Here is a 72089-nt window from a genome sequence, read left to right as displayed (position 1 = left end):
GGCGAGATCAGTTTGTAAGACATTCGAAGAACGTTCCAAGAATGTCTTGGTTTATAAGAGACTTTCGTTTGAAAGATGGGGGATATCACATTGGGAAACCCATAAGTTACGATGTGTTTACTTTGACGCATATATTGCGGGGAACCCAAATGCTATTTTACGCAACGGGTTAAGAAATTATTTTGACTCAATATATCCGAATATTGGACTTCGTGATTTAGAAAAAGCGGCTAACATGCAACATAAAGAAGCATGTTATGCTTACGGATTAGTAATGTTCGCTTCTCACCAAAGGGAGAACAAGAACATCGGGCTACAACTATTAAACAAAACGTTTCCACAAGTGACGGAGTCGGTAATTGGGGTAAGAAATGAGGTTTTTAGATTATTACGGGACTGTTGGACATTACGTAACCCTCGTCCCTTTGACGACGTTACAACACGCTGTCTTATCAACGGCCATAACGGTTATGTTGCACAAGACCAAGGATGGGAAGTGGTCCTAGTAAAACCAGAATGCATGACTTGTTTCTGGACGTATGAATTACGTGTCTTTATTGCCTTTGCTGAACGACTTGTGTACTAGCTAGAATTATCTTCACAACTATCTTGTATCAAAGTTATTGTGTGCTATATTTCATGCTTTATGTAAAATAAGCGGTATTGTAAGTTTGTAAAATATTGTGTAAAAGTTTGAACGCGAAATATTATTATAATCAGTTTTTCATATAGAATTGAAGTAGTTGAATTGTATATTAGCTACTAAGTATGAACTTAACGGGTAAGTACTACCCGAATTTAAACTTATAAAATGCTAATATGAAGAAAAAGCTTTTATAAATGAGTTCATATTATGCTACGAAATACTATTAACTACTCTTAATATTCTGTATGATTAACTTGTTCCATTTGACTATTTTGAAGGAAATGGCACCGACTACTCGACATACCGTGAATATGAATGAAGAGGAATTCCGTACTTTTCTAGCTTCAAACATAGCCGCAGTACAGGCTGCGCTACATACCAACAATAACCTTGGATCTAGCAGTACAGGAAATCGTGTAGGATGCACCTACAAAGAATTCACTGCCTGTAAACCTTTGGAATTTGATGGAACCGAAGGACCGATCGGATTGAAACGGTGGACCGAGAAGGTCGAATCGGTGTTTGCCATAAGTAAGTGTACTGAAGAGGACAAAGTAAAGTACGCTACGCATACCTTCACAGGTTCTGCGTTAACATGGTGGAATACCTATCTAGAGCAAGTGGGACAAGACGATGCGTACGCACTACCGTGGTCAGCATTCAAGCACTTGATGAACGAGAAGTACCGTCCCAGAACCGAGGTCAATAAGCTCAAGACAGAACTTAGAGGGTTACGAACCCAAGGATTTGATATTACCACGTACGAAAGACGATTCACAGAATTGTGCCTATTGTGTCCGGGAGCATTCGAAGATGAGGAAGAGAAGATCGACGCGTTTGTGAAAGGATTACCGGAAAGAATCCAAGAAGATATAAGTTCACACGAGCCCGCCTCCATACAACAGGCATGTAGAATGGCTCACAAACTCGTGAACCAAATTGAAGAAAGAATTAAAGAACAGACTGCTGAAGAGGCCAATGTGAAGCAAGTCAAAAGAAAGTGGGAGGAAAACGGTGATAAGAATCACCAATACAACAGCAACAGCAATTACAACAATAATCGCAACAATTATCCCAACAATCGCAACATCAATCGCAACTACAACAAACGGCCCAACAACAACAACAACAACAACAACAACAACAGCAACTACAACAATCATCCCAACAACAATAATAACCGCAACAACAACAACAATCAGAAGCAGCTATGCCAAAGGTGTGAAAAGAATCACTCGGGGTTCTGCACCAAATTTTGCAACAAGTGTAAAAGAAATGGTCATAGCGCGGCGAAGTGTGAGGTCTACGGACCAGGGGTTAATAGAACGAAAGGAACAAATGGTGTCGGAACGAGTAATGGCGGAGCAAGTAGTGTCGGAGCAAGTTATGCCAATGTAGTTTGTTATAAATGTGGAAAACCGGGCCACATTATTAGAAATTGCCCGAACCAGGAGAACACGAATGGACAAGGCCGTGGAAGAGTTTTCAATATTAATGCGGCAGAGGCACAGGAAGACCCGGAGCTTGTTACGGGTACGTTTCTTATTGATAATAAATCTGCTTACGTTTTATTTGATTCGGGTGCGGATAGAAGCTATATGAGTAGAGATTTTTGTGCTAAATTAAGTTGTCCATTGACGCCTTTGGATAGTAAATTTTTACTCGAATTAGCAAATGGTAAATTAATTTCAGCAGATAATATATGTCGGAATCGAGAAATTAAACTGGTTAGCGAAACATTTAAGATTGATTTGATACCAGTAGAGTTAGGGAGTTTTGATGTGATAATCGGTATGGACTGGTTGAAAGAAGTGAAAGCGGAGATCGTTTGTTACAAAAATGCAATTCGCATTATACGAGAAAAAGGAAAACCCTTAATGGTGTACGGAGAAAAGGGCAACACGAAGCTACATCTTATTAGTAATTTGAAAGCACAAAAACTAATAAGAAAAGGTTGCTATGCTGTTCTAGCACACGTCGAGAAAGTACAAACTGAAGAAAAGAGCATCAATGATGTTCCCGTCGCAAAAGAATTTCCTGATGTATTTCCGAAAGAATTACCGGGATTACCCCCACATCGATCCGTTGAATTTCAAATAGATCTTGTACCAGGAGCTGCACCAATAGCTCGTGCTCCTTACAGACTCGCACCCAGCGAGATGAAAGAACTACAAAGCCAATTACAAGAACTTTTAGAGCGTGGTTTCATTCGACCAAGCACATCACCGTGGGGAGCTCCTGTTTTGTTTGTCAAGAAGAAAGATGGTACATTCAGGTTGTGTATCGACTACCGAGAGTTGAACAAACTTACCATCAAGAACCGCTACCCACTACCGAGAATCGATGACTTATTTGATCAACTACAAGGCTCGTCTGTTTATTCAAAGATTGACTTACGTTCCGGGTATCATCAAATGCGAGTGAAAGAAGATGATATTCCAAAGACTGCTTTCAGAACACGTTACGGTCATTACGAGTTTATGGTCATGCCGTTTGGTTTAACTAATGCACCGGATGTGTTCATGGACCTTATGAACCGAGTGTGTGGACCATACCTTGACAAGTTTGTCATTGTTTTCATTGATGACATACTTATTTACTCAAAGAATGACCAAGAACACGGTGAACATTTGAGAAAGGTGTTAGAAGTATTGAGGAAGGAAGAATTGTACGCTAAGTTTTCAATGTGTGCATTTTGGTTGGAAGAAGTTCAATTCCTCGGTCACATAGTGAACAAAGAAGGTATTAAGGTGGATCCAGCAAAGATAGAAACTGTTGAAAAGTGGGAAACCCCGAAAACTCCGAAACACATACGCCAGTTTTTAGGACTAGCTGGTTACTACAGAAGGTTCATCCAAGACTTTTCCAGAATAGCAAAACCCTTGACTGCATTAACGCATAAAGGGAAGAAATTTGAATGGAATGATGAACAAGAGAAAGCGTTTCAGTTATTGAAGAAAAAGCTAACTACGGCACCTATATTGTCATTGCCTGAAGGGAATGATGATTTTGTGATTTATTGTGATGCATCAAAGCAAGGTCTCGGTTGTGTATTAATGCAACGAACGAAGGTGATTGCTTATGCGTCTAGACAATTGAAGATTCACGAACAAAATTATACGACGCATGATTTGGAATTAGGCGCGGTTGTTTTTGCATTAAAGACTTGGAGGCACTACTTATATGGGGTCAAAAGTATTATATATACCGACCACAAAAGTCTTCAACACATATTTAATCAGAAACAACTGAATATGAGGCAGCGTAGGTGGATTGAATTATTGAATGATTACGACTTTGAGATTCGTTACCACCCGGGGAAGGCAAATGTGGTAGCCGATGCCTTGAGCAGGAAGGACAGAGAACCCATTCGAGTAAAATCTATGAATATAATGATTCATAATAACCTTACTACTCAAATAAAGGAGGCGCAACAAGGAGTTTTAAAAGAGGGAAATTTAAAGGATGAAATACCCAAAGGATCGGAGAAGCATCTTAATATTCGGGAAGACGGAACCCGGTATAGGGCTGAAAGGATTTGGGTACCAAAATTTGGAGATATGAGAGAAATGGTACTTAGAGAAGCTCATAAAACCAGATACTCAATACATCCTGGAACGGGGAAGATGTACAAGGATCTCAAGAAACATTTTTGGTGGCCGGGTATGAAAGCCGATGTTGCTAAATACGTAGGAGAATGTTTGACGTGTTCTAAGGTCAAAGCTGAGCATCAGAAACCATCAGGTCTACTTCAACAACCCGAAATCCCGGAATGGAAATGGGAAAATATTACCATGGATTTCATCACTAAATTGCCAAGGACTGCAAGTGGTTTTGATACTATTTGGGTAACAGTTGATCGTCTCACCAAATCAGCACACTTCCTGCCAATAAGAGAAGATGACAAGATGGAGAAGTTAGCACGACTGTATTTGAAGGAAGTCGTCTCCAGACATGGAATACCAATCTCTATTATCTCTGATAGGGATGGTAGATTTATTTCAAGATTCTGGCAGACATTACAGCAAGCATTAGGAACTCGTCTAGACATGAGTACTGCCTATCATCCACAAACTGATGGGCAGAGCGAAAGGACGATACAAACGCTTGAAGACATGCTACGAGCATGTGTTATTGATTTCGGAAACAGTTGGGATCGACATCTACCATTAGCAGAATTTTTCTACAACAACAGCTACCATTCAAGCATTGAGATGGCTCCGTTTGAAGCACTTTATGGTAGAAAGTGCAGGTCTCCGATTTGTTAGAGTGAAGTGGGGGATAGACAGATTACGGGTCCGGAGATTATACAAGAAACTACCGAGAAGATCATCCAAATTCAACAACGGTTGAAAACCGCCCAAAGTCGACAAAAGAGCTACGCTGACATTAAAAGAAAAGATATAGAATTTGAAATTGGAGAGATGGTCATGCTTAAAGTTGCACCTTGGAAAGGCGTTGTTCGATTTGGTAAACGAGGGAAATTAAATCCAAGGTATATTGGACCATTCAAGATTATTGATCGTGTCGGACCAGTAGCTTACCGACTTGAGTTACCTCAACAACTCGCAGCTGTACATAACACTTTCCACGTCTCGAATTTGAAGAAATGTTTTGCTAAAGAAGATCTCACTATTCCGTTAGATGAAATCCAAATCAACGAAAAACTCCAATTCATCGAAGAACCCGTCGAAATAATGGATCGTGAGGTTAAAAGACTTAAGCAAAACAAGATACCAATTGTTAAGGTTCGATGGAATGCTCGTAGAGGACCCGAGTTCACCTGGGAGCGTGAAGATCAGATGAAGAAGAAATACCCGCATCTATTTCCAGAAGATTCGTCAACACCTTCAACAGCTTAAAATTTCGGGACGAAATTTATTTAACGGGTAGGTACTGTAGTGACCCGAACTTTTCCATGTTTATATATATTAATTGAGATTGATATTTACATGATTAAATGTTTCCAACATGTTAAGCAATCAAACTTGTTAAGACTTGAATAATTGAAATAGGTTTCATATAGACAATTGACCACCCAAGTTGACCGGTGATTCACGAACGTTAAAACTTGTAAAAACTATATGATGACATATATATGGTTATATATATAGTTAACATGATATTATGATAAGTAAACATATCATTAAGTATATTAACAATGAACTACATATGTAAAAACAAGACTACTAACTTAATGGTTTTGAAACGAGACATATATGTAACGATTATCGTTGTAACGACATTTAATGTATATATATCATATTAAGAGATATTCGTACATCATAATATCATGATAATATAATAATTTAAAATCTCTTTTGATACTATAAACATTAGGTTAACAACATTTAACAAGATCGTTAACCTAAAGGTTTCAAAACAACATTTACATGTAACGACTAACGATGACTTAACGACTCAGTTAAAATGTATATACATGTAGTGTTTTAATATGTATTCATACACTTTTGAAAGACTTCAAGACACTTATCAAAATACTTCTACTTAACAAAAATGCTTACAATTACATCCTCGTTCAGTTTCATCAACAATTCTACTCGTATGCACCCGTATTCGTACTCGTACAATACACAGCTTTTAGATGTATGTACTATTGGTATATACACTCCAATGATCAGCTCTTAGCAGCCCATGTGAGTCACCTAACACATGTGGGAACCATCATTTGGCAACTAGCATGAAATATCTCATAAAATTACAAAAATATGAGTAATCATTCATGACTTATTTACATGAAAACAAAATTACATATCCTTTATATCTAATCCATACACCAACGACCAAAAACACCTACAAACACTTTCATTCTTCAATTTTCTTCATCTAATTGATCTCTCTCAAGTTCTATCTTCAAGTTCTAAGTGTTCTTCATAAATTCCAAAAGTTCTAGTTTCATAAAATCAAGAATACTTTCAAGTTTGCTAGCTCACTTCCAATCTTGTAAGGTGATCATCCAACCTCAAGAAATCTTTGTTTCTTACAGTAGGTTATCATTCTAATACAAGGTAATAATCATATTCAAACTTTGGTTCAATTTCTATAACTATAACAATCTTATTTCAAGTGATGATCTTACTTGAACTTGTTTTCGTGTCATGATTCTGCTTCAAGAACTTCGAGCCATCCAAGGATCCATTGAAGCTAGATCCATTTTTCTCTTTTCCAGTAGGATTATCCAAGGAACTTAAGGTAGTAATGATGTTCATAACATCATTCGATTCATACATATAAAGCTATCTTATTCGAAGGTTTAAACTTGTAATCACTAGAACATAGTTTAGTTAATTCTAAACTTGTTCGCAAACAAAAGTTAATCCTTCTAACTTGACTTTTAAAATCAACTAAACACATGTTCTATATCTATATGATATGCTAACTTAATGATTTAAAACCTGGAAACACGAAAAACACCGTAAAATCGGATTTACGCCTTCGTAGTAACACCGCGGGCTGTTTTGGGTTAGTTAATTAAAAACTATGATAAACTTTGATTTAAAAGTTGTTATTCTGAGAAAATGATTTTTATTATGAACATGAAACTATATCCAAAAATTATGGTTAAACTCAAAGTGGAAGTATGTTTTCTAAAATGGTCATCTAGACGTCGTTCTTTCGACTGAAATGACTACCTTTACAAAAACGACTTGTAACTTATTTTTCCGACTATAAACCTATACTTTTTCTGTTTAGATTCATAAAATAGAGTTCAATATGAAATCATAGCAATTTGATTCACTCAAAACGGATTTAAAATGAAGAAGTTATGGGTAAAACAAGATTGGATAATTTTTCTCATTTTAGCTACGTGAAAATTGGTAACAAATCTATTCCAACCATAACTTAATCAACTTGTATTGTATATTATGTAATCTTGAGATACCATAGACACGTATACAATGTTTCGACCTATCATGTCGACACATCTATATATATTTCGGAACAACCATAGACACTCTATATGTGAATGTTGGAGTTAGCTATACAGGGTTGAGGTTGATTCCAAAATATATATAGTTTGAGTTGTGATCAATACTGAGATACGTATACACTGGGTCGTGGATTGATTCAAGATAATATTTATCGATTTATTTCTGTACATCTAACTGTGGACAACTAGTTATAGGTTACTAACGAGGACAGCTGACTTAATAAACTTAAAACATCAAAATATATTAAAAGTGTTGTAAATATATTTTGAACATACTTTGATATATATGTATATATTGTTATAGGTTCGTGAATCAACCAGTGGCCAAGTCTTACTTCCCGACGAAGTAAAAATCTGTGAAAGTGAGTTATAGTCCCACTTTTAAAATCTAATATTTTTGGGATGAGAATACATGCAGGTTTTATAAATGATTTACAAAATAGACACAAGTACGTAAAACTACATTCTATGGTTGAATTATCGAAATCGAATATGCCCCTTTTTATTAAGTCTGGTAATCTATGAATTAGGGAACAGACACCCTAATTGACGCGAATCCTAAAGATAGATCTATTGGGCCTAACAAACCCCATCCAAAGTACCGGATGCTTTAGTACTTCGAAATTTATATCATATCCGAAGGGTGTCCCGGAATGATGGGGATATTCTTATATATGCATCTTGTTAATGTCGGTTACCAGGTGTTCACCATATGAATGATTTTTATCTCTATGTATGGGATGTGTATTGAAATATGAAATCTTGTGGTCTATTATTATGATTTGATATATATAGGTTAAACCTATAACTCACCAACATTTTTGTTGACGTTTAAAGCATGTTTATTCTCAGGTGAATATTAAGAGCTTCCGCTGTTGCATACTAAAATAAGGACAAGATTTGGAGTCCATGTTTGTATGATATTGTGTAAAAACTGCATTCAAGAAACTGATTTCGATGTAACATATTTGTATTGTAAACCATTATGTAATGGTCGTGTGTAAACAGGATATTTTAGATTATCATTATTTGATAATCTACGTAAAGCTTTTTAAACCTTTATTTATGAAATAAAGGTTATGGTTTGTTTTAAAAATGAATGCAGTCTTTGAAAAACGTCTCATATAGAGGTCAAAACCTCGCAACGAAATCAATTAATATGGAACGTTTTTAATCAATAAGAACGGGACATTTCACGTGTCTAGTATGTAAAACGTAAAAAGCGCATGTATTCTCAGTCCCAAAAATAGTAAAAGTAGTAAGGGATGCTATAACTCACAGTGAATAAGCAGTAAAAGTCGATATGAAACGTATGCAGGCAGTAAGTCGGTCCGAAAGGTCGTCAACTTAAGTCAAAGGTTACTAGGTCAGTATGTTGTCCCCATAAGTTTAAAAGTGCATAAATTAAGTTTAAGTGTCATCATCATCATTCATCAAAGCTAAGGTAAGTTTAACAAGAATAGAGATAGAAACAAAAGGCTGACTTTGGACAACTGTTACGACCTCTATACAAATCGAAAAGACACTTATGTAGTGACCTGAACTTTTCCATGTTTATATATATTAATTGAGATTGATATTTACATGATTAAATATTTCCAACATGTTAAGCAATCAAACTTGTTAAGACTTGATTAATTGAAATATGTTTCATATAGACAATTGACCACCCAAGTTGACCGGTGATTCACGAACGTTAAAACTTGTAAAAACTATATGATGACATATATATGGATATATATATATATATATATATATATATATATATATATAGTTAACATGATACTATGATAAGTAAACATATCATTAAGTATATTAACAATGAACTACATATGTAAAAACAAGACTACTAACTTAATGATTTTTAAACGAGACATATATGTAACGATTATCGTTGTAAAGACATTTAATGTATATATATATCATATTAAGAGATATTTATACATGATAATATCATGATAATATAATAATTTAAAATCTCATTTGATATTATAAACATTGTATTAACAACATTTAACAAGATCGTTAACCTAAAGGTTTCAAAACAACACTTACATGTAACGACTAACGATGACTTAACGACTCAGTTAAAATGTATATACATGTAGTGTTTTAATATGTATTTATACACTTTTGAAAGACTTAAATACACTTATCAAAATACTTCTACTTAACAAAAATGCTTACAATTACATCCTCGTTCAGTTTCATCAACAATTCTACTCGTATGCACCCGTATTCGTACTCGTACAATACAAAGCTTTTAGATGTATGTACTATTGGTATATACACTTCAATGATCAGCTCTTAGCAGCCCATGTGAGTCACCTAACACATGTGGGAACCATCATTTGGCAACTAGCATGAAATATCTCATAAAATTACAAAAATATGAGTAATCATTCATGACTTATTTACATGAAAACAAAATTACATATCCTTTATATCTAATCCATACACCAACGACCAAAAACACCTACAAACATTTTCATTCTTCAATTTTCTTCATCTAATTGATCTCTCTCAAGTTCTATCTTCAAGTTCTAAGTGTTCTTCATAAATTCTACAAGTTCTAGTTACATAAAATCAAGAATACTTTCAAGTTTGCTAGCTCACTTCCAATCTTGTAAGGTGATCATCCAACCTCAAGAAATCTTTGTTTCTTACAGTAGGTTATCATTCTAATACAAGGTAATAATCATATTCAAACTTTGGTTCAATTTCTATAACTATAACAATCTTATTTCAAGTGATGATCTTACTTGAACTTGTTTTCGTGTCATGATTCTACTTCAAGAACTTCGAGCCATCCAAGGATCCGTTGAAGCTAGATCCATTTTTCTCTTTTCCAGTAGGTTTATCCAAGGAACTTAAGGAAGTAATGATGTTCATAGCATCATTCGATTTATATATATAAAGCTATGTTATTCGAAGGTTTAAACTTGTAATCACTAGAACATAGTTTAGTTAATTCTAAACTTGTTCGCAAACAAAAGTTAATCCTTTTAACTTGAATTTTAAAATCAACTAAACACATGTTCTATATCTATATGATATGCTAACTTAATGATTTAAAACCTGGAAACACGAAAAACACCGTAAAACCGGATTTACGCCGTCGTAGTAACACCGCGGGCTGTTTTGGGTTAGTTAATTAAAAACTATGATAAACTTTGATTTAAAAGTTGTTATTCTGAGAAAATGATTTTTATTATGAACATGAAACTATATCCAAAAATTATGGTTAAACTCAAAGTGAAAGTATGTTTTCTAAAATGGTCATCTAGACGTCGTTCTTTCGACTGAAATGACTACCTTTACAAAAACGACTTGTAACTTATTTTTCCGACTATAAATCTATACTTTTTATGTTTAGATTCATAAAATAGAGTTCAATATGAAACCATAGCAATTTGATTCACTCAAAACGGATTTAAAATGAAGAAGTTATGGGTAAAACAAGTTTGGATAATTTTTCTCATTTTAGCTACGTGAAAATTGGTAACAAATCTATTCCAACCATAACTTAATCAACTTGTATTGTATATTATGTAATCTTGAGATACCATAGACACGTATACAATGTTTCGACCTATCATGTCGACACATCTATATATATTTCGGAACAACCATAGACACTCTATATGTGAATGTTGGAGTTAGCTATACAGGGTTGAGGTTGATTCCAAAATATATATAGGTTGAGTTGTGATCAATACTGAGATACGTATACACTGGGTCGTGGATTAATTCAAGATAATATTTATCGATTTATTTCTGTACATCTAACTGTGGACAACTAGTTGTAGGTTACTAACGAGGACAGCTGACTTAATAAACTTAAAACATCAAAATATATTAAAAGTGTTGTAAATATATTTTGAACATACTTTGATATATATGTATATATTGTTATAGGTTCGTGAATCAACCAGTGGCCAAGTCTTACTTCCCGACGAAGTAAAAATCTGTGAAAGTGAGTTATAGTCCCACTTTTAAAATCTAATATTTTTGGGATGAGAATACATGCAGGTTTTATAAATGATTTACAAAATAGACACAGGTACGTGAAACTACATTCTATGGTTGAATTATCGAAATCGAATATGCCCCTTTTTATTAAGTCTGGTAATCTAAGAATTAGGGAACAGACACCCTAATTGACGCGAACTCTAAAGGTAGATCTATTGGGCCTAACAAACCCCATCCAAAGCACCGAATGCTTTAGTACTTCGAAATTTATATCATATCCGAAGGGTGTCCCGGAATGATGGGGATATTCTTATATATGCATCTTGTTAATGTCGGTTACCAGGTGTTCACCATATGAATGATTTTTATCTCTATGTATGGGATGTGTATTGAAATATAAAATCTTGTGGTCTATTATTATGATTTGATATATATAGGTTAAACCTATAACTCACCAATATTTTTGTTGACGTTTTAAGCATGTTTATTCTCAGGTGATTATTAAGAGCCTCCGCTGTCGCATACTTAAATAAGGACGAGATTTGGAGTCCATGCTTGTATGATATTGTGTAAAAACTGCATTCAAGAAACTTATTTTGTTGTAACATATTTGTATTGTAAACCATTATATAATGGTCGTGTGTAAACAGGATATTTAAGATTATCATTATTTGATAATCTACGTAAAGCTTTTTAAAACCTTTATCTATGAAATAAAGGTTATGGTTTGTTTTAAAAATGAATGCAGTCTTTGAAAAACGTCTCATATAGAGGTCAAAACCTCGCAACGAAATCAATTAATATGGAACGTTTTTAATCAATAAGAACGGGACATTTCAGTTGGTATCCGAGCGTTGGTCTTAGAGAACCAGAATTTTGCATTAGTGTGTCTTATCGAGTTTGTTAGGATGCATTAGTGAGTCTGGACTTCGACCGTGTTTACTTGAAAAATGATTGCTTAACAAATTTTGTTGGAAACTATATATTTTTAACATGTGAATATTATGTGATATATTAATCTCTTAACGCGTTTGATATTATGTGATAGATGTCTACCTCTAGAACAAGTCCCATTGACTCACCTAATAATAATGAAGAGTCAAATGTAAATTGGAATGATTCGTGGACTGATTCACAAGTTCCCGAAGAGGAACCGGAAGAAGAGTCGGAACCGGAAGAAGAATCATAACCGGAAGAAGAATCGGAACATGATGAAGAAATAGAACCGGTGGGGGAAATAATAAAACGGTTAAGTAAAAGAAAATCCTCAACCAACCGACCAAGGTTAATTATGGTCAATGGTGTTTCCGCCAAGGAAGTAAAATATTGGGAGGATTACCAAATCTCCGATGAATCGGATTCCGACGAGAATTCCGATGATGTTATAGAAATTACCCCAACTGAATTTAAAAAGGCAAAAGAAAATAATAAGGGAAAGGGCATAAAAATAGAGAAATCTAATTCCAACCCCGATGAACTTTATATGTATCGTCAACCCCCGAAGTCCTTAAGTTGTAACAATGACCCGGGAACCTCTAAACCACCAGGTTTTTCTAAACCAATGTGGAAAACGACGGCTCGTATTAGGGGAACATCATATATCCCTAGAAACTTGGCAAAACGAACCAAAACCGAAGAAGAAGAAACAAGCAAGTCGGAATAAGATAGTTGTATTCGTGTGGTGTAATATATGTAATATAGTGTGCTTATGCTTTATGATATATGTAAAAATTGCTTGTATTAATAAGTATTTTTTTTATGAATCTAACTCTTGTCTATTTTACAGTATAAAAACACAAAATGGATAGACAACCCAATATTTTAAGAGACCTACCCGGAGACATGATTGATGAAATCTTGTCTAGAGTCGGTCAGAATTCTTCGGCACAACTATTTAAGGCGAGATCAGTTTGTAAGACATTCGAAGAACGTTCCAAGAATGCCTTGGTTTATAAAAGGCTTTCGTTCGAAAGATGGGGGATATCACATTGGGAAATCCATAAGTTACGATGTGTTTACTTTGACGCATATATTGCGGGGAACCCAAATGCTATTTTACGCAATGGGTTAAGAAATTATTTTGACTCAATATATCCGAATATTGGACTTCGTGATTTAGAAAAAGCGGCTAACATGCAACATAAAGAAGCATGTTATGCTTACGGATTAGTAATGTTCGCTTCTCACCAAAGTGAGAACAAGAACATCGGGCTACAACTATTAAACAAAACATTCCCACAAGTGACGGAGTCTGTAATTGGGGTAAGAAATGAGGTTTTTAGATTGTTACGGGACTGTTGGACATTACGTAACCCTCGTCCCTTTGATGACGTTACAACACAATGTCTTATCAACGGCCATAACGGTTATGTTCCACAAGACCAAGGATGGGAAGTAATCCTAGTAAAACCAGAATGCATGACTTGTTTCTGGACGTATGAATTACGTGTCTTTATTGCCTTTGCAGAACGACTTGTGTACTAGCTAGAATTATCTTCACAACCATCTTGTATCAAATTTATTGTGTGCTATATTTCATGCTATATGTAAAATAAGCGGTATTGTAAGTTTGTAAAATATTGTGTAAAAGTTTGAACGCGAAATATTATTATAATCAGTTTTTCATATAGAATTGTAGTAGTTGAATTGTATATTAGCTACTAAGTATGAACTTAACGGGTAGGTACTACCCGAATTTAAACTTATAAAACGCTAATATGAAGAAAAAGCTTTTATAAATGAGTTCATATTATGCTACGAAATACTATTAACTACTCTTAATATTCTGTATGATTAACTTGTTCCATTTGACTATTTTGAAGGAAATGGCACCGACTACTTGACACACCGTGAATATGAATGAAGAGGAATTCCGTACTTTTCTAGCTTCAAACATAGCCGCAGTACAGGCTGCGCTACATGTAACATCCCGCGTTTTTCCGTTTAATTTATTTTAACACCGTCTTTTTTTTTTTAAATAATATCCTTCGTTATTTAAATTTATATCTTTCATTAACTAACGTTCATAATATCCTCGTTATTTAATTATAACGTCACCCGTTTACTCGAACGTCTTTAAAAATATTCGTTTGGTTAATTCCCGCACCCGCTTTGAAACTCGAGGGACCAAAGTTGCAAAGGGGCCTAACTAGTGACTAGGTCAACTAGTCAAACCCCATCTCATCCATTCATTATCACCACCCACCTTCATCCTTCCCTTTCTCTCTACTTCCCATTTTTGAACACAAACCTCAACTTCATAAAATCATCATCTAAATTCGGGATTGGAAGCAAACTTCAAAACAAATTACATTTTCGTGATCCTCTCTTCATCCTCTACATTTTGATACCAATTTCATCAAGTTTGGGTAACTTTCTAAAAACTCTAGATTTCTATAAATTCGTGTTTTTGACTTGAAATTGTGTTAGTTAGTGTCTATGGCTCGTGTATAACATGAATATATGATTTGTTTGCTTGATTTGTTGATTTTGGTGTGACTAGCTTGAAAATGAAAATCGTATGCTTAATCTTTGATTTTGGATGATTAAATGTTGTTAGATTGTTAAAGTTCATGTTTTAAAAGTGTTACTAGCATCATTAGCTTCATGTTGATGTATAGATTGATCAAAGAAACTTCATAAACGCGATTATTGATTTTGTGAACTTTTGGTTAGGGTTTGATAGCCTTAAAGCGAACTTTTGATGCGTTGAATACTTGTTAATGTTATTGATAAGTGCTTGGTTGTATTACATGCTTCATTACCTTCAAAACGGCATATCATATGTGTGAATTGGATTCCCGAAACTTAAAATGCAATTGATGAACTTGAAACTTTGAAAATGGACTTTTAATGATCACTTGACGAGAAATCGGTTATGGAAAATGTTGTTTTTGTTTGATGAAACATGTTTAGTTGTGTTCCTTGTCAAAAGAGCTTTCCAACGGTATAAGATACGCTTTCTAATTGTTTACGGTTTGAGTTTTGCGTTTGTTTGAAATTTTACCAAGCCTTGAACAAGTGAAACAGGCCAGGGACCAGGCCACGGCCATTGTCGCGGCGCGACAGGCCTGGCCGCGGCGCGCCACAAGCCTGCTCCAGTTTCAGTTTTGGATGTCACTTTTTATCAAAAATGTTTGACATGTTATAGACCTCCATTTCACATGTAATTTGTTCTAACATGCTTATATATGAATAACTAGCACAGAAAAATAGTTCGGGACCCGACCCGAACGTGTTGACTTTTCGTTGACTTTGACCAAGTTTGACTTTTAGTCAAACTTAACCAAACTTTTATGCAATCGTTCTAACATGCTTTTATACGTGATTCTTGCATGAAACTTGACAACGTGATTCACATGCTATACTATTCGAGTCGTAACGAGCCATAGGACTAATTGAACACATTTCGCCCGACCTTGTGTCGTAACCGGTTAATTGACACAACCTATTTGTTTAGGTCGAGGCTAGCGTTGTCCTTTGCGCACATTACTTGTTGAAGTACTTTTACTCTTGCAATCAAAGGTGAGATCATAGTCCCACTTTTCAACAACTTTTATACTTTTAAATCGTGGGCTGAGAAACATATACATTACGTACTTATATACATTTCACACGTATATATATTTTTCATACTTTTATACATTGAACACAATTGTGAATACAAAGATACGGACGAGTTTGAACGAAAATCCTCAATTCAATTATCATTAGTTACATCAGATGGTGTAAGCGAGACTATGTTGTGTGGATCCATACGGGTTTGACTAACCCTCATTCGGACGGCTCGCTACCGTTAAGCGAATGAAATATATTCTGGTACGGTGTATGTTCTAACACTTTTATGCTGAGGTAAATGATACAATTAAGCTTTGATAATTGGGTGCTCGGTAAACAACAATACTTATGGAAATTCAAACGATTTGGAAAATCGATTTATACTATAAATTGTGGTTCAACTTATTTTACTTACATACTCACTTACTAGACCTATGATTTCACCAACGTTTTTCGTTGACAGTTTTCTATATGTTTCTCAGGTTCATACTTGGCTACTTGATACATGCTTCCGCACACTTTGATTACTTGCTTGGAGTCAAGCATACATACATACATACGCTAGTGATAGCACCTTTGGATTCAAACTTTTGTCTACATACTTTCGCAATTTATAGCAAACCGTGATTTTCAACTAATTATGTCGCAAGTTATTTCATCTATACTTTATACTCTTGTAAACTTAAACTTGTCGTCGAACGGTTTTGTAAACTAAACCTTGTAAGCATGATATGTTTCAAATGAACGCGACATAATTTTGGTCAAACGAGTCTCATATAGGGACTACGACCACGTAACGGGACCTAAGTAGTCGGCGCCGTCAATGACGATTTGGTCGGGTCGCTACACTACATACCAACAATAACCTTGGATCTAGCAGTACAGGAAATCGTGTAGGATGCACCTACAAAGAATTCACTGCCTGCAAACCTTTAGAATTTGATGGAACCGAAGGACCGATCGGATTGAAACGGTGGACCGAGAAGGTCGAATCGGTGTTTGCCATAAGTAAGTGTACTGAAGAGGACAAAGTGAAGTACGCTACACATACCTTTACATGTTCTGCGTTAACATGGTGGAATACCTATCTAGAGCAAGTGGGACAAGACGATGCGTACGCACTACCGTGGTCATCATTCAAGCACTTGATGAACGAGAAGTACCGTCCCAGAACCGAGGTCAATAAGCTCAAGACAGAACTTAGAGGGTTACGAACCCAAGGATTTGATATTACCACGTACGAAAGACGATTCACAGAATTGTGCCTATTGTGTCCGGGAGCGTTCGAAGATGAGGAAGAGAATATCGACGCGTTTGTAAAAGGATTACCGGAAAGAATCCAAGAAGATATAAGTTCACACAAGCCCGCCTCCATACAACAGGCATGTAGAATGGCTCATAAACTAGTGAACCAGATTGAAGAAAGAATTAAAGAACAGACTGCTGAAGAGGCCAATGTGAAGCAAGTCAAAAGAAAGTAGGAGGAAAACGGTGATAAGAATCACCAATACAACAACAACAGCAATTACAATAATAATCGCAACAATTATCCCAACAATCGCAACATCAATCGCAACTACAACAAACGACCCAACAACAACAACAACAACAACAACAACAGCAACTACAACAATCATCCCAACAACAATAATAACCGCAACAACAACAACAACAATCAGAAGCAGCTATGCCAAAGGTGTGAAAAGTATCACTCGGGGTTCTGCACCAAATTTTGTAACAAGTGTAAAAGTAATGGTCATAGCGCGGCGAAGTGTGAGGTCTACGGACCAGGGGTTAATAGAACGAAAGGAACAAATGGTGTCGGAACGAGTAATGGCGGAGCAAGTAGTGTCGGAGCAAGTTATGCCAATGTAGTTTGTTATAAATGTGGAAAACCGGGCCACATTATTAGAAATTGCCCGAACCAGGAGAACACGAATGGACAAGGCCGCGGAAGAGTTTTCAATATTAATGCGGCAGAGGCACAGGAAGACCCGGAGCTTGTTACGGGTACGTTTCTTATTGACAATAAATCTGCTTACGTTTTATTTGATTCGGGTGCGGATAGAAGCTATATGAGTAGAGATTTTTGTGCTAAATTAAGTTGTCCATTGACGCCTTTGGATAGTAAATTTTTACTCGAATTAGCAAATGGTAAATTAATTTCAGCAGATAATATATGTCGGAATCGAGAAATTAAACTGGTTAGCGAAACATTTAAGATTGATTTGATACCAGTAGAGTTAGGGAGTTTTGATGTGATAATCGGTATGGACTGGTTGAAAGAAGTGAAAGCAGAGATCGTTTGTTACAAAAATGCAATTCGCATTATACGAGAAAAAGGAAAACCCTTAATGGTGTACGGAGAAAAGGGCAACACGAAGCTACATCTTATTAGTAATTTGAAGGCACAAAAACTAATAAGAAAAGGTTGCTATGCTGTTCTAGCACACGTCGAGAAAATACAAACTGAAGAAAAGAGCATCAATGATGTTCCCATTGCAAAAGAATTTCCCGATGTATTTCCGAAAGAATTACCGGGATTACCCCCACATCGATCCGTTGAATTTCAAATAGATCTTGTACCAGGAGCTGCACCAATAGCTCGTGCTCCTTACAGACTCGCACCCAGCGAGATGAAAGAACTGCAAAGCCAATTACAAGAACTTTTAGAGCGTGGTTTCATTCGACCAAGCACATCACCGTGGGGAGCTCCTGTTTTGTTTGTCAAGAAGAAAGATGGTACATTCAGGTTGTGTATCGACTACCGAGAGTTGAACAAACTTACCATCAAGAACCGCTACCCACTACCGAGAATCGACGACTTATTTGATCAACTACAAGGCTCGTCTGTTTATTCAAAGATTGACTTACGTTCCGGGTATCATCAAATGCAGGTGAAAGAAGATGATATTCCAAAGACTGCTTTCAGAACACGTTACGGTCATTACGAGTTTATGGTCATGCCGTTTGGTTTAACTAATGCACCAGCTGTGTTCATGGACCTTATGAACCGAGTGTGTGGACCATACCTTGACAAGTTTGTCATTGTTTTCATTGATGACATACTTATTTACTCAAAGAATGACCAAGAACACGGTGAACATTTGAGAAAGGTGTTAGAAGTATTGAGGAAGGAAGAATTGTACGCTAAGTTTTCAAAGTGTGCATTTTGGTTGGAAGAAGTTCAATTCCTCGGTCACATAGTGAACAAAGAAGGTATTAAGGTGGATCCGGCAAAGATAGAAACTGTTGAAAAGTGAGAAACCCCAAAAACTCCGAAACACATACGCCAGTTTTTAGAACTAGCTGGTTACTACAGAAGGTTCATCCAAGACTTTTCCAGAATAGCAAAACCCTTGACTGCATTAACGCATAAAGGGAAGAAATTTGAATGGAATGATGAACAAGAGAAAGCGTTTCAGTTATTGAAGAAAAAGCTAACTACGGCACCTATATTGTCATTGCCTGAAGGGAATGATGATTTTGTGATTTATTGTGACGCATCAAAGCAAGGTCTCGGTTGTGTATTAATGTAACGAACGAAGGTGATTGCTTATGCGTCTAGACAATTGAAGATTCATGAACAAAATTATACGACGCATGATTTGGAATTAGGCGCGGTTGTTTTTGCATTAAAGACTTGGAGGCACTACTTATATGGGGTTAAAAGTATTATATATACCGACCACAAAAGTCTTCAACACATATTTAATCAGAAACAACTGAATATGAGGCAGCTTAGGTGGATTGAATTGTTGAATGATTACGACTTTACGATTCGTTACCACCCTGGGAAGGCAAATGTGGTAGCCGATGCCTTGAGCAGGAAGGACAGAGAACCCATTCGAGTAAAATCTATGAATATAATGATTCATAATAACCTTACTACTCAAATAAAGGAGGCGCAACAAGGAGTTTTAAAAGAGGGAAATTTAAAGGATGAAATACCCAAAGGATCGGAGAAGCATCTTAATATTCGGGAAGATGAAACCCGGTATAGGGCTGAAAGGATTTGGGTACCAAAATTTGGAGATATGAGAGAAATAGTACTTAGAGAAGCTCATAAAACCAGATACTCAATACATCCTGGAACGGGGAAGATGTACAAGGATCTCAAGAAACATTTTTGGTGGCCGGGTATGAAAGCCGATGTTGCTAAAAACGTAGGAGAATGTTTGACGTGTTCTAAGGTTAAAGCTGAGCATCAGAAACCATCAGGTCTACTTCAACAACCCGAAATCCCGAAATGGAAATGGGAAAACATTACCATGGATTTCATCACTAAATTGCCAAGGACTGCAAGTAGTTTTGATACTATTTGGGTAATAGTTGATCGTCTCACCAAATCAGCACACTTCCTGCCAATAAGAGAAGATGACAAGATGGAGAAGTTAGCACGACTGTATTTGAAGGAAGTCGTCTCCAGACATGGAATACCAATCTCTATTATCTCTGATAGGGATGGCAGATTTATTTCAAGATTCTGGCAGACATTACAGCAAGCATTAGGAACTCGTCTAGACATGAGTACTGCCTATCATCCACAAACTGATGGGCAGAGCGAAAGGATGATACAAACGCTTGAAGACATGCTACGAGCATGTGTTATTGATTTCGGAAACAGTTGGGATCGACATCTACCGTTAGCAGAATTTTCCTACAACAACATCTACCATTCAAGCATTGAGATGGCGCCGTTTGAAGCACTTTATGGTAGAAAGTGCAGGTCTCCGATTTGTTGGAGTGAAGTGGGGGATAGACAGATTACGGGTCCGGAGATTATACAAGAAACTACCTAGAAGATCATCCAAATTCAACAACGGTTGAAAACCGCCCAAAGTCGACAAAAGAGCTACGCTGACATTAAAAGAAAAGATATAGAATTTGAAATTGGAGAGATGGTCATGCTTAAAGTTGCACCTTGGAAAGGCGTTGTTCGATTTGGTAAACGAGGGAAATTAAATCCAAGGTATATTGGACCATTCAAGATTATTGATCGTGTCGGACCAGTAGCTTACCGACTTGAGTTACCTCAACAACTCGCGGCTGTACATAACACTTTCCACGTCTCAAATTTGAAGAAATGTTTTGCTAAAGAAGATCTCACTATTCCGTTAGATGAAATCCAAATCAACGAAAAACTCCAATTCATCGAAGAACCCGTCGAAATAATGGATCGTGAGGTTAAAAGACTTAAGCAAAACAAGATACCAATTGTTAAGGTTCGATGAAATGCTCGTAGAGGACCCGAGTTCACCTGGGAGCGTGAAGATCAGATGAAGAAGAAATACCCGCATCTATTTCCAGAAGATTCGTCAACACCTTCAACAGCTTAAAATTTCGGGACGAAATTTATTTAACGGGTAGGTACTGTAGTGACCTGAACTTTTCCATGTTTATATATATTAATTGAGATTGATAATTACATGATTAAATGTTTCCAACATGTTTAGCAATCAAACTTGTTAAGACTTGATTAATTGAAATATGTTTCATATAGACAATTGACCACCCAAGTTGACCGGTGATTCACGAACGTTAAAACTTGTAAAAACTATATGATGACATATATATGGATATATATATATATATATATAGTTAACATGATACTATGATAAGTAAACATATCATTAAGTATATTAACAATGAACTACATATGTAAAAACAAGACTACTAACTTAATGATTTTTAAACGAGACATATATGTAACGATTATCGTTGTAAAGACATTTAATGTATATATATATCATATTAAGAGATATTCATACATGATAATATCATGATAATATAATAATTTAAAATCTCATTTGATATTATAAACATTGTATTAACAACATTTAACAAGATCGTTAACCTAAAGGTTTCAAAACAACACTTACATGTAACGACTAACGATGACTTAACGACTCAGTTAAAATGTATATACATGTAGTGTTTTAATATGTATTTATACACTTTTGAAAGACTTAAATACACTTATCAAAATACTTCTACTTAACAAAAATGCTTACAATTACATCCTCGTTCAGTTTCATCAGCAATTCTACTCGTATGCACCCGTATTCGTACTCGTACAATACACAGCTTTTAGATGTATGTACTATTGGTATATACACTTCAATGATCAGATCTTAGCAGCCCATGTGAGTCACCTAACACATGTGGGAACCATCATTTGGCAACTAGCATGAAATATCTCATAAAATTACAAAAATATGAGTAATCATTCATGACTTATTTACATGAAAACAAAATTACATATCCTTTATATCTAATCCATACACCAACGACCAAAAACACCTACAAACACTTTCATTCTTCAATTTTCTTCATCTAATTGATCTCTCTCAAGTTCTATCTTCAAGTTCTAAGTGTTCTTCATAAATTCTACAAGTTCTAGTTACATAAAATCAAGAATACTTTCAAGTTTGCTAGCTCACTTCCAATCTTGTAAGGTGATCATCCAACCTCAAGAAATATTTGTTTCTTACAGTAGGTTATCATTCTAATACAAGGTAATAATCATATTCAAACTTTGTTTCAATTTCTATAACTATAACAATCTTATTTCAAGTGATGATCTTACTTGAACTTGTTTTCGTGTCATGATTCTGCTTCAAGAACTTCGAGCCATCCAAGGATCCGTTGAAGCTAGATCCATTTTTCTCTTTTCCAGTAGGTTTATCCAAGGAACTTAAGGTAGTAATGATGTTCATAACATCATTCGATTTATATATATAAAGCTATCTTATTCGAAGGTTTAAACTTGTAATCACTAGAACATAGTTTAGTTAATTCTAAACTTGTTCGCAAACAAAAGTTAATCCTTCTAACTTGACTTTTAAAATCAACTAAACACATGTTCTATATCTATATGATATGCTAACTTAATGATTTAAAACCTGGAAACACGAAAAACACCGTAAAACCGGATTTACGCCGTCGTAGTAACACCGCGGGCTGTTTTGGGTTAGTTAATTAAAAACTATGATAAACTTTGATTTAAAAGTTGTTATTCTGAGAAAATGATTTTTATTATGAACATGAAACTATATCCAAAAATTATGGTTAAACTCAAAGTGGAAGTATGTTTTCTAAAATGGTCATCTAGACGTCGTTCTTTCGACTGAAATGACTACCTTTACAAAAACGACTTGTAACTTATTTTTCCGACTATAAACCTATACTTTTCTGTTTAGATTCATAAAATAGAGTTCAATATGAAACCATAGCAATTTGATTCACTCAAAACGGATTTAAAATGAAGAAGTTATGGGTAAAACAAGTTTGGATAATTTTTCTCATTTTAGCTACGTGAAAATTGGTAACAAATCTATTCCAACCATAACTTAATCAACTTGTATTGTATATTATGTAATCTTGAGATACCATAGACACGTATACAATGTTTCGAACTATCATGTCGACACATCTATATATATTTCGGAACAACCATAGACACTCTATATGTGAATGTTGGAGTTAGCTATACAGGGTTGAGGTTGATTCCAAAATATATATAGTTTGAGTTGTGATCAATACTGAGTTACGTATACACTGGGTCGTGGATTAATTCAAGATAATATTTATCGATTTATTTCTGTACATCTAACTGTGGACAACTAGTTGTAGGTTACTAACGAGGACAGCTGACTTAATAAACTTAAAACATCAAAATATATTAAAAGTGTTGTAAATATATTTTGAACATACTTTGATATATATGTATATATTGTTATAGGTTCGTGAATCAACCAGTGGTCAAGTCTTACTTCCCGACGAAGTAAAAATCTGTGAAAGTGAGTTATAGTCCCACTTTTAAAATCTAATATTTTTGGGATGAGAATACATGCATGTTTTATAAATGATTTACAAAATAGACACAAGTACGTGAAACTACATTCTATGGTTGAATTATCGAAATCGAATATGCCCCTTTTTATTAAGTCTGGTAATCTAAGAATTAGGGAACAGACACCCAAATTGACGCGAACTCTAAAGGTAGATCTATTGGGCCTAACAAACCCCATCCAAAGCACCGGATGCTTTAGTACTTCGAAATTTATATCATATCCGAAGGGTGTCCCGGAATGATGGGGATATTCTTATATATGCATCTTGTTAATGTCAGTTACCATGTGTTCACCATATGAATGATTTTTATCTCTATGTATGGGATGTGTATTGAAATATGAAATCTTGTGGTCTATTATTATGATTTGATATATATAGGTTAAACCTATAACTCACCAACATTTTTGTTGACGTTTTAAGCATGTTTATTCTCAGGTGATTATTAAGAGCTTCCGCTGTCGCATACTTAAATAAGGACGAGATTTGGAGTCCATGCTTGTATGATATTATGTAAAAACTGCATTCAAGAAACTTATTTTGTTGTAACATATTTGTATTGTAAACCATTATATAATGGTCGTGTGTAAACAGGATATTTAAGATTATCATTATTTGATAATCTACGTAAAGCTTTTTAAAACCTTTATCTATGAAATAAAGGTTATGGTTTGTTTTAAAAATGAATGCAGTCTTTGAAAAACGTCTCATATAGAGGTCAAAACCTCGCAACGAAATCAATTAATATGGAACGTTTTTAATCAATAAGAACGGGACATTTCAACTTAGTCAGTGGCAAAGGCTCCATATGTGAGTCCTCTAACCGCTGACCAATTTTAAGAACCTAACTCGTCTTCGTTTGACCGTGGCGACGGTTTAAGTGCGAATAGGTCAGAAATTTCAGCATAACGTTACAAAGGCGTAGTGACTTTCGGAAGGCTATAAATCCTAAACCGTATATCGGATTTAGGCGAGGCCTAAATGAAAAGTCATCTACTCGAAACAAAATATCTGAAAATAAATTTTTCCAGAAGTCCAGGAGTTTGATCAGACCCCGAAAAACAGCAAACAAGTGTTCCGGTGGGTTTCTTGGTGCTTGATGCTCATCACGGTTCTCATTCTTGATGCGTGTAAGCTTCAAGTGTACAACTCATTGATGTGTTAGCATCACTTTGACCAAGATTCAACCATCAACACACAATATGTTAAGACCAAGTAAGAATACAACTCACTTAAGAGTTTTTAGAAGGATGGTGAACCAAGGTTACATCATATTCTTAGTCTTAACACAAATACAAGTTCTATTTACAACTAAAGCTACAAACTTTCCTTCAATCAAACAAGTATGAACACAAACTTGATCAAATAAGGTAATGGAACCCTAAGCTAGAGAGCTTGGATCCTTTTCACACAAGTTATGAGATTACAAAGCTAGAAAGCTTGAATCTTTGATGTTCTTGAAGATCTTGAAGCATAAAGCTTAGATCTTCAAGTTTCATGAAGACCACAAACACAAGTTTTGATCTTTCAACAAAATAAAAGAGATCATAAGTTAGAAAACTTAGATCCAACAAAATTAATGAAGATTCAAAACTAGAAAGCTTGAATCTTGATTGTTCTTGAAGATCCTTGAAGCATGAAGCTAGATCTTCAAGTTACATGAAGACCACAAACACAAGTTTAGATCTTTACAAAAAAATAAAGAGATTATAAACTAAAAGATTTAGATCTAACAAAATAAGTGAAGATTCAAAGCTAGAAAGCTTGAATCTTCCATGTTCTCGAAGGATTCAAACCCAAGTTTGAATCTACAAGATATAACAAGATCAAAAAGCTAAAAAGCTTGATCCAAGTATGATGATGTCGTGTATGAAAGAAGAAGAAGAAGAGAAATAAAATTTAAAACTTACAATTTTTAGAGTGAGAAATACTAGAGAGAAAATAAGAGAGTAAATGTGTGTAAATTGTGAATGAGATCAAATGTAAAATGGTAGGAAATAGAATGGTATTTATAGTGAAAAATGGCATCTAGGCCTTGGGTTATGGGGGGGACAAAGTGGGGGACAAATTTTGCTTTTTGGTTAATGATTGTCTAAAGTTGGTGCTTATGTTGGGATCCCATGCAACATTAGTGATAATGGTAAACAAAAATGCTAGTATGTTGGCTCTTATAAATGGGCATTTGTCTTAAATATAAATGGGTCATAATCCATTAATAATTGGGCTAATTAAATAGTCCACTTGCTAGAGTAGGGTGGGCTAAAGTCCAACAAGGTAGAAAGTCCAACAAGACTAACTAGTGTGTTCTAATAAATTACTAAGCGTAATTAAGCATCCAAAAACCCAAGTAATTGTTATTATAAAATAACAATTAGTATTACGTAGTCATAATATTCCGATTATGACCAAAGTTAAACGTGTACTAAGTACATAGCTCGTTTCAAACGTCAAGTGACACCAACGGTCGTAAAAGCATTCGGGGATCAAGTTAAGTGATTACACACTTAATGGCACGTTGTAAGATATTAATGAAAGTAATTAATCATTAAATAAGATCTCAGAGCATAAACTAGCTCAGTACGCACATATACGCAGTTTCGTGAAAGCACGAAGCACAAAAGCAAGTCGAAAAAGCCGGGTCGTTACACAAGTCCTCGTATTAGTGATGACACAATTGATAAAATCAAAGAGACCGTTGACTCGGGTCAAGTTAATGATGTTGGTGAACTGGCAAATGCATTACAATGAGATGATTACGACGACGATGTCGATAAGCGTCTTGAGAGCCCGCAACTTGTACCTTGAATCTGGAACAGTATCGTCCGTTATGCACCCGACTATGTTAATGTAAGGATTATAGGACCCAAACAATAGAGTAATTCCAGAGAATTACCCTTCTACAATCGACAAACGAAAGAACAATAATAAAAAGATTATAGAACGCGAGATTTAACGTGGTTATATGTAATCGTATGTCGATTACTTTAATCCACAGACCAACTAAGGAGATTTTATTAATATAATTCGTGCATATACATAAGGGTTACAATAGGATGCTTATATAGGCTAAAAACAACAAGGAAGCACCTTGGAGAACAAGAAAAAACGTCAATATGGAAACTCCCTGTCAGGCCGAGCCGCGCCGCGCCTATATTGGGCCGCGCCGCGCTTCTAAGGCAAAATCCAGGACAGACGTTTTCTTCAATCTGATGCTCTGTTCATGTGTTAGGCCGCGGCGCGCCATTCAATGGCCGCGGCGCGCCTCTTCTCTTGAACTGATTCCTTTGATTTGTTTTGATATCCTTCACATCCAACAGTTAACTGTTGTACTTTTTTCTTGAAAATATGTAAATGAAAAATTTGTTAATAGCTCGTTTGATTCTCATTGCATACACTTTTTGTTCCAAATTCGTCGAATAAAATGTAACGATATGTTTATGCTACTCGTAAAGCGGGTGGTGGCCTTGAAATTAGTCGGCTCGAAAAGCGGGTCAGATACTCAGGTTACTCAGGTTGATCTAAAAAAAATAGTTTATCGAATGTGTAAGCACATTTAAAGTGAAATCAAAATTGACATTGTAATCTACCAATATGATTTACATTAATACACAATAATGTAGCAAGATTACAAAATACTAGTATTTGATAAAGACTTAGACAAAGACTTCCTTCCACACATATTATCAACATAACTAATAATAATCTAATAGTAAACCGACATTATTCATTTAACTAACAAATCAACCACCACCACCACCACCATGACAGTTGAAGCCACCGCTGCGACCGCTACATACTGTTAGGATATTAGGACCCAAACAACGCAAGTGATTCTTCAAGATCACTCACCCACTTAATGAACGAAAGAATATAAATGCGAAAAAGTAAATCGACACAAGATATAACGTGATTATATGCAATCGTTGTGATTGCTTTAGTCCACGGACCAACTAGAGATCGTTTATTTACTGAATTTTTGAGAGTGGTGTGTTACAATGAGATACAATGAGCTCCATTTATAGGAGAAACAAGAACACTTAAGAAACTAGCAAGGAATCTTCATCATGACAAGTAATTATCATGTTTGCCAACTAACTAGCTTTACACCCTTGAATTAGCATGATCACAGCCTCAATTCAAGGTGTAAAGTATCCACTTTGCACCTAAAGCAAAAGGAGAATCAAACAAAATCGGATCCCACATGAAAAAAGGTTGCCAGCTGCTGCCAGCAAACGTGCGCGCCGTGCACATTTAAACGTGCGCGCCGTGCACACTCCCAAACTTCGAGCAAGCCTTCTGATCAAAACTTCTCTAGTGCGCGTTTGGAGCGCGCCGCGCACCATCACCGCGCACAATCAACTTGCTCTGTTTTTGATCTGTTTTTCTCTGTTTCACGCTTACCGAAATCTGCAAAATCCGTGCAAGTGTTGAAACATTTTTTTTTTCTTTCTCGTTTTGTATAAATGTCTCCATACTCTAACACATACTTCCCTTTATCGGATGCGGTTGTGGCTGCTACATACTTCTCTTTACCGGCTTGCACGACACTTCCAGTTTCTACGTCATGATTACGACACGATGCTATAGTTTTCCTGTCGTGTCTATTATGACTGATATCATTGCCGCCTTTATAACATAAGGTGATCAAGACTGTAAGAAGTGGGGCAACAAAGATGAAAGCAATAGTTAAAATGGCTGTATCTTCCATCTTTCACTAGAGGCTCAGCTTCAATGTATATTTATGAGTATTAAATATGATCAAAAACCCTTGTTGTTGACTGTTTTTATTCAAGTATAAACAAATAAATTATGAACTTTGAGTAGTTTGCAGCTGCTGAATTCTATACACACCATTCAATCAAGTAACCATATACGGAGTAAAAAAATGTGTAAACCGGCCGTGTTAATCAATAATTTGAGTAAATTTTAATTAATATATTTAATTAATTAAAACTCAAGGTAGTTGTCTTTTTGCTCTCTTCCATAGTGAAATAAGAATAAAATGATTAAGTAATATGGACGGGGTTTTGGTATTTTATTGCTCTTGTAAATAAAACATCACCATGAATATTTACCTTGGTTGAATATAAAGCTCCTTTTGGTTCATTTATTGAGATTCTCAAAGAGATGAAATATGCCAAAATTTGTATTAAATCTTATTCAAATTTCACCGAATTTCATTAGAATATGTCAATCAAATGTGCTTTAAAGCATGGTGAAGTAAGTGGAAAGAAATTCAATTGGTATCTTATTACTATATTTTTTCCTGAAGAAAACAATAATATAAATAATGGATTTGAAGATCAACAAGGTAGAGATTAAAAATGTAGCCTACAACAAACCAATCCGAACATGCAAGGTAAACCATACAAACAAAGTTGGGGGGGGGGGGGGGGGGGGGGGGGGGGGGGGAATTGTTAAATATTCTACCTATGCTTTGTAATTTCTTATTCATGTAGTTGGTAACTGGTAATGAGAGTAATATTAATATGTGGTTTGAAAGGCAAGTATATGTGGTTTGATCATGGTCTTAGATATATAGGCCCTCTTGTAGTTCATGTGCTGACTGATTCACGTGATTTTTGGAGATGGAAGGGGAAGGATAATTTGGTCAGTGTCACTCAACTAGTTTGGCATATGATGCTATTCGACCAAGTACTCCTAAGGTTGTTTGGTTTTCGGTTGTGTGGTTCTCGCAATCAGGGCGGAGCCAGATTATTAGATTGTCGGGGTCACAAAATAGTATCGAAATATATTGAGTCACACAAACTAAATTGACGTATACATACAAAAAATCAAAGTACGTTTTAGCACAAATTTCCTAGGCAGTATCTTTTTAATAAATAAAAATTTTTATAGAAAATTCAAGACTTCAAATTTTGTAATGTGTAAATTGGAGTATACTAAACAATTGATCGTACACTTGAAGATGCACCAAAGTTAGGATTAGAAGATGCCCCGTGATTGAGTAAATGCATAAACGAATTCGGAAATTCGTTTTCGTTTTCAGTAGGGAATTGGTTGGAGTTTGTATTGTTGTTGTTGTTTGCCATTTGAAGATGATTTAGGGTAAGGGTTTATGTTAATTTGGGAGAAAAGGGAAAGAATAAATTGGAGGAGATGAAGATAGAAGGAAAAAAAAAAAAAAAAAACTCGCCTGTTGCTTTTACTCGGCTCCAACGTCCCAATTTGACTAACCAATCAGAAAACGCCACGTACCCAAACGCCAAAACAGCTACAGCGTTTTTCGCTGACAAACGCCCAGGGACAAACGCCCACAAACGCTGCGTTCCGGGCGTTTGTGGGGCGTTTGTGGGCGATTTAGGGTGAGAAACGCTCGCGTTATCTGTGGTCTAAAAGATTTCAAGAACCGCAGTGGTCAAATATATTAAAAATAAGTAAATATTAACAATATAATTACATTGGGCCCTGCTGGCATTAAGACCCGTGGGTATTGCTTATTTAATATGACCATCTCCTCTTCTCCTCTTCTATATTAAAACAGACCCAATTAATTAAGATTTTCAAAAGCTATCTTTCAGGAGACAATCTCTACCATTAGATAGAGAATTTTAGACAAGATCCAATGGTTGTCATTTATCCAACATAAGAATTGAAGATTAAAAGTCATTTCCCTAATTGCCCCTAATATCACTAAATAACGTACTTAATTATTAAATAAATCTTAAATCAGTTTTATATCGAATAAATAACGTACTTAATTATTAAATAAATCTTAAATCGGTTTTATATCGAGAAAAAAAAAACTGATGCGGAAAATAAGGGACGGTTTGATTTAGACTCCATCATCATCTTCGTCATCATCTTTCCATGGCATATCAACTATTGGGTGAAGTAGAAATTGCGAACTGTCCGCCATTATAATCTATGTATGCGCTTCTTTTTTTCTGTTGTATAATGGTTTTCTTAACTGTCGTTCTTAATTATTTTATTTCGGGTTTTAATTTTGCAGATAAATTATAACGATTAGATTTCGATCGATTAGATTTCAATTTCAATCGGCCGTGACGGGAGAGAAGTTCCACTTCACTTATTGTGAGTTGAATTTATATTGCAATCTAATTTCATAATGGATCATTTGTAATGCAATTTAATTACAATTGAATTTATTGTAATAAATCAAATCGCAACCAATTTTGCTTTAACTGAAGTTTCATATTTGTTTGTTTGCTGCATACATAGTTGGATCAGTAACTATGTAATTAGGGTTTGTTGCCATAATCTCACCGTTTTTTGTATTATCACATGTAGATATTTGAAACAAGTTTCATATGCAATTAGGTCAGTAATCATGTTTTTCTGCTGATGCCTTCTCACTCAGGTTTCTACCATTTCTTCGTCTTGACTAATGTTTATGCTTATTGCAGGAGACATTAGGACAAATGCTATAGGTGGTAAATGTGTTGTAGGTTTCGATTGTTGCTTGAACCGTGCAGGTATGACATTCACAATTGATTGTGACTTCTTCGCATTCTTTTCCATTCCATGGCAATCTCTTATCTACCTTAAATGATTATCTACAAGTACTACTTACTGTATGTAGGTTTGATTATGTCAATCTAGGTACTAAGCAAATTTTAGTCACAGTTCGTGTAGCAACAATTGTCACCATCAATAAATAGTTGAGTAATTTAGTTTTTGTGTGTTTATGATTATGGTAATTTAGTTTATAAGCACATTGTACTTTAGTTGATAAGCAAATTTTAGTCAAAGTTCATTGTTTTATATCATGGCCTCTTTTCTTTTCAGTTCACTTAGCACTGTTAAATCGTATCTACTAATTTCTTTTACGAGCTTTAACAGATCATCCAAGGGGCGTAGGCGTTATGACCATCAAACTCTTACCTAAACCTACCGGTCGCAAATTGGGAACTAATATTGCGGTTAGTTATCTATTTCTCGGATGAATTGAGTTACTGGTACTAATCATCTTCCTGGTGTGTATGTATTCATATTTCAATAGTTACAGGTATATTCTTTTAGATATTAGTCTACTACTTTTGAATTTGATGATGATAACGACTTTTCTTCATTGATTACCTACACAACTATTTTTATAACGACATTACCTACACAACTATTTTTATAACGACATTACCTACACAATTACAATCACCATTTCACTATCAAGTAATCTTTAAGTGAAATGCATAGATCCTTCAATGAAACAACTTGCCAGCAATCAAGTAATCTTTTAGTATAATGCACAAAGTACTATTTTTTGGTTGATTCAGTTGCAGTGGAATTGAAAATGAGAACATTGGTTGGATCAAGAACGCGTGAGTTATATAATGTTATAGTATGGTCTTCGATTTTTAGACTGTAATCTCATGGCATTAACAATTTTCAATTATTCACCTATTTCTGTGATCCATATAGTTTTTTCTTGATGTATACTATATTTTTTGATTTTTTGATGTTATTTCCCATTGATACTGTGGATATCCTGAGATGATCAATTGAGTTGGAAAAGAAGAAAGGGGACTATGTTTTATTTTTGTTTCATTTACAAGTTTACACTTTACTGTATATAGAGGTCAATAAATGTATGAATTACTGGATTTTTTTTTTTTTTTTTTTTGTGATTTCCATATATAAATATACAAAACACATATTATTGTTAACTGCATATAAATGAAGCCATACGAAATAGGCTATTCCATATAAATGCTTTAGTATTTCTATTGAATGTTTTATATCATCGCTTTTAAGTACTGATATGTTAATTCTGTTTATTGCAATTTTTTGTGAGCTTCATACAAGTCTAACTGCAGTTGATAGATTGGGCCAAGATGTATTGTCTTTAGGGTACCTTAGCGAAACTACTTTGCCTGGATTTTCGTTGGGTTCGTATCGGAGATCTTGCCTGTAAGGTACAAGTTTCCGAGACCGCTAATGTTCTCATAGTAGTTTTCCTGTTTTATTTATGATGTTACAATACAACATTTTCAAGCAAATATTTCTTGCTGCAGGTCGAGATCATTTAATTGATTAAAAGAATATCTTTTGATTGGCATAGTCACGTTAAGTATTCATTAAGGCAAGTGATAGATGATATTATCAGAAGTCTTAAAGAAGACCTTGATAAGGTAAAACACTAGCATTTATATTTTTATTTTTATTAAAATGACTATGACTATGACTATATGATATGATTATACTTGAAAATCTTAGGAGTAGTGTGGTCAAGTGGGTGGGTCATGACAGTTAGATAACATGTAACAATTGATATGGTTTCTTTGACCTCCAGCTACTATTTTAAACGAATAAAGTAATGGATAAGAAATAGCTACAAAAGTTGTACTAATGAAATGATCATCTACGCACATGTATATTCCTATTTCTCTATCTCATATTACACACCAGACTTAGTCACGAGTTGTTAATGAAAATAGGTTTGGTTTCTGGTTCACCTTTATATGTTTAGTCATAGCAAATGACATGCAATTTCATGCTTTGCTTGATATTGTGTGTTTATTTATTTATCTATCTTTTAATCAAGATATATAACCTGTAGTCAACTAATGATTTAAAAGGTTGGTCAAATAACTGGAGATGTTCTTTTTAAGGAATGTCAAAGATTCAACTATATCATATCATGTCATAGATGAAGGTTAATTTACACAATTCAATTATTTTCTTATTTTCTTTTTATGTTCTACACAAATAGCCCATTTTGACATGAGTATGGATTATTTGTATAACTTTTGTCAAATAATAAGTTGATGGAGCAGATATTTGATGTTGGTTTCATTTTTTGATTGCTTCACGCGTATTAGATCATCTGAGCGCAATGAAAAAGGCATGAAGATTTATTACAGATTGAAGACTAGAGGAGAGTGTGTTGGCCATTACATATTCAAATGCAATAGGAGTGGAAAAGAGAATTTATTACTATGGCTAAATGAAAGTAAGAACTTCATTAAAGTTTTATTTATGGCTATTTATATGAAATGAGTTAATGATAATGATTATCCAACTGTTAACAACAGAACTTGGACACCCCATTGAATTGCAAGGGCAAGAAAAATGTGGAACTCATACCATCACTCACCCTCGACCTCATCAACCACACAAGTTCAAGCTACCGATGATTCTTTTGAGACAAGACTTAAGGTCATACTAGGTGTAGCATTGGTAAATGTAACCAGAAGACGTTTAGTCATCTATATCATATATTTGTAACAGTTTATGTTTCAACAAGGAAAATTAGCAGGTCTAATCGACCTCTATTGACTCCTTCATTCAGTTTATTATTATTCCGGTATTAATTTCGTCCGAATTAAACATGGTTGATTTATACAATGGTTTTATCGTTCTTATTTTGCTTCTTTTTTTTATCTTTATAAATTATCTTAATCATATTCCTTTCCTTGCATGTAAAATACAAATTACTTTTATACAACTTGTGAAATGATTTTATTACATCATTCAATTTAATTAAATCTACTTTGTAAATTACTTATTTAATCCCGTGAATTCGCGGGTATTAAACTAGTTTGATGTTAAATTGGGCCCCTAATTTTCATCTATGCTTGGGTCTCATAACAAATTAATGGGGTCACTAATTAAAAGTGTAGATAATTTATTCTTTGTGGGCTATTAGGATGTGAGTTTATGGGCTATTCAGTGGGGTCACAGGCCCACCCTACTTGCTGAATAGCTCCGCCTCTGCTCGCAATGTATTCCTTGTCATGGTATTATATTGTGGCTTTTAATGAGGGAACGTATGAAGACACATGACAAATATAACAAACAATTATAGATAAGATGAAAACAGCTTAAAATAACATACCCATAATATTAATTTAAGAAAACATTCACCGCAAACAAGAGAAATTCCCTAAAAAATCGCGAGATATCGTGAAAACGGAAAGAAAGTATGAAAATGCGAGTGTGCGTTCACAAGGGGAATTCCCTCACAATCAGGGGGTTTCTCATTATCGACACAACCAAATAATAAATCCAATGAATATATTTTACAGAAGATATAAAAGTACCATTTCACTAATTACCTTCCATACATGCACATAAGCTCAATCAGATTTTGATTCCTCAGCAGTGAGACTCATATGATGTAAACATTGTGTAACAGTTTCAACGCCAGTATGAGGGTGGTTAACTTTACACTGTAAGTACGTTGTCAACAAAACACAATTAAATTAAAATATATACGGTTTGTTATTGAAGGTGATATTTTCTAATTTATTGATTGTTTAATTACCACGTTGCAAGTTGCTCTATGTGTTGGAATCTGTGATGCGTATAATGCGGATACAAAAACATTCGACTGTTAAAAAAAAAAGAACATAAAAAAAAAAAAAAGATTAGAAACTTGGTGTTTGGAATTAATATAACATACAACTAAACCAATCCATTGTTAATACCTGTTGAAGAAGCTTGACCACATTCTCCACATCAGGAGAAAAAGAATGATTACGTGTAGCAACAAGGATACAATGCCTTTTAAGAATATGGTCATTTGGGCTTCTTTCATTTGAAGAACGAAACATCTGATTTTGTGTCATTCATTATAAAACAAGGAATTGTTGGTTAGTTTGCGTAATGAATGACGCACAAGTAAAAAAAAGAGACGCAAGACTCTGAAAGGGTTATAAAAAAAACCATAGTAGGTCAAAGTCACAAGATGACATTACACATACCATTAGAGCTTGTAAAAGTCCTTGAGCAGTTGCAGCATTAGAAAAGGCGACATCAGAATTGAAATCGATAGTTGATAGCCAATTCATTACACAATTTTCATCGTTTGTCCACATTGACTGATGTAAACACCAAGCAGCTACAGCAAAGAAGACGAGATTTTGATAAAATAACATATGTTATATTTACAATGAACCCATAATATTAGTACGTATTAGGCTAGGTGGAAGGAAATAAAGAAAGAAAAGCAAATGAATATAAGTAAACACACAACTAGAAGAAGATCCACAAGCAGCAGCAGCATTGAATACGACAATAGCAAACTCAACATTATAAAGACTCTCTGCAACATCATCATTATCCTCCTCCTGATTACACATACACACAACGAATTATTATTAAAAACATAAATTAAGATAAAATAAAATATAAAAGTAACAGCGAAACAAAACAAAATAATGAGTTAAATACACTTACAGAAGAAGATTCATTAGATGTGCGAATAAACCTGATAAGATTGTTTGCAAAACAGTAATCCAGAACTTAATTTCAACGAATAATCACAAAAACAAAAGATAGAGAGGAATAGCGTAATATACCTGATAATATTCTTAAGATAATTGTTGAGAATGATATGCCAATAAGAACCTACGACTGTAGTGCCTTCAACCACCAACACCACTTGTTTCTTCTCCGAAACAGCCATATTTATTTAATTGTTTCAAATCCAAAACTAATAAACGATGATTACTTTTCTGTACGCAAATTAAATAATCGGTCACAAAACCCTAACTTTATTTGCAAACAATGTGTTGCCGTTTTTATCCTTTTCAACTTCAAAGCCACGTTTCAATTTGCAATCCCCATCGGACCGACTAGTTATGTGAACCCATTGGATCTTTCTAGAATTATTAATGGGTCATGTAAAAGACACTTAATGGGCCTGTTATTTGATGACTAGACCCAAAGACAAACACAATGGGAAGAAATTGGTGAAAACTTGAAAGAAGTGGCGAACAAGTGTTGGGTGGATTGGAGGTTTGAGGGTTATAAACGAACGCCACTCGATCCGGGTGAAGATATATATGTTCAATGATTGGATCATTCATTCTCCAATCAACTTCTATACCATTTAGAATAGGTCTAGAGCGAAGTCTTGGACCATTGTAGATGAATTTCTTTGTATGCAGGAATTGCATTTAAATCTTAATCATGTAACGTTTTCGTATTTCAATTTTGATTCAGTTAATTTCATTTCGATCTCCATTTTTATACTGAATCAGGCCGTCTCATTGCTTATGAGGGCCGCATATTAATGGGCCCTTAAACGTTAATTATTGTTTGAGTATCAACACTAATTCAGCCCTAACACTAAATTTTTTAGGGTTTATGAGCTATGTATTTATAGGCTCACGAATTAGGGTTTTGATAGAATCTCTTCCCTAATTAAATGCGATCTCTTCCCAACTAACTTTCGTTATTTAAGAAAAAGAATCCGAATTGATTATATTGTACATCCTTCTAGAATATACTAGACCCCTATGCAAGTATACGAAACTCGCATCAGATGGTATAGGCGCATAGAGTGCGGCTATACCCGTGCAATATCTCTGACATGGCAATTTACGTGCGGTTTAGGACTTTGGATGCGTAATCCGTATAGTCTTGCGGATATGCGTATCATTAAGTCCCCCCAGTTCGATGTTATATACAATGAAAATTAGTGTATGACGTCGAACTAGTAAGAAAATGTACACATAATGAACCACAACAACACCCTTGATCCAAATTAGCATGCTTAAAAATTTTGCTAAAAAATCCTAGTTGAATTCCAAATATAACCGGACAGTGCATAAGATTATTTAAGTATATATGCGTAACCGGATACTGTATTAGCATTAAATGCAATGTATGCGTGCAGTCAGATGGTATAGGCGCATAGAGTGCGGCTATACCCGTCCCATATCTCTGACATGACAATTTGCGTGCGGTTTAGGGCTTTGGATGCGTAATCCGCATAGTCTTGCGGATATGCGTATCATTATCCGCCAACCCTGGATTTTACGGAACAAAAATTTTTACACTAAAAAAAAATTACTAAAAAATAAGGTTTTTTTTAGTGTTCATCCCTGCTAACTATGAAATAATTAAAAAAATTTTACACTCGCCCCACCTGTATCCGAGTTCAAGTTCCGCCGCTGTATGTGACAAAACAATACAATTTATCTACAATGATAACTTTATTTATTCGTGTAGTTACAATTCATGTAAATTGAAAGGGATCCATGAGAGTTGAAGTCACCAACACGTCATACTAGAATTTAATTGTAAAGGGAAATTGAAAACTAACGATATAAGCACGTGCAATACCTTTCTGCAATAACGTGCGAGCCCATCAACACTCGTTATTCACTAGTACGAGAATAGTCTAGTGTTGTTTCAACTACTAGGTATGGGCCGTTAAAACCCTTCGATTGTCGCCCGGATATGATATCGGCCACAAATCGCCAGAATTACCAAGAGCACTTAATCTCATGGGATCTATTGCGCTTGTGGTCTCAAAACGCGTCATGCTAGGAAAGGTCTTCACACCCTTATAAGGCATGCTTCGTTCTCCTCTCCAACCGATGTGGGGCGGATGTTACATATCTAAACGAAGCCCAACTTATATACATCTAAACGATGCCAAACCCGGTTTCTTTTTCTTTCGTTTTCCCCCAAAACTAACAAAATATATATAAAAATGGGCTTTTTTATCAAAAGATGAAAGAACCAAAAAAAATACAACAATGCACACGGATTGTATCTAGACAACTAAACTTAACAGGACCTAAAACAGAGGTATCTAAACGCGATCCAAGGGAAAACACAACAAACAAAAGAAAAAAACAAGCACCACAACAATTCTAACCAACCAAACCAAAACAAGCTTCTAAAACTAGGACTACAATGAATCAAACATACACACTAAATAAGAACTACAACACAAAATGACCTCAAATGAAACTGGGTTGCTCCGGCGCCTGTGACGCCTTCATTCTCTTCAGCCCAAGCCTACAAGGCTACAAAGTTCTACGTATTCGAAACGAAATGACATTCTTGCTCGGTTAGAAAACTCGTATATGTTCTAGGAACCGAGCATGAAACCTCCTTAGACATCATATCAACAAAAGAGGCATTCTTAGGACTTAAACCTTTATCATCCCCTGTTTCATCATAGAAACTGACCCGGTTCCTTTGACACTGGTTTTTACTTTTAATTGATTTTTGTTCCTTTGATATTTTAATTATTTTGTCATCGTCAAAGAAGTTTCAAGTATCTGCCACTTTTTTTTTTCTTTCTTGATATATTATTTATAATCTAAATATAATTGATCATATTCAAATCAGACTAAATATCATCGTTTAATAAAAACTAGAAAAAATTCGATCGCGTGTTGCTGCGATTGTATTTGGATATACGTTATTCGGTACATAATATATCTAATGGTTCGGGCATTGCGGTTGAACATTTAACGCCTTTTATGATATTAATATTGAGCAAAAATTTGAGGGAAAAATTTGGGGAAAAGAGGGGCAGAAGGACTGCAGAAGGACTCGAACCCTAATTTTTTTTCTTTACAAACTAATGAACTTACCATTTTTTTTGGCCATGTACTTGATATAATTAGTTTGGTTTGTTTATATTATATATATCAGAAGAATTTTATTTTTTTCAAAAAAGCAACGTTTCGAATATAGTTAGTTGCGTATTGTTCGTAAAATTATTTCGAGTTGAATGGTAATGACATATAAATTTAACTCGGTGCGGAAAAAAAATAAAAAAATAAATCCCATTAAAAATGTTGGTGGGTTTTTTTAATGTTTATTGTAATAAATTTGAATGTTCCATTTTGCCCCCCAAATTAATTGAATGTCTACAATATTTCACCCTGAAATTTGACAATTAATACCCCTCAAGTTTGATGCATTTGACCCTTTCCTTCCACCTCTAAAACAACACATCACATATAGACACAAAAGGTCCAAAACAACCAAAAACTTTGTAACTAATAGTTTGTAGTGATGCGTTTAACCCTTTCCTTCCTCATTCAAAACGACACATCACATATAGACACAAAAGGTCCAAAACGACCAAAAACTTTGTAACTGAAGTTTGTAGGATAATAATAAGATACACACATACGGGGGCTACGGCCATACGGGGATAGTCAAATGTTGTTTTAACTTGTAACTCTTAGCTATGGGCCGTTAAAACCTACCGATTGTCAGACCCGTATATGAGCTCAAGCCACAAATGGCCCAAATTATTAAAAGCACCAATTTTATATGTTTAAATTTGATAATGTAAACAAAGCCCAACTTATACCTGATCCGGTTTACTTTGACGCCACTTTTAACTTATAAATGATTTTTGTTCAATTATTTTGTCATCGTCATGTATCTGCCACTCTTTATTGTATTTCTTTAACATTATAATTGATCGTATTCGAATCATATCTCAGTATTTAACTATTTCACGATCTCTACACTGATCTACCATCATTTAGTGTTGTAAGCAATTAAATACCCCGCAATTTATGACAACAAAAATTACATAAAATATCAACTTGCCACCTTGGTCCATGGCCCAATAGTTGGCCGGTCAATAATGAAATAATAAATAAAATGAAATAAAAATGATATAAAATAAACACACATTGAAAAATGAGTGGCACCCAACTTGAGGAAGCCACGTGGGAAGGGTTCCTATTGTCCTCGATCCACTTCATATCTTAATTTTATACTGTTAAATTAATAAAATAATGTTACCACATGTATTAATCATGTTTTGCCAAGTTTATCCTGAAAATTAAAAATCATGTGGCACCTACTTCCTAATGGTATTTGTTATAACAGACTACGACTACTAGCATACTAAATTAACATTAAGCCAGATCGTGTTTGAACATTGAAATATAAAGTGCACGTGCTCAATAAACCAAAACTTAATATTCATATAATAATAAAGTATAGTTTAAAGTATTAATTTAATTAATATTATAAATATAAATATATTAAATATTCGTATAAAAAATAGCACCTAAGATCCATTGAGTTAATCTTTTTCACTATATAAGTGGACTCTCGGACATCAATTAGACCACACCAACAAAACATAATGTCTTCATTTAGCTTATTATCATCTACTATTCCTAGTACCAAAAACACCAAAATCTCATTTTCTCGTTCGCCCAAAACTTTATCCCATAATCGCTTTAAAGTCTCATGCAATGCTAATACTGCTACAGACGATGACAACAAACAAAAAGCCTCACAATCACTTGAAATTAATCAACAAAACAACAATGTAGACCGAAGAAACGTGCTTGTTGGGCTCGGAGGCCTATACGGTGCAGCCAACTTGTCATCCATCCCATCGGCCTTCGCCGTACCCATTCAAGCACCAGATAACATTTCACTTTGTGTTAATGCCCATGCGGGCATTGGTAACATGACGGACGCTGTAAAGGGAGTCGCGTGCTGCCCTCCTGTGCCAGCATCTGATCCAGTCACAGGAGATGCAATCGCGCCTCCACTTTATCAGTTGCCTCCGCGTCCCACAACACTACGTACTCGACCAACTGCACAAGCGGCCGCTAACGATCCAGTGTACCTAGCGAAGTTTATGAAAGCCGTTAAGTTAATGAAGGCATTACCAGATGATGATCCTCGTAGTTGGAACAACCAAGGTAAGATCCATTGCGCTTACTGTAACGCCGGTTACACTCAAGAAAAGAGCGGTTTCGATACCGTGAACATGCAGGTTCACAACTCGTGGCTGTTTTTTCCGTTTCATCGGTGGTACTTGTATTTCTTGGAGAGGATCATGGGGAGTTTGCTCGGAGACGATACGTTCGCTTTGCCGTACTGGAACTGGGACAATACAGACGCTATGACCGGGTTCCCAACCGCGTACGAGCTCTCAATGCCGTCCGATACGGGTGGCAGACCGAGCCCGAAGAATAACCCGTTGTTCGACGGGTTTAGGGACGCGACCCACGTGACAGCTACAGTTGATTTACAAGGTGGTTTTGTTGGTACTGATGAAGCTATGAAGAACAATAATCTTGCTGTTGTACATGACCAAATGAGCGTGGTTGGTATTGCGCCGTTTTTCGGTGGGTTGTTGTCGGCCGGGCCACGTCCTACGACGATGCCAGGTGGATCCATAGAGGCTGGGGTCCACACTAGGATCCACATATGGACCGGTAACCCAAGGATGCCTAATAATGAGGACATGGGAAACTTCTATTCTGCTGGGTACGATCCTCTGTTTTATTGTCATCATGCGAACGTCGATCGTATGTGGTATCTCTGGAAAACCGTACTGAACGGCGGTAACAATATCGATCCGACCACCTCCGAATGCGGCGTCGATAACCCCGATCCGGGTTGCCAACTTGCCGGTGACTGGGAAAATTCGTCGTTCGTGTTTTACGATGAGAACAAGAACCTCGTACGCGTGAAGAGCGGAGACTGTGTTGACATTGAAGTAATGGGGTACACGTACGCAGATTCCGATATCTCACCGTGGTTGAATTACAGTTCAACTCCACACGCAGCCGGGTCAAACATTGCGGCCGACTCAATCGGAAAGGTGAAAAAGGTGGACGAGTTGAAGTTTCCGCTTTCGATCGCGGAAACAGTCAAGTTCTTAGTGAAGAGACCAGCTGTAAACAGGAGCCACAAGGAGAAGAAAGGAACTAGAGAGATTTTGATGATTAATGGAATCGAGTTCGACGGTAGCGCAGGTTTCAAATTCGATGTGCTCATTGATGACGTGGACGATGGGACTCCGATCAACGCTTCGGATAGTGAGTTTGCTGGTACGTTTGAGCAGTTGCAGCACGGTGTGGGTGGATCGATGAAGATGACGACGGGGGCAATGTTCGGGATCACGGGGTTATTGGAAGAGCTTAAAGCTGATGGTGATGAGTATATTTTGGTGACTATTGTGCCAAATTATGGCTGTGAAAAGGTGACGATTGGTGACGTCAAGATTGAACTGCTCAAAATTCGTCGATGATTCATTCATTCAAATGATTTGGTTTCGGCACGTGATTTGGTATCCGGTTGTTAAGAATGGTAGCAATTTCGTTACTTGATAATAATTTAGTTTCGTGTGTAACGAGTTTGTATGCATGATTCTCGGTTGATTACCATTTGTATTCAATAAAAGTTTTTCAGTAATGTATGCTGTTTTGGTAATATTTGCAATGTTCTTTAGTTACTGAATTAATTTCATTGATGCTGAGATGATCCACAGGTGGTCAGTAGAATTCAAACCGTTTATTTGACAATCGGTGCAAAATAACTGGCATTGAATTTAAATTCGATTTCGGTTCAATTTATAAATTCAAATTCAATTTTTAGTTCGAATTTTGATTTAGTTATACACACCAAACTACTCACTTTAAAACTAAAGATTTAATTCAAAAACCAAATATACCGAAGTGAATTAAATAAAGAAAGTGAAATTGGAACGTACACATCCTTGCTCCTTCTCACAATTTTTTAAGATCATGCTATTAATTATGGTCCGTAAAGTTAAAAGCATTTTTAAAAAAGGTCACGCAGGTAACGAGTAGTGGGGTTAGGTGAGACTCAGTCCCTGTTAATATCTTTAATTACTTGTAATTTTTTTTTTTTAGAAAAGCACATCCATTAAAACACAAACAGAAATACAACAGGGAGCTATACAGTGACGAATCCAGGATAAAAATTTAATGGAGTCGTAATTTTTTTTTTTCAAAACTAACTATATTTTAAGGATACTTTAATGGTTGTTTACCCTAAAAAAGTCATCAATTTTTAAAATATATGGAGTCCTATAGCTAAATTTAGTGTTGTCCTATACAATTTGATTACTACATCGTATACAAACTTTCAAAAATAGTGGAGTCATAGGACCCCACCTCCTATTAGCTAGAATCGCCCCTGGAGCTATAAGCATGAGGCAACTCGACCCAAATAGGCAGTTACTCGACCCAAACATGCAGATAAGGCAACACGAAGAACAGGATGTATAGCTCTATATATACACAGATAACATACAAAAGAATTAGATTACGAGAACAAAACATAGATTGAGCTGCAGAGTAGGCAGCCCAACCCCAACGAACTATACAATGTAGAAACTCGGATTTGTAAGCCACACAAGCCACTCGATCTTTTTATCTTTACATCTTCTTGATATCCACTCGAAAGAACACACTTGGATTTCGTTAATGGCGACAGGAAGGTTCCAACATTTATCTTGAAAAACCTTAGCACTGCGACTGTTCCAAAGCAAATAACCAAAAATCCATTTCATGGCTTGCCATATTTTCTCTCTATGGTCAAAAAAATTTATTGATGGTGATTTACCTCGGAATAATTTGTTAATGCTAAAGTTCGTGAAAGAGCCAAGGTTCCACCATTTATATACTCGATCCCACACATCATAAGCATGTTTGCAAAACATTAAGGAGCGCACAACTGTTTCCAAATCATCGTCACAAAGAGGACAACGGACACTATGTAAATACATACCTCGTTTATCAAGCTCCACACAAACCGGTAATCTTTGTTTTAATGCTATCCACACGAATAAATCCACTTTTTTCGGCACCAAGGAGTTGCGTAAAGTACTATGAACTGTTGGAGGACTCTAATTAGGACTTTAATGTTTCTTTCATGGAAAACATAAATTTTAAATAGAAACTTTATCACAACATAAAAGAAGTAAACAAGACGTAACAACACTACAACTCGAATCACAACCAAAAAACAAAACCACCAATAGACCTATTCTAAACTATTTAGGAGTTATCCACTTATCCGTCAAAATAACAAATCAAACACAAAACAAACAACAAAAACTACCAAACCGAAACTAAAACTAATCGAACTAAGACAAAATCCAAGCCTGTAAGAAACAACCCGAAATTCAAGCTAAACCTATAACAAAAAACGAAAAGAACCGCACAAATAAACAACAGAGCCAACCATCAAATGATACCCAATTCTCCGCCGCACGGTTTGCACATGAGGCCTTCTTTCTCTTCTGCCCGAGTTACAGAGTTTACCTTTCACATGACTCTTCTTTTCGCAAAGATGACTATTTTTTTTCACAAAGATGGATGAAAGAAACTTTGATCTCGAATCCTAGAAACATGTACTAGTTTTCTAATCGTGTGGGTAAATTCTATTGAATTATATGATATAATTCATTCTAAACATTTTTTACTTTGGGCTAGAAGCCTTTGGACCCAATAAAGATAACCCGTATTTATTAGGGTTATGACATGCGCTCATTCATTTAGTTATTCATTCGATCATTCTCTTATTTTTCTATGTATTCATTCATCTACGTCTTTTTAGGGTTTAGAATTTCTCTACAATCTTGAATTTACTTAGTTCATAATTACATGAGCTTATAAGAGATTGTGTTACTCTTTTTGGTGTAATGTAAAACAATTTGATTTTGTTTTATGATCTCATGTGAAGGTATCAGAGCATAGGTTTTGATTATCACTTATTGATCTTAATGTCTCTTATCGGCTACGATTAGAAATCAGGGTTTCTGAAATTTAGTCAAGATCACTTGACTGGATTGTTGTGTTTGGGTTCGATAAGGAACTGTGGTTAATGTTTGTGGTTCATCGCTGTTGAGTATTAAGGTTTTCTTCTCAAAACCTTACATAAATAAAAAATTAGGGTTTCTTTAAACCGTAATCTGGTTCTTCCAGCGCTATTACTGTTCTTTTCTTCTTGTTTCTTTATACGCAACCACTGCAATTCTTTTTTCATTATTCACTCTAAATCTGCGTCACACTCGTGAGTTTCAAGGGAGATTTGTCATCTTTGATTGGTGTGAAACTCTGGCTCTTTCATTCTCAGTCCTTGCTTCTTTTCGCCATTGGAGTAGTCAAGAAGGAAAACCTTCTTGACATTATTACTCCGTTTTGTCTTAGTCTTTAGAATCAATTTTTGTTGTTCTTGCTTTTAATATTGCAGGTTACATGACTAATAGTCAGTTTCTGAATTTGGTAGGTGTTTTTTTACTCTTACACGTATCTAAACACTGTATTGATACTGTTTGTGTGCTTATCTGATTTATTGTCTTCAAAACTGCATGCTATCTGATTTACTGTTGATGTTATGCGAGGTGTATATAAAATAGTTATTAATTTTAGCAGGAAATACTATTAAATACGATACAATTTTACACAAGATATTTATTTATTTATAGAATGGATATACTTAAACCTTGCTACAACACTTATAGGCAGTGTACCTAATCGTACAGTAGTGTAGTTTTTAGTAAGTCCGGTTCGTTCCACAGGGAAATCTTTAAACAAAGCTCAACGCTATATTAGTTTACTTTTATTAAAAATACAAATATATATATAAGTAATATTATTATTATAAAGGGGGGTTTTTACCGTTTAATGACCGGTTTGTCGATTTTAAGACTTTAGTCGCAGTTAAAACCTAATGTAAAATATAAAATAAATACAAGACTTAAATTAAAGCGTAAAGTAAATAACGATAATGAAATTGCGAATAATAAAAGTGCGATAAAATAAACTTACGATAATTAAAAAGTACGATAATTAAAAGTGCGATTAAATAACAATAAATAAAAGTGCGATAATTAGAAGTGCAATTAAATATAAAATAAAGGAAATTAAATATGAAATAAAAGAATTATGCTTATTTAAACTTCCGTAATCATGATGTTTGACGTGTTGATTTTAGTTTTATGCCCATGGGTTAATTGTCCTTTGTCCTGGATTATTTAATATGTCCGTCTGGTTTTTGTCCATAACAGTCCATCAGTCATAAATATAAAGTGCGAGTGTCCTCATCAAATTATTCTTATACCCGAAGTTAAATATTCCAACTAATTGGGGATTCGAATTGTAACAAGGTTTTAATACTTTGTTTAATGAATACACCAGGTTATCGACTGCGTGTAAACCAAGGTTTTACTACTTTGTTAACAATTACACCAATTACCCTTGAATGTAATTTCACCCCTGTTTTAATTATTCTAGTGGCTATTAATCCATTCCCGTGTCCGGTTAAATGAACGATTATTCGTACATATAAATACCCCGCCCATCGTGTCCGATCGAGTGTATATGGTAATTTATAGGGACGCCCAATTGTAAATCTTTATATTAACATTAACAAACTTTCATTTAGTTAAACAAATATGAAGCCCATTAATAGCCCATAGTCTAATTTCCACAAGTGTCGTTCTTTTGTCCAAACCCCAATTATGGTACAAAGCCCAATTACCCAATTTTAGTAATTAGCCCAACATCATGATTACTTCGTTTTAAATAAGCATAATAATAACTTAGCTACGAGACATTAATATAAAAAGGTTGAACATAACTTACAATGATTAAAAATAGCGTAGCGTTACACGGACAGAATTTCGACTTATACCCTTACAACATTCGCTAACATACCCTTATTATTAGAATTAAAATTAAAATTAAAATATAAATTATATATATATATATAAATTTTACGTATGATAAGAGAAGAAAAAGATGATTGTTTTTGATCAGAATTCGGTTGGCTTTATAGGCAGTTTTCAAATTTGGGGCTCCGCGACTCGCGGCCCTTTTGGCCTTCACACTCCGCGAGTCGCGGAGATAGAAATTACAGCTCACATCTTTTGGAGTCTTTCTTGCCGACGGATTTTATATATAAATATAAAATATAAATAATTAATATAATTATTTATATATTATATTATATTCTTGTGCATAGTAGACTTGTAATTTTTAGTCCGTTGCGTCGAGCGTTAAGAGTTGACTCTGGTCCCGGTTCCGGATTTTCGAACGTCCTTGCGTACAATTTTATATTTTGTACTTTGCGTTTTGAATCTTGTACTCTTGTAATTTCGAGACGTTTCTTATCAATAATTGGAACCTTTTTGATTGTCTTTTGTACTTTTGAGCTTTTTGGTCGTTTGCGTCTTCAATTCGTCGAATCTGTCTTTTGTCTTCACCTTTTATTATTTAAACGAATATCACTTGTAAATAGAACAATTGCAACTAAAAGCTTGTCTTTCTTGAGGAATAATGCTATGAAATATATGTTCGTTTTTAGCATTATCAAATATTCCCACACTTGAGCGTTGCTTGTCCTCAAGCAATATCGTCTTGAAATACTAGAATCACTTCTTTATTCTTCACACTTTGTACATCAGTGATTTCTATACGGCGGTATAAACAATGGTAGTAACGATATGGTTTACAGTCTCACATGACTATAAAAATTTAGATCCATTAAGGAAATTGGATCTTTATGAAAACATTTGATCTTTTGAAAATTAAATCTAGTTTTTTCCCTAGATAAGTTTTCCGGGATAACCCTTTACCGGTGTTTGCAAAATATTTTTGTGGGTTTGGTGGGTTTTAGATTTGAAAATTTTAGCTCAAAACTTGCGGTTTTGTGTCTCCCACTTGCTAACCTTGTATTTGGAAAGCAACACGTCCAGTTTACTTGTCCCGTATATTACCTTTCGGTAAACTACCGTCCGGTTGTAAAGGAAAGCGTTGAACAAGCAACTGTTAAGGCAATGTCCCGTGACATGCTTTTGATTATGGTCTATAACGTGTCGGACGCAATTACTATCCTTGGTAGGAGCAATAGTAAAGCTCACCCTTATAATTTTTCAGCCTGGCACAAGGTCCTGTCTTTGACCACTATGCAACCACCGTTCTTACGGTTGACACCCGATTTAGTTCAGGTGACCTAATGAATTCCAGGTGAATTCCTAGGATTTTACGTTCAATGGTAATGAACGCATTGAAAATAGGTTTTCAGAAAACAAATCGGTTTATAATTTTGATCAAAATATTTTCTCGTTCAAGCTCGAGTTTAGATATCATTGAATTCCATGAGTTTGAATTCTCAATCTTTAAGGTCAATCTCTAGGATTGAGTGATATCAGTCTTAAAAGCTGATTTTTAATCTTTAAGGAGATTATCCTTTCTGGGGATCTGATTCATTAGTCTTATCCAGCTAATTTGCATGGTGCCCCCCCCCCCATTGTACGAGATAAATCCTTCTCATGGTTAGGATAAATCTGACCACTTGGTGACCCTGTTTAATGCTGAGGTCCGTGGATTTTCTGCTGATTTTAGTGATGACTTTTCTAGATTTTTCGTCAACCTACAGCTGGTCTGAACGACAACTTCATGACCTAAATCAAGAAGCGCGTGTCTTTTTCGGAAGACTTTACTTCTTTTTAATGATGGAATTGATTCATCGTGTAGATCCATCTCTTCTTTCTTTCATCGGGTAAAACAGTTTAGTTTAGTCCAAAGCAAAAGTATTTTCAGTTATTTGTTACAGATATATGTGACATATGTTTAAGATAACTTGGTAAATTTTCCCACACTTGGCTTTTTATTTTTCTTTTTATCGTCCTCTATTCCATTTTAAATGAATTTTAACATTTTAGTTTGTTTCTCAATTTATGTCTTTTCCGAGGTAACAATAATTTCGGTGTTAAAACCTAGTTTTATCGTTCATAAATATGTATAAACATAATTTTGAATTCATTTAATTGAAAATTTTGAAAAATTTTACTAGAATTGGGTAGTCAGTATATAAGACTAGGGCTGTTCTTTTTTATCAGAGAGCACTAGATTCTAATACAACTACTGCTTTACTAGTATTTTTAATGGTAACCAAGTGTTTAAGATAAAAATTTTAAAAATCCGAAAGAATTTAACCCCTTCCCACACTTAAGATCTTGCAATGCCCTCATTTGCAAGAAATCAGTAACAATTTAAATTATTGAGGGTGATTTGTGTGAAAATGATTAAATTTTACCAAAGTTTCCAAATATATTGGCGTTTGTTTGCTGAATGATAAATGGTGCACATCATTTGTTCATTCCGTCTTGTTGTTATTTCACATATATTTTGCATCTTGTCGTCAAAATTAGTTGCTTTTGCTGAACTTAATGCCAGTCTTTGAAAATGCGTTGTTTTACCCTGTTGTGTACATAAGATAAACTGCAAACATATATACATATTTTTGAAGTTTGGTATATTACCCCACATTCAAAAATTATTAAAATCTAAGAATAAAAGTTAGACAATTATAAAAATGATTACAATATTAACAAAAGTATTAAACGTATCAATAATTACAAATTACAAAATAAAAAAAAAAAAATAAGTAAACTAAGGATGATATTGGTACCAATAGGGGTTCCAGGCATAACCATAAGTGCTATAGAATGCTTCGGCAGGGTCATACGTAGGATATGGTGGCTGCATCTCTATAGACCAAGGAGGGAAGACGGGTTTCGGTGTAGGAATATAGTTTCTACCTATATGTTGGCAATGAGCTATGATCTTGTTCTGATGAACTTGCCAATCTTCAAATGCTCTCTGTCTAGCATTTTCGTATTCCTGAGAAGCTATAAACCTATGCATTTCTTGCATCTCATTCCCCCCTCCTACATTACCTTGCTGCTGGTTTCTCTCCACCTGTGGATGTCTACCATGGTATCGTACTGCGGCGTTATTTCGCCTCTTCAAAACTTTCGCACCATGGTATACATTTAAACCTATAGTATCGCGGGGTTCTGGTTCTTCTACTAATAATCCCCCCCGACTTATATCCACACCGAGATATTCACCAATTAAAGTAATAAAAATTCCACCTCCTATTATGCTATGTGGTCGCATCCCCCGCACCATAGCTGATAAATAATAACCCACACAATATGGTATACTTACAGCGCTTTGTGGGTCTCGAATACACATATGGTAAAACAAATCTTGTTCATTTACCTTTTCTTTGTTTTTACCCCTTTGTGTAATCGAATTAGCTAAAAACCTATGTATCACTCTTAATTCGGCTCTATCTATATCCAAATAAGAGTAATTTCCCCCTTTGAAACGGTGATGGCTTGTCATTTGACTCCACACACCGTGTGTATCAAAATTTTAATCTATCTTTCTACCGTTTAGTATCAATCCTCTACAATCGGCAGACGCTAACTCCTCAGGCGTATATATACGTAAAGCCTGAGCCATGTCCAGTAAAGACATGTGGCGCATCGAACCGCCTAACAAAAATCTAATAAAAGAACGATCGGTTAAACTAGCTACCCGATCATTCAACTCTATACTACATAACAATTCTTCACACCATACTTTATATACAGGTCTACGTATGGTGAATAAACATATCCAGTCATTAAAAGAAGTGTAAGACCCAAATATTTATTGTACATATTGTATTTATGGTGTACGATGCGTATATGAAGTGTACGAAGCATGTACGTGCTGCTTGCTCGAATGTCGAAGAAAACTGGACGTTGCTGGAGGTACAAGGGGTGTGCGTATCTTTTCAACCCCAAATAAAGTTTGAGTTGATGTTTCAAAGCCTTACCATTGGAAAGGAAATCTTATTACGTTTCCAACGATATTTGGTTCATCGAAAACGGAGCTACGGTCAAAAAGTTATGGCCAAAACAAGTTTCTGGAATCTGACCTGCAGTGTGGAGCGGCGCGCGACCTTGTGGCGCGGCGCGCCGAATGGGTCTGATGCGTTTTTTTTAGCATTTTAAGTGCCTAAATGAAGGGTATTATGGTCCTTTCACTTGTGGACGGATTTGTGGCTTTTAGATCAGTTTTGGATCTAGTTTTGGATCATATTTCAAGTCCATAAACACTCTCATTTCATTCTTAGAGAGGGAGAGATTTCTAGTGAGAGATTAGGCAATTTGAAGAAGAAGGAGCACGAATCGATTTAAAGTCCAAGTGTTAAAGTTGTGCACATCGTTCTTAGCCACATTTTGGTTGTTTTGGTAAGTCCTAACTCCAAGTTTTCATATTATGATTAGTGTTTATAATTGGGGTTTTGATTAGGGTGTTCTTGAGTAAACCCACTAGTTGATAATTGGATGATTGAATTAGTAAGTGGTGTTAGTAACCATTGTTGGTGGGTTTGTAAAACTAAATTAGTTGATGAAATCACTAGCTACTTGGATTGTTGGTGATTAGAGGTGTAAACTTACAATTTGGTGTTTTGACTAGTTTTAGGTCAAAATGGGTTTTTGAGTAAACGACCCTATAAATGGCGTTTAAGGGCTAAAAGAGTTAAGATTAGCTATTTCGGGAGCGCGGGATGTGATTTCATAAGTTTTGGACTTGTGAGTATCGTTTTATGCATATTAGGGTGTAAAACACACTTTAGGACCAAATGGGCGGGTCGTGTGTTTAAATGAGTGATCGAATGACCAAACCATGTTTAAATGATGTTGTTGAGGCATAATCACAAGTCATTTGTGATTATGAAGGTTTTCGAGCGAAAAATGGTCTTTGGTCAAAGTTGGTCAATAGGATGTTCTAGAAGAACATAAGTGTTGTTCGAGTCGAATAAGCATTTTGTGTAGCTTATTTGCATTGATACTTTGCGTAGGTGATTTGCGTGAAGTCGGTGGAAGAAGTAAGATCGCGGATACGTTCTTCAAGTGTTCAAGGTGAGTGGAATATTTATACATGTATGTATGTGGTTTATTTACTCGTACGCGATGTGGGCCTTTGGCGCCACTTCGTGAGTATTGGATGTTATGTCACAAGTTGGTGACTTATTTGGGATTTGGGTGAAGAGAACTACGGGTCGGTAGTATCTCGCTAGGTGCCTCACAAGTCGGTGACACCTCATGGTGGTTCACAAGGCGGTGACCCTTATTAGATGTTCGTTAGGTGATTACAAGTCGGTAATACCTATTAGTGTTCACAAGTCGGTGACACTTTGTGGTGGATCACAAGTCGATGATGCCTTAGGTCGGGGAAGTGATTCACAAGTCGGTGACACTTCATAGTGCTCACAAGTCGGTGGCACTTAGTGGTGCTTCACAAGTCGGTGACACCTCTTGGAGGTTCACAAGTCGGTGGCCTCATATGTAATGGCGGGTGGTGCACAAGTCGGTGACACCCTATAGTGTTCACAAGTCGGTGACACTTGGTGGTACTTCACAAGTCGGTGATGCCACACGGCGTTCACAAGTCGGTGACGCCTTATGATGAGTCACAAGTCGGTGACATTACTTAGTGTTCACAAGTCGGTGACACTAGGTGGGGCTTCACAAGTCGGTGATGCTACATGGTGATTCACAATTCGGTGACACCATATGACGAGTCACAAGTCGGTGACATGATACGAGTGAGACTCGATGAACTTGGTCGGCTACAAGTCGGTAGTAGCAAGCGGTGAACGGTTAGCGTGTTTATGCCTTTTATGTTTAGTATATTATTGTGTTGATTATTATACTAACGTTATTGCTAGTCGTGTGTTTGTTGATGCTAGCTCGTTTATCATTGTATATATGGTTTGTAAGTGGATGCGTGTAGGTAAATTACATATGTATATGTATAAGTATTGCATTCACTAAGCATTAGCTTACCCCCTCGTTGTTTACATTTTTAGGTTCGAAGGCGGACGTGGCAAGGGTATGCTCGGGATTAGATGATTATCCCTTTTGATGCTTGATTGGCTTACTTTTGGATTCGACCTAGGATTTGGGTAGTTTATCCCCAACATCATGCTCGTAGTTTTTGTTGGAACGTAAACTTTTGTGGTCGAACTTGTATTTTTGTACTCAAAGGGTAATTTGGGCGTATGTGGGCCCGGGTTTGTAAAACATCATTTTATGTTTGATTCGTGTTAGTTTTCATATATTGAACATGTGGTTAAAAGCGTTTTGCCTAAATATGTCGGGAACTAGTCAAACATTTTCGCATTAAAAAGTCCCGGGGACAGCCCGTTTTGGCGCGGCGCGCCAGGAAGGGGGCGCGGCGCGCGAGTTGCAGCAACATGAAATTTTTTTTTTTACTCCGTATTTTCACGTGGTTTAGTCGTGGGTTGGTTTGGGTTGTTACAAGTGGTATCAGAGCATGGTCTAAGGGATTTAGGTGACTTGAGATAGGCGCCTAGACTTAGACTTTTGTGTGTGCTATTATGCGGGACTTGTAGGATTGCGGGTCGGTTCGGGTTTCTAGTTTGTGCCTTTGAGAATAGGTGCTTTAACTACGTGTTGTCTATGTTGCTACTAACCGTGTTGTTTTGCGTTGAATATCTAGCGAGATGGTTGTTGTATTCATGAGCTCGGCATGGCGTGTGAGCGTAATAATGCGTCGCGAACATTATTACGGTTGCAAGCCAAGTCATGCAAGTGATGTACAACAATTATTGGACTAGATGGGATGCGCGAACGTTGTCATACTTATATGAATGTGATTATTGTTCATGGCGGTGTATGTGACTTATTTGTGTTGCGTTCCTAATCGAATTCATTTCTTAGAATGAGGACAAGGAACGGACATGATAACGAAGATCAAAGCGATGACTCCGAGTTCACGGCCAAAGTCGAGGCCATTATACAAAGTCAACGAGCGGCTCTTCTAGAGGACGTTAGAGGGATGTTCCGGGACTCGATTAAAGAGGAATTAGTCGATATGGTCAAGGAACAAGTTAAGATTGCTCTTCAAGAAGATAATGTGAAAAGGCGGGACTTTTACTATAAGAACTTCAAGGATGCTCAACCTCCCACTTTCGAGGGAGAGCGGGATCCGCTTAAGAGTGCTCGATGGATCTCCGATATGGAGGGGGCTTTTCGTACTAGTGAGTGCCCTCTCGATAAGAAGACGAGGTATGGTAGTAGTATGTTGAGGGGCGACGCCAAGTTGTGGTGGGACGCGAAAATCCAACTTTATGGTGAGGAACAATGTATGGACTTTACATGGGACGAGTTTAAGGCAGAATTTTTCAATGAGTATCGAACTTCGGCCGATCTTTCTAGGCTTAAGGACGAGTTGCGTGCTTTGAAGCAAGGGTCAATGGATTTAAACACTCTCAAATCCGTTTTCTTATCAAAGACCCAATTTTGCCCGGAGTATGTCGGTAACGATAAGATGTTGAAAGAGGATTTCTATCGAATCTTGAACGATGGTTACCAAGAGAAGATTAGCGTGAACGTGGTGAAAAATTTTGACGAGTTGTTTGACATGGCGAAAGGTTTTGAGACGCTTGTTCTAAGAAAAAGTGTTTCCGATACTAGTAAGCGGAAGTTCGAGACTACGATGTTTTCGAACAAGAAAAGTAAAAGCGCTACCGAAGGCGTCGGAAGCGTAAAGGTGAATGACGCGGGTGGTTCTAAGTTCGCGTGTTATAATTGTGGGCAAACGGGGCATAAGTCTCGTGATTGTCCGTCGGGGAAGGTCACATGTTTTAAGTGCCGGAAAGAGGGACACCGGAGGTCGGAGTGTCCCGAGTTGAAGTGATGACTCTCGCGACGTGTATGTAAGGTATTATTTGATTTTGGTACCTACCTTATTTTGTTGTATGCGTGACCTTGTGTTTGGGTTGGTTTACCCATGTGTTGTAGTGACTAGCTAAGCCGGGTTAGTCCTTGCGTTTCGATTAGCCATGTCGGGTTAATTAATTGGATGTTAGGTGTTGACCGAGTCGGGTTGACCTAGTGTATTTGACTTAACCAAGTCGGGTTAGTCAATTGTTGTAAGAGGTTTGACCAAGTCGGGTTGGCCTAGTGTATTTGACTTAACTAAGTCGGGTTAGTCAATTGTTGTTAGAGGTTTGACCAAGTCGGGTTGACCTAGTGGATTTGACTTAACCGAGTCGGGTTAAACATTTGTTGTTAGGAGAGTGTTGACCAAGTCGGGTTGACCTAATGTGTACGAGTTGACCGAGTCGGGTTAATTGATTTGGTGGTAAATTTTGATCGAGGCGGATTGACCGAGCGTATTTGACTAACCGGGTCGGGTTAGTTAAATTTTATAAAGGATTGACCAAGAGAGTTGACTTAACCAAGCCGGGTTAATCAACAAGTGTTAGAGGGTTGACTAAGTTGAGAGTTGACCGGGAGTATTTGACTTAACCGAGTCGGGTGGTCACTAGATACTAAGTGTTGACTTGGTCGGATTGGTTTAGGATGTTGACTTATCAACATCGGGATTAGTTGCTGTTATTGGAAGCTCAGCCGAGTCGGGCGTAACCATGACGTGGTAAGAGATTATTTACATTGCTTCCAATTACATGACGTTGTGACAAGGGGTTGACGTGATAGTTGACCTTGATGTTAGTGAGGCTTGTGTGCTATGTGGGAAATTCCTTCGTGTGAGGTGATGAAGGAACATCGTGTTTTATCCGGAAGAGTTTACGGTAACGGGGTCGAGTTAACCCGATGTTTCGTAAAGACTACCTTGCGGGTAGCGTTAATTGATGTACAATGTACAAGTCGAGTTGACTTTGGGTCATTGATTGATGAGTTTATGGAACAAGGTACCAAGTGGGGGAGTTTCACTCCCGCACGAAAGTGTTTGTGGACGAAAATTCCGAATGGTGTTCGTGTTAAATTCGGAATTTGGTGTCGAGACCTAGGATTGGTCGGTTCAATGTAGAGTTCGGTTCGGATTAAAGCGCCTTTTTGGATAAGATTAAGTTGCTACTCGAGGTAAGAATGTGGTGAACTCTAGTAAAGAGGCGACTTGTTGAATTTCTTCTTGTTTAAGAAGGTGGTGAGCGAGGTGTAGCGCTCGAAATCGTGGTATTGATGGGTCGTTAGCGGTGATCTTAATCAAAATGGCAATTTATGGAGAGAAGTTGCCAAAGGAGTTATGAAAAAATATGAGAATTTTGGAAACGTTCGAAAGGTTTCGAGTTTGTGAGCGAGTCGAAGGACCGCGAAGTGTATGTCTGAATGGTTAAGTTACGAAGATCACGAGGGCGTGATCGAGTTTAAGTGGGGGAGAGTTGTAAGACCCAAATATTTATTGTACATATTGTATTTATGGTGTACGATGCGTATATGAAGTGTACGAAGCATGTACGTGCTGCTTGCTCGAATGTCGAAGAAAACTGGACGTTGCTGGAGGTACAAGGGGTGTGCGTATCTTTTCAACCCCAAATAAAGTTTGAGTTGATGTTTCAAAGCCTTACCATTGGAAAGGAAATCTTATTACGTTTCCAACGATATTTGGTTCATCGAAAACGGAGCTACGGTCAAAAAGTTATGGCCAAAACAAGTTTCTGGAATCTGACCTGCAGTGTGGAGCGGCGCGCGACCTTTTGGCGCGGCGCGCCGAATGGGTCTGATGCGTTTTTTTTAGCATTTTAAGTGCCTAAATGAAGGGTATTATGGTCCTTTCACTTGTGGACGGATTTGTGGCTTTTAGATCAGTTTTGGATCTAGTTTTGGATCATATTTCAAGTCCATAAACACTCTCATTTCATTCTTAGAGAGGGAGAGATTTCTAGTGAGAGATTAGGCAATTTGAAGAAGAAGGAGCACGAATCGATTTAAAGTCCAAGTGTTAAAGTTGTGCACATCGTTCTTAGCCACATTTTGGTTGTTTTGGTAAGTCCTAACTCCAAGTTTTCATATTATGATTAGTGTTTATAATTGGGGTTTTGATTAGGGTGTTCTTGAGTAAACCCACTAGTTGATAATTGGATGATTGAATTAGTAAGTGGTGTTAGTAACCATTGTTGGTGGGTTTGTAAAACTAAATTAGTTGATGAAATCACTAGCTACTTGGATTGTTGGTGATTAGAGGTGTAAACTTACAATTTGGTGTTTTGACTAGTTTTAGGTCAAAATGGGTTTTTGAGTAAACGACCCTATAAATGGCGTTTAAGGGCTAAAAGAGTTAAGATTAGCTATTTCGGGAGCGCGGGATGTGATTTCATAAGTTTTGGACTTGTGAGTATCGTTTTATGCATATTAGGGTGTAAAACACACTTTAGGACCAAATGGGCGGGTCGTGTGTTTAAATGAGTGATCGAATGACCAAACCATGTTTAAATGATGTTGTTGAGGCATAATCACAAGTCATTTGTGATTATGAAGGTTTTCGAGCGAAAAATGGTCTTTGGTCAAAGTTGGTCAATAGGATGTTCTAGAAGAACATAAGTGTTGTTCGAGTCGAATAAGCATTTTGTGTAGCTTATTTGCATTGATACTTTGCGTAGGTGATTTGCGTGAAGTCGGTGGAAGAAGTAAGATCGCGGATACGTTCTTCAAGTGTTCAAGGTGAGTGGAATATTTATACATGTATGTATGTGGTTTATTTACTCGTACGCGATGTGGGCCTTTGGCGCCACTTCGTGAGTATTGGATGTTATGTCACAAGTTGGTGACTTATTTGGGATTTGGGTGAAGAGAACTACGGGTCGGTAGTATCTCGCTAGGTGCCTCACAAGTCGGTGACACCTCATGGTGGTTCACAAGGCGGTGACCCTTATTAGATGTTCGTTAGGTGATTACAAGTCGGTAATACCTATTAGTGTTCACAAGTCGGTGACACTTTGTGGTGGATCACAAGTCGGTGATGCCTTAGGTCGGGGAAGTGATTCACAAGTCGGTGACACTTCATAGTGCTCACAAGTCGGTGGCACTTAGTGGTGCTTCACAAGTCGGTGACACCTCTTGGAGGTTCACAAGTCGGTGGCCTCATATGTAATGGCGGGTGGTGCACAAGTCGGTGACACCCTATAGTGTTCACAAGTCGGTGACACTTGGTGGTACTTCACAAGTCGGTGATGCCACACGGCGTTCACAAGTCGGTGACGCCTTATGATGAGTCACAAGTCGGTGACATTACTTAGTGTTCACAAGTCGGTGACACTAGGTGGGGCTTCACAAGTCGGTGATGCTACATGGTGATTCACAAGTCGGTGACACCATATGACGAGTCACAAGTCGGTGACATGATACGAGTGAGACTCGATGAACTTGGTCGGCTACAAGTCGGTAGTAGCAAGCGGTGAACGGTTAGCGTGTTTATGCCTTTTATGTTTAGTATATTATTGTGTTGATTATTATACTAACGTTATTGCTAGTCGTGTGTTTGTTGATGCTAGCTCGTTTATCATTGTATATATGGTTTGTAAGTGGATGCGTGTAGGTAAATTACATAGGTATATGTATAAGTATTGCATTCACTAAGCATTAGCTTACCCCCTCGTTGTTTACATTTTTAGGTTCGAAGGCGGACGTGGCAAGGGTATGCTCGGGATTAGATGATTATCCCTTTTGATGCTTGATTGGCTTACTTTTGGATTCGACCTAGGATTTGGGTAGTTTATCCCCAACATCATGCTCGTAGTTTTTGTTGGAACGTAAACTTTTGTGGTCGAACTTGTATTTTTGTACTCAAAGGGTAATTTGGGCGTATGTGGGCCCGGGTTTGTAAAACATCATTTTATGTTTGATTCGTGTTAGTTTTCATATATTGAACATGTGGTTAAAAGCGTTTTGCCTAAATATGTCGGGAACTAGTCAAACATTTTCGCATTAAAAAGTCCCGGGGACAGCCCGTTTTGGCGCGGCGCGCCAGGAAGGGGGCGCGGCGCGCGAGTTGCAGCAACAGGAAATTTTTTTTTTTTTACTCCGTATTTTCACGTGGTTTAGTCGTGGGTTGGTTTGGGTTGTTACAAGAAGAATTACCATACCTCTGTACAAGTAATTCCCTAATTGGCTCGGCCAATTCTACAGCTTCTAAGGGTCCCCATTCTATGACCCTCGGTACCTCAACAACCTTGGAATGAAGAGTATGCAAACCCCGTTGATATTTTGGATAATCTATCCAAAGTCTGTCAAATCTCAGGTTCGGGTGCAACTCTTCCAAATGCATATCGGAAAAGGTCATGACTGGATGAGGTATATCCTGCTTGTAGTAGTTATCCACCTCCTGTTGTTCCAAATTCTCAGCAGGAGCATTGCGGGCTTGGGATGAAGATTCACCCCTTTCATTCTGCAAAACACATCAAACACAATTTTTGTGCATCCAAATATGCATTAGTGTTAGCAAAATCATCAATCAAAATAATTACAATGACATTATCAATTTATATCAAACTTAAGCTTATTTTCACATTTTTATCAAATCTATACTTTTTCAAATAAGCATATACGAAAATTTTCGCCAAGTTCATAAGCATTCAACTCAAATAACATGTCAAAATAATCATTACTAGCAATTAAACAAGTCTCAAATGGCATTATCTTTCAAAAATCAAGTTCATGAATTTTAGACTTGAAAAAGTCCACTTTAATTCTCAAAATCATGTTTAGGCTCAAAGTTTGGATCATTTAACTACCTAGACATGTTACACTACTCAATTTAGCAACAATTCATAACAAAAATCGGCCATAACCTGTTTATATCAAAAAGCCCCAAATTTTCTCAAGAACACAAACCCTAGATTATTCAAAATTTGAAGTTTAAGGCTTCTAATCATGTTAAACAGCATCAATCTAGGTTATACAAGCATAATACATAAACAATTTAAGCTTAATTACACTAAAAAGCATCAAAATCAATTTGGGGAAAAAATAGCTCAAGAACATCAAATTTCGAATTAAATGGTGTTTAGGTGTAGAAATTTACCGTTTTTCTTGAGTAATTCTTAGATAGCATCCTTCTCAACATGATTTTAGCAAAAAATTTGATGATTAACGGTTAAAAATTGAGATTTTTGGGGGTGGTTTTCGGGTTTTTTTCGCAGCTATTTTCGCAGTGTTTTTATTGTTTTGGGGTTGGGACTGATCTGTTGTTCTGTTATATTTTTTTCTGATTTTTAGTCCCTCCGCGAGTCGCGGCGAAATGCACTCCAAACTCCGCGACTCGCGGAGTTTGGTATTTTTTTTTTTTTTTTTTTTTTATAATCATTAACTTATTAAAACAATTAAGTAATTAATTTTAAAATTTTGTTTCCCTTGTTATTTAGGACGAGGTCGTTTCGGATCGATGTCCTAGTCCGTCTCTCGACAAAATTTTAAAATTTGTCTTTTTGTAGCGATTGTTTTAAAAGCTAAGATTTTTGGGTTTTTTAATGTTTTTGGCATACTTTAAATCAATAAGATTAAAAATAATGATAATAAAAGTTCTCGTCCCTCCCTTGGGTAAAGCAATTTCGGTTCAAAGACCTAGTCTTCAACTTACGACGAATTTTAAAAATCATATTCTTAACTTAATGAGATAAAGTAAATTTTTGTTTTTAAATTCACACAACTTAAATATAAAATTCAAAATTATTATTAAAAATTCACACCAAACTTAAAATTTAAAATACATAAAATTAAAAATTAATATTTTAAAAATTAAAAATTCATACCAAACTTAATTTAAAAATTTATAAATTCATACTAAACTTATATTAATTTTTCAAATATTTACAATTTTAAATATATTGTTTTTATAAAGTTTACAATATTAATTTAAGATTTAAATATTAATTTTAAAAACATGGTAAAAATAAAATTAAAAATCTTTTTGTCTTTTTATCCCACTTTAATCAATCAAATATTATCAAAAATATGCGCCCCTCTTTTCGGTAAAGTAATTTCGGTTCCAAGACCTAATTTAACTCATGACGAATTTTTGAAATATTTTGGGTTGATTGTTTAAAGATATTTATACCTTAAGAATAAACGTTAAATTTCGCAGTGATGTAATAAATTTTTGAATGATATCAATAATTTCGGTCGCCAAACCTAATTTTATTCAATACCAATTTAATACTTTTTAGCGAACAAATTAGCGTTTATTATCAAAAGGTTAAAAATAAAAATAAAAATAAAAACTGTACAGACATACCTGTGAAATAGATTTCTTAGTTATATGATCTATCCCATTCATAAGATAGTCGGTTTAATTGGTTTTCCATGGCTACATAGGCGTAACCTCGAGCATTCAGTGTCTTTTCTTCTAAACATATGAACGGTCCGTCTCTGCATAAAGTAACAAATTCGGTATTTGAATAGGTTTGATTATTTGAACATTTACCTCCATGTGACCATTTTCCGCATTTGTGACATCTTTCTAGGTGTCGTGCTCTTCTTTTCGCTGCGGATTTTGATTTTTCTTTACCAAATTGTAACTTATTATCTTCGCATCTGGATTCTTTTCTAACTCCGTCCATTCTTTCTCTGATTACTGATACTATTTCACTCGGTAGTATGTCATTATTTCTTTTAGTGATCAAAGCGTGTAGCATTAGACCATGGTTTAGTTCACAGGCAGTCTTCATTTCGTAAAAACCTAAAAAAATAAAAATTCAGAATGGGGGGAGAAGACTAGTTCTTTAGGGTCTGCTAGGGAAAGACCATTCGGGTTCCATTTTCGAGAACTACACGAAAACAGACAATCTAACTCTAACAGAAATACATATTATCCTTTAAAGACTTGATTCTCCCCACACTTAGTTAGCTGTGGTATCGAAATTGTGATTAACTTCGTTGTCGACTTCCATCGGACCATGTATGTAATGTTTAACTCTGTGACCATTAACTTTAAATTCAATCCCATTTGAATTTATCAATTCTATCGTTCCGTATGGGAAAACTCTTTTGACTATGAATGGTCCAGACCATCTTGATTTCAATTTTCCAGGAAATAGCTTGAATCGTGAATTGAAAAGAAGAACTGTGTCTCCTTCTTTAAATTCTTTTGAACTTCTGATTCTTTTATCATGCCATTTCTTCGTTCTTTCTTTATAGATTAACGAATTTTCGTATGCTTCATGTCTTAATTCTTCTAATTCGTTTAGTTGACTTAATCGTAGACGTCCGGCTTCATGTAAATCAAGATTACATGTTTTCAAAGCCTAAAATGCTTTGTGTTCAATTTCTACTGGAAGATGACATGCTTTTCCATAAACAAGTCTAAAAGGTGTGGTTCCAATTGGAGTTTTGTAGGCTGTTCTAAAAGCCCAGAGTGCATCCTCCAATTTAATGGACCATTCCTTCGGATTTGATCCTACGGTTTTCTCTAGAATACGTTTTAAAGCTCGGTTGGTATTTTCAACTTGTCCACTTGTTTGTGGATGATATGCGGTGGAGATTTTATGAGTTACTCCATATCTTTTAAGAACTTTCTCAAGTTGATTATTACAGAAATGAGTACCCCGATCACTTATTAAAGCTTTCGGTGTTCCAAACCTTGCAAAAAGACGTTTTAAAAAGTTGACTACAACTCGTGCATCGTTAGTTGGGAGAGCTTGTGCTTCCGCCCATTTAGATACATAATCAATGGCTACGAGTATATATAGATTATTATTAGATTTTGGAAATGGACCCATAAAGTCAATACCCCAAATGTCAAATACTTCACATACTTGGATGACATTTTGTGGCATTTCATACTTATTTTTTCGGCCCTTTGACAAGCATCACAGGATTTGCAAAGAAGGTGTGCGTCTTTGTAAATTGTAGGCCAATAGAATCCAGCTTCATAAACTTTTCTTGCTGTTAATTGAGGCCCATAATGCCCTCCTGTTGGTCCTGTGTGACAATGGTTTAAAATTTTACTAGCTTCATCTCCAAATACACATCGGCGTATTATTCCATCGGGACAACTTTTAAACAGATGTGGATCTTCCCAGAAATAGTGTTTTATATCACTGAAGAATTTCTTTCGTCTTTGGTACGATAATCCTTTTTCAAGGAATCCACAAACTAAGTAGTTTGCATAGTCTGCAAACCATGGGATTTCTTTATAATCTATCTTCAATAGATATTCATCAGGAAAGTTGTCTTGTATGGCCGATTCATTCAGAACTTCTAATTCGGGATTTTCAAGACGAGAAAGATGATCAGCGGCGAGATTTTCTGCTCCTCTTTTATCTCGGATTTCAATATCAAACTCTTGTAAGAGTAAGATCCAACGGATTAATCTTGGTTTAGCATCTTGTTTTGAAAATAGGTATCTAAGAGCAGAATGGTCTGTATAGACCACCGTTTTTGCTAGAACGAGATATGATCGAAATTTGTCAAAAGCAAAGACAATAGCAAGGAGTTCTTTTTCAGTAGTTGTATAGTTCGTTTGTGCTCCTTGTAACGTCTTACTAGCATAATATATAGGTTGAAATCGTTTTTCAATCCTTTGTCCTAAAACGGCTCCTATTGCAAAATCACTTGCATCGCACATTAGTTCAAATGGTAGATTCCAATTTGGTGTTATCATGATCGGCGCATTAGTGAGTTTCTCTTTAAGAATATTAAAAGATTTGATACACTCATCTGAAAAGATGAATGGAGCATCCTTTTCTAGGAGTTTATTCATAGGAGTGGCAATTTTAGAAAAATCTTTTATGAAACGTCGGTAAAAACCGGCATGCCCTAGAAAACTCCTAACTCCTCTAACATTTGTGGGATGTGGAAGTTTAGCAATTACATCTACTTTAGCTCTATCCACTTCAATTCCTTCTTTTGAAATTTTATGTCCAAGAACGATGCCTTCTTTAACCATGAAATGGCATTTCTCCCAATTAAGTACTAGATTTGATTTTTCGCATCTAATTAGCATTCGTTCCAGATTAACTAGACATGATTTAAATGTATCACCGAAGACTGAAAAGTCATCCATGAAAACTTCCATGCATTCTTCTATCATGTCATGAAAAATCGCCATCATGCATCTTTGAAAGGTTGCAGGGGCGTTGCAAAGTCCAAATGGCATGCGTTTGTAAGCAAAAGTACCATAAGGGCACGTGAATGTGGTTTTCTCTTGGTCCTCGGGTGCTATTGGAATTTGAAAATATCCGGAAAATCCATCTAGAAAACAATAGTAACTATTTCCGGCTAATCTTTCCAACATTTGATCTATGAAAGGTAAGGGAAAGTGATCTTTTCTGGTGGCGTCATTTAATTTTCTATAATCAATACATACACGCCATCCTGTTACAGTTCTAGTAGGAATAAGCTCATTTTTCTCATTTGTAATGACAGTCATGCCACCCTTCTTAGGCACGCATTGAACTGGGCTTACCCATGGGCTATCAGAAATTGGATATATCAAACCTGCATCTAGCAGTTTAGTAATCTCTTTCTTAACTACATCTTGCATATTAGGATTTAGTCTTCGTTGGCGTTGCACATACGTTTTATGACCTTCTTCCATAAGGATTTTATGTGTGCAATACGAAGGACTTATTCCTTTAATATCATGAATCTTCCATGCAATGGCTGGTTTATGAGCTTTCAACACAGAAATGAGTTGTGATTTCTCATCATTTGTGAGAGAAGACGATATTATTACAGGTAATTCAGATTCACCATGTAAATAAGCGTATTCCAAATGGGTTGGAAGTGGCTTTAACTCTAATTTCGGAGGTTCTTCTATCGATGATTTATATCGATATCTGTCTTCTTCTTTTAGCATTTGAATTTCTTCTGTTGTTGGTTCATATCCATTAGCTATAAGTGTAGCTAACATTTCAGCTTCATCAATTGGTTCATTACCTTCTCCTAAAGAACATTCTCCTGTTCCTTGTAATTCTGGAAATTCTTTTAATAATTCTGCATGTGCATCTATAGTTTGAATATAATAACATGTATCATCTGCAGATTGTGGTTGTTGCATTGCTCTATCAACTGAAAAGGTAACACTCTCATCCTCTATACTTAGGGTCAATTTCTTACCGAACACGTCTATCATTGCTTTAGCCGTGTTTAAGAATGGTCTTCCTAATATGAGAGGAACTTGAGAATCTTCTTCCATGTCCAAAACAACAAAATCTACTGGAAATACTAAATTACCAACTTTAACTAGCATATTCTCCATTATCCCTCTAGGATATTTTATTGATCTATCGGCTAGTTGTATGCTTATTCTGGTTGGTTTCAATTCTCCAAGGTCTAGTTTAGCGTATAGTGAATACGGCATTAGATTTATACTAGCACCTAAGTCTGCCAATGCTTCTATTGAACTAAGACTACCCAGAAAACATGGAATTGTGAAACTTCCTGGATCAGATAGTTTTTCTGGTATCTTATTCAACAGCACTGCTGAACAATTAGCATTCATAGTAACAGCCGAGAGTTCTTCCATTTTCTTTCTATTTGAGATTAGATCTTTCAAGAATTTAGCATATCTTGGCATTCCTGAAATCACATCAATGAAAGGAAGATTTACATTTATCTGTTTAAACATATCCAAAAATTTGGATTGCTCGGCTTCAAGTTTTTCTTTCTTCATTTTACTCGGGTAAGGAAGTGGTGGTTGGTATGGTTTAACATAAGGTTTATCCTTAACTGTGTTATCTTCATTAACCTTTTCAACTACCGGTTCTTTTTCCTTATCTTGATCAGGTTGTGGTTCTTGTGGAGTAGGAATAGTTTCATCAGAAGTTACAGGTATTTCAGGTGGTTTAAGTGTTATACCACTTCTTGTGGTAATAGCTTTAGCTGTTTCATTCCGGGGGTTAGCATTTGTATCGCTTGGTAAACTTCCCGGTTTTCTTTCACCTATTAACCTTGCTAGGTTACTTACTTCTTGTTCCAGATTTTGAATAGAAGCTTGTTGATTTCTAAATGCTTGAGCATTTTGTTCATTGGTTTGTTTCTGAGATGTGAAAAACTGTGTTTGAGTTTCAACTAGCTTCGTCATCATATCTTCTAAATTCGGCTTTTTATCATCGGTTTGTTGTGGTGGTTTGTTTTGAAAATTCGGTCTTTGCTGGTTGTAAGTATTATTGGATACTTGTTGATTGCTAGGACCTTGTTGGTTGTTGTATGGAATATTTCGGTTATAATTCTGGTTTTGATTGTAAATCGGTCTTGGCGGTTGATAATTATTCTGATAATTATTTCCAGGCCTTTGGTTTATGTATGAAATATTCTCTCTTTGTTCCATTGTTAATTCAATACTGAGACAATCTTTTGTCAAATGTGGTCCTCCACACTGCTCACAACTAATTCGTATTGAGTGAATATCTTTAGTCATCTTTTCCATTCGTCTCTCCACAACATCTATCTTTGCGGAAATGGAATCTAAGTCATGGCTAGAATCGGCTCTAGCTGCTTTAGATGATCTAATGATATCTTTTTCTTGGTGCCACTCATGTGAGTGGGAAGCAGTATTATCAATAATTTTGTAAGCATCAGTTTCGGTTTTCTTCATAATAGAACCACCAGCTGCTATATCTATGTCTTTCCTTGTAGTGATGTCGCATCCTTGGTAGAATATTTGTACTATTTGACAGGTGTCTAAACCATGTTGCGGACATCCTCTTAATAACTTTCCATATCTTGTCCACGCCTCATATAGAGTTTCATTTGGTTTCTGTGTGAACGTAACAATTTCTGCTTGAAGTCTTACGGCTTTAGATGCAGGAAAGAATTGTTTAAGAAATTTGTCAATTAAAACGTCCCATGTATCGATCGCCCCTTCAGGTAACGATTCCAACCAATCTTTGGCTTCTCCCTTTAAAGTCCAGGGAAATAACATGAGATATATCTGTTCATCCTCCACTTCTCGGATTTTAAATAGTGTGCAGATCCTATTAAAGGTACGTAGATGTTCATTAGGATCTTCCTTCGGCGCACCACTAAATTGGCATTGATTAGTCACCATGTGTAGAATTTGTCCTTTGATTTCATAATCTGGCGCATTAATGTCTGGATGAGTAATTGCGTGACCTTGGCCAGTGCGTTTAGCTCTCATTCGGTCTTCCATACTTAGAGGTTCTAGATTCTCCATAATTGAATTTGTTGAATCGGAATCACTAGAGGATTCAGATTTAATGGTTCGTTCCTCAACAATCTCTGTTTGAATGATTTGTGGCTCCGGAGGAAAGTTTAATGGTTCAAGATCTACGAACCGTTCCTGAATATTTTCCGGATTCTCAATTGTGAGGTCGGGTTCAAAAAATGGATTATCGGAAATTTGAACTGAAGTACTTGGTCGACTGGATGACGATTCTAAAGAAAAATCAACGGCGGTTATATTTGTTAAACGATGTCTTGATCTAGTTACAGGTGGTGAACGTACAAAAGGTGATGAACGTCTTGCTCGGTGCATTCACTGAATATCCTATTAGTTTTTAAAAGGAAAGAAAAATTATAATAAGTTATCCAATCAATAGACTTTTCTGATTTTGCCCACGTTTCGAATAGCCAAAAGATGCAGCAGAGGGGCAGGATTCGTTTGGTCTCAATATAATTGAGGACTGTTTGGCTCCAATAACCCGGTCCACGTACAAATCCAACTATTACTACGAACCAGAAAATTTTGATGTCTATTAATTTAACCACTTAAAATAAATTTTCGTAATTTTAAGAAATTTAGATAAGAAGTAGAAAAAAATTCTAAGTCCTAAAAACTAGAATAGCGAGAAATAAGAGAGAAAAAGAGTTCGTCGAAAAAGGTTGAAAAAGAAAAAATGGTTGAAAAATAAAAGGTGACGGAAAAATAAAAGAAACTTATAAAAACTTAAAAATACTTAACTAACCTAACCTTATTACTACAACTAACTTAAAATTATAATCGCAAATTGATATTACTAATTGGAATGATAATTGATACATAGTAAAAGGTCTAAAAATATTAAAGCTTACAAGGAAAAACTAAATCCCAAATGGAAATAACTTAAAAAGAAACTAAAACTTAAAAAGGCGTCGCAAAATTCTAAAGCACCTAAATCTTAGTCTAAAGAAAAAGCACTTAAGGAATTCTACAGCAAAGCCTAAAAATCTAGGAGTAAAAATAACTATAGCTAAAACTAAGTTTAAAATTAAATATGAGCTAAAAATACAAAAGTTATGCTACAACGATTAAAAAGGGACAAAATATAAAAATATACAAAAAGTTGTAAAAATTACAATTTTTATAAAAATATTATTTTTATATTTTTTATTTAATAAAACTACTAATTTTACAATTTAATAAAACTAATTTAACTAAAATATATAAATAAAAAGTAAAAGTAAAAATAAAACTAATAATAATAATAATAATAATTAGGGTTAAATAATAATAATAATTAATAATAACCCGTAATTAATGCAGAATTAGGGCTTCCTGTCGCCTGTCAGATACCCTCCGCGAGTTGCGGTAATTAATGAAGAAAACCCCGCGAGTCGCGGGGTTCAGAATTTCAATTCTGGCACAGTTTGAATCGACGCGTTTTTTCTTTATTTATTTTTTTTATTTTCTGTTTTTAATTCTTTTCTATAAATAAAAGATAGTTAATAAAACTTATATTTTTATAAACTAAAATAGAAATAAAGAAACTTATAAAACTTAAATATTTAACAAAATCTTAAAAATACTTATATTTTTGTTTTTCTTTTTATATTTTTGAATATTTAAAACGTATTTTTACAAAAACGAATTTTAATAAAAGTAAACAAAAAATCCCTTTTTTTTTATTAGCGTTGTGCTTCCAGCTTTTAAGATAGTTCCCCGGCAGCGGCGCCAAAAATACTTGATGTTATGCGAGGTGTATATAAAATAGTTATTAATTTTAGCAGGAAATACTATTAAATACGATACAATTTTACACAAGATATTTATTTATTTATAGAATGGATATACTTAAACCTTGCTACAACACTTATAGGCAGTGTACCTAATCGTACAGTAGTGTAGTTTTTAGTAAGTCCGGTTCGTTCCACAGGGAAATCTTTAAACAAAGCTCAACGCTATATTAGTTTACTTTTATTAAAAATACAAATATATATATAAGTAATATTATTATTATAAAGGGGGGTTTTTACCGTTTAATGACCGGTTTGTCGATTTTAAGACTTTAGTCGCAGTTAAAACCTAATGTAAAATATAAAATAAATACAAGACTTAAATTAAAGCGTAAAGTAAATAACGATAATGAAATTGCGAATAATAAAAGTGCGATAAAATAAACTTACGATAATTAAAAAGTACGATAATTAAAAGTGCGATTAAATAACAATAAATAAAAGTGCGATAATTAGAAGTGCAATTAAATATAAAATAAAGGAAATTAAATATGAAATAAAAGAATTATGCTTATTTAAACTTCCGTAATCATGATGTTTGACGTGTTGATTTTAGTTTTATGCCCATGGGTTAATTGTCCTTTGTCCTGGATTATTTAATATGTCCGTCTGGTTTTTGTCCATAACAGTCCATCAGTCATAAATATAAAGTGCGAGTGTCCTCATCAAATTATTCTTATACCCGAAGTTAAATATTCCAACTAATTGGGGATTCGAATTGTAACAAGGTTTTAATACTTTGTTTAATGAATACACCAGGTTATCGACTGCGTGTAAACCAAGGTTTTACTACTTTGTTAACAATTACACCAATTACCCTTGAATGTAATTTCACCCCTGTTTTAATTATTCTAGTGGCTATTAATCCATTCCCGTGTCCGGTTAAATGAACGATTATTCGTACATATAAATACCCCGCCCATCGTGTCCGATCGAGTGTATATGGTAATTTATAGGGACGCCCAATTGTAAATCTTTATATTAACATTAACAAACTTTCATTTAGTTAAACAAATATGAAGCCCATTAATAGCCCATAGTCTAATTTCCACAAGTGTCGTTCTTTTGTCCAAACCCCAATTATGGTACAAAGCCCAATTACCCAATTTTAGTAATTAGCCCAACATCATGATTACTTCGTTTTAAATAAGCATAATAATAACTTAGTTACGAGACATTAATATAAAAAGGTTGAACATAACTTACAATGATTAAAAATAGCGTAGCGTTACACGGACAGAATTTCGACTTATACCCTTACAACATTCGCTAACATACCCTTATTATTAGAATTAAAATTAAAATTAAAATATAAATTATATATATATATATATAAATTTTACGTATGATAAGAGAAGAAAAAGATGATTGTTTTTGATCAGAATTCGGTTGGCTTTATAGGCAGTTTTCAAATTTGGGGCTCCGCGACTCGCGGCCCTTTTGGCCTTCACACTCCGCGAGTCGCGGAGATAGAAATTACAGCTCACATCTTTTGGAGTCTTTCTTGCCGACGGATTTTATATATAAATATAAAATATAAATAATTAATATAATTATTTATATATTATATTATATTCTTGTGCAGAGTAGACTTGTAATTTTTAGTCCGTTGCGTCGAGCGTTAAGAGTTGACTCTGGTCCCGGTTCCGGATTTTCGAACGTCCTTGCGTACAATTTTATATTTTGTATTTTGCGTTTTGAATCTTGTACTCTTGTAATTTCGAGACGTTTCTTATCAATAATTGGAACCTTTTTGATTGTCTTTTGTACTTTTGAGCTTTTTGGTCGTTTGCGTCTTCAATTCGTCGAATCTGTCTTTTGTCTTCACCTTTTATTATTTAAACGAATATCACTTGTAAATAGAACAATTGCAACTAAAAGCTTGTCTTTCTTGAGGAATAATGCTATGAAATATATGTTCGTTTTTAGCATTATCAACTGTCTACATTGCATGCTATTTGATCTTTTCTTGTTCTTTATATCTTTAATTGTTTTTTTTCCTGTATTTAAGATGTCTGGTATTGATTTAACTGATACTGTTAATACAACTAAGATTAGTAAACTTGAGTTCAATGATTCTTTGTATTTACATCTTAGTGATATTTTTGATGCTTCACTTATTGTATAAAATTTAAAAGGAACAGAAAATTACAATTGTATGGTGTTGTGCTATGAAATTTGCATTAAAAACTAAGAATAAGATTGGTTTATTGATGGTTCTTGTCCCAGATTTCAATATGAAGGTGATGATGTCTTATTAGGGCAATGGGATAGATGTAATTCCGTAACACCGCCCATTTTTTTAAATCACAGTGGAAGTTAAGCATTAGATAAACATAATCATAATCATATCTAAAACATTGTCATTATACATTACTTAAGTTATCAGTTTACAAAACGGTGTTAGCATAAAAACTGTTGTTTCATTTATATAAAGACATTAGAGTTTCGCTCTGTCAAACATATCTTCCACATCCGGTCTCCCTTTAATCTAACAACAAGATCCAGAACCTGAAATGAAGGATGTGGGGAGTTAGCATAACGCTAAGTGTATGAAGCTATACAAGAAAGTATAAAGCACCACATCAACTAACTATTAACAAGTCTAACACATAACCGTTACACTTATGAAGAGGATCGACCGCTTGTACGGGCCTACAACTACTAGCTGATCGGGTTACAGTTTAGTGATATTTCATGTTACTGGCTCCCTTTATAATAATCTCGAAGCAGAGGATGCATCATTCAAACTATACTACACGAATAGTGAGACGACCCGTCCTAATCCATAAGGACGAATACAATTACATATGGTTACATTGCGAGGCATTTGACCTCTATATGATATATTTTACAAACATTGCATTCGTTTTTAAAAGACAAACTTTCATTTCATCGAAAGTTGACAGGCATGCATACCAGTTCATAATATCCAAACTATAAATGACCTAATCTGTCATTTACTTAATAATAATCCTGATTGAACTCAATGACTTGAATGCAATGTCTTTTGAAATATGCCATGAATGACTCCAAGTAATATCTTTAAAATGAGTAAATGCACAGCG

General features: G+C 35.6%; 1 protein-coding gene and 2 long non-coding RNA genes across 4 annotated transcripts; all 3 read left to right on the top strand.

Annotated features, from left to right (window-relative positions):
• The first annotated feature begins 31010 nt into the window (after positions 1-31010).
• On the top strand, positions 31011-31440 carry LOC139892243 (uncharacterized). Its single transcript, XR_011774008.1, has 3 exons — positions 31011-31037; positions 31254-31283; positions 31370-31440. It is a non-coding gene; the product is annotated as an uncharacterized lncRNA (long non-coding RNA).
• Positions 31441-31580: 140 nt separating this feature from the next.
• LOC139891051 (uncharacterized) lies at positions 31581-34171 on the top strand. Of its 2 annotated transcripts, XR_011773522.1 has the most exons (5): positions 31581-31885; positions 32777-32875; positions 32975-33091; positions 33782-33912; positions 33995-34171. It is a non-coding gene; the product is annotated as an uncharacterized lncRNA (long non-coding RNA). The 2 variants fall into 2 exon arrangements; XR_011773521.1 differs by lacking the exon at positions 31581-31885 and having other exon boundaries at positions 32717-32875.
• Positions 34172-40824: 6653 nt separating this feature from the next.
• Positions 40825-42773, top strand: LOC139888003 (polyphenol oxidase, chloroplastic-like). Its single transcript, XM_071871042.1, has one exon. It carries the CDS (start codon positions 40825-40827, stop codon positions 42730-42732), a length of 1908 nt encoding a protein of 635 aa, XP_071727143.1. The 3' UTR covers positions 42733-42773.
• The last annotated feature ends 29316 nt before the right edge of the window (positions 42774-72089 follow it).

The sequence above is a fragment of the Rutidosis leptorrhynchoides genome, chromosome 2 (genome assembly GCF_046630445.1).
Source record: "Rutidosis leptorrhynchoides isolate AG116_Rl617_1_P2 chromosome 2, CSIRO_AGI_Rlap_v1, whole genome shotgun sequence".
Taxonomy (NCBI): Eukaryota; Viridiplantae; Streptophyta; class Magnoliopsida; order Asterales; family Asteraceae; genus Rutidosis; species Rutidosis leptorrhynchoides.
This window is presented reverse-complemented; position numbering and strand designations above follow the sequence as displayed.

Coding starts and splice junctions, on each gene's coding strand:
- LOC139888003 (XM_071871042.1), top strand. CDS start 40,825: ATGTCTTCATTTAGCTTATTATCATCTACTATTCCTAGTACCAAAAAC.